Here is a 71,523-nt window from a genome sequence, read left to right on the forward strand (position 1 = left end):
TGCCAAGGCCAAACTGCCCTCCCCCACGGGTTCATCCTGAGAGGAGACAGGAGGGCAAAGAGGGAGAAGAATGAGGAGAAGAGGAGGAAGAGGGCACGAGATGAGGTTAGAATCCCTCACCCCAGCACACACACACACACACACACACACACACACACACACACACACACACACACAGAACACACACACAGGAGGTGGGACAGCACAGCAAACACCAAGTATTGTTTTTCCAGCAAGCAGAAACAATATAGAAGATGAGCCAGAAAGGTCAAAGGAAAAAGTGACAATCCCAAAAACAGACCAGCGTTTCAGAGGGTTTTTTCTCTCTCTCTCACACACACACACACACACACACACACACACACACACACACACACGCACGCACGCACGCACGCACACACACACGCACACACACACACACTGTAGGCTGAAGCCAACTCCTCAGCAGTACCATTGCGCTGCAAGCATCCTCATGTCTATTAGTTTTACATTAGGATTAACGTCTCCAATTTTCTTCTGCCAGCAGCAAATTACAAGTGTTGACTTTATGAGTCATAAGAGGTTATGAAAAAGGAAACCGAGTTCTACGGAGAACAGGCTCATAAATGCTTGATGATTGCAATTTTTCAACAACAAAACAGAGGGAACAGGTGTCCATCACGTATAACCTGACTTCAAGTGAACATCTTTCAGTTGCTTATTTTGTCTGATCAACAGTCCAAATAATAGAAAAACAGATCAAACGGTTAACCTTCACATATGATAAGCAAAAATCAGACATTCTCACATTAGAGAAGCTTGAATCAGTGAACAATTGGCACATTTTCAACTAAAATAATGAATTTCTTATTTTCTGAGAGAAAGTAAATAAATGTTTAAAAAAAAAAAAAGTTCTATATTTAAGTTTTGGATTGTTTTCTTTGTTTTATATGGCATAATAAAGTTGTTGTTTTAAACTGTAAGACACCATTTGAAAACATGATTATTCATAAAAGCAAACTGTTAGTAGTATTTCTAGTAGTTTTTGTGTGTGTACAGGATGTCCTCTCACCTGTTGGTTGTTTCTGTCTCCTTTGGTCTCTCTTCCAAAGTGGAGCTTCTCTATGGATAGGGGTCACAGGCCATGGCTGCATTCACTCGCCCCACAATTCTCCTCCTCTTCCTCCTCCTCCTCTTCTTCTTCTTCTTCCTCCTCCTGCTTCCCCTCTTCCTCACTTCAAACAGAAGAACCCTCTGGAGAAAGGAGGTACAAAGACACTCTGTCAGAGACGGCCAGTCTGCCCTGCGGTTCCTCGGTGGCCTCCAATAGCCTTGTATGAAGGTCTACACGGGGACACAAAGATTCGAACACACACACACACACACACACACACACACACACACACACACACACACACACACACCTATATATACAGACAAAGACACACATACACACACACACATAACCTCGAAACACGTTTACACACACGGGGGGTGGAGATGTGAAGGCCTAGATTCTGTCAGATCCATTGTTTACAATAGGTTCACCTACCCCCAGGCTGAATGTGATCCCCACTCTAAACATCACACATAGCTCCCCTCCTTTACACACACACACACACACACACACACACACACACACACACATTAAACCATCAGGCATGACAAACTGAAAAATCCAAATGAGATTGCTGTCTAAATGAGTGTTCATAAGAGAAACCTGCACAATAGCCTCTCAGCTAAAACACCATGAACACAAGTTGTCACTCACTACAGAAGCACACACACGCGCGCGCGCGAGCGGGCGCGCACACTCACGCATGCATGCACACACACACACGTCCAGTACATTTGCTCAGGGTTTGCGTGGTAAATTAAAAAGCCTTTGGGAGTAGCTGGAGAGACTCTCCCTAATTACACCTGAGTGACAGCCTCTGATGCATGAGCACTTTTACACACTTTTATATAGACACATAGGCACACAGTAAATGATCATCCAGCTGGAAGAGTGTGTCAACACACCTCTCTTTACAAAGGGACTAACTGTGCAATCTAAATGAAAGACAACAGATTCACATTAATAACAAAATGCTTTCCCCTTCCTCGAACCTTCATTATTCATATCAACTCATTGAAATTCAGCTCAGTCTAGTTAATATGCCCAGAAACTTCCTGGGGTGGTGGGAGAGCCATCCAGGCCCCGATGCGTCTTCCCTGGTCATCTGTATAGCGCCACTGCCCCCTAGTGGACAACAAACCAACAGCAAGGACCACAAATCTGACAAAGCTGGTGAAGAGAGGAGCAGACACTTAGTACTTCTACAGAGGTGAGAAATCAGCAGGGCAGCGAAACGGAGACAAAGTAAGTGGCTGCAGTTTGTGACTGTTTACAAAGATAAGTAATTCCTGACACAGGTCAAACCGAGCGAGACGGGCATGAAAAGAGGAAGGAGAAACTGCCTCAGACAGAGGGGAGGTGGAAAATGGATAGGCCAATCATAGGATCGACAACAGAAAATAGAAAAAGAAACTTTATGGGAAGTGAGTAAATACAACAGTGCACTGCATAGTGTATTACGTTAGCAGATACACTGGAAGAGTGTACATCTGGATGCGTGAAGACCTCTCAGTTTCTGTTTCTGCAGAGGATGTGACAAGGAAATGTAGAAACACCATAAGTGAGTCCATACAAATACTGTGATTTTTTTTCTCATATTTGCATGTCTGTGTGTGTGTGTGTGTGTGTGTGTGTGTGTGTGTGTGTGTGTGTGTGTGTGTGTGTGTGTGTGTGTGTGTGTGTGTGTGTGTGTGTGTGTGTGTGTGTGTGTGTGTGTGTGTGTGTGTGTGTGTGTGTGTGTGTGTGTGTCCACTACTGTATGTGAAGTATGCAAGGTACATGTGTGGAGTGATTAGGCATGCCGCATGGCTGCACAGAAGCCCATTTCTTATTCCCGTTTTTTAAAGGCTGGGCCATGGCATGCATTTTTATCTGCTTTGTTCTATGATACATTCATTAAAAGAGCACAAGTGTGCATAAGCGTGTGTGCGTGCATGTGTGGTCTCCAGATGCAGCTCACAGAGACTCGTCGGGGTCCCATCCTTCACAGCGGTGTTGTCACCTTTACTGGATCCCGCGCAGACTGCCGATTGTGACCTTATAACTGACATGAAAATGGAAACAATCTGTACTTATCCCGATAAAAACACAATCTCACACACACACACACATTTATGTAGGAAAGATGCAAATCACCCAAAAGGGACAAATCCCTGGGGGCATTGTGTTGAGGGAAGTGGAGAGGTGTATGAGGGAGCTCAGCTGGCCATCACATCTGTGAGCTGTTGGATTTGGCTCCATACACACACACACACACACACACACACACACACACACACACACACACATATATACACACACACACACACACTGACGCACGCACACACACACACACACACACACACACACGCACACACATGTGCGTGCGCGCACAGATATTGTGTTATGTTACCAAATAGTGCCGAGAAATGCTGAAGATTATCTGAGAACAATCAGGTCTTGCTCTTTCTAAAATTATCTCTCCTTCCACATCACCGTCTCTACCTCCTCTCGGGGTGGGGGTGGAGGGTGGTGGGGGTTGGTGGGGGGGGGGGGGGGGGGGGGGGGGGTGAGCGGCTCAGAGTTGTGTCGTCTCCCACAGTAATCACACAGGAGTGACACATGGGCTCATTGACATGCAATGAGACAATCGCAACCTCTGCAACAAATATACTCGTGTGCCCTGCATCGAAACACCATGATCTGCCGAGCACTCTTCAAACACACGCGCACAACCACAAACAGACGCACAACAAATGGAGAAATGGCACTTGTGCACACAGGCAGCCTCTGACCTCATCAATATACACGCTTGCCTTGAATCAAAAACACAACTGCCACAGTCTTTGTGCTGCGATGATGAGGCTGTTACTGACATGTTGTTTGTCAGTCACAGGGTTTGTATCATTTGTCAGGCCGGTACAGGAAGTCGCTGCTTGACGAGACTGCGAGGAATAGAAAGCACACCATTATTTGATAACCTAGGTGTCGCCTGTTCAGTGTACAACAGTGTTCATCAACAGGCCCATGTCAGTAACGTGAGGATGATTCAATCCGATGCAACATCCGTTGGCCACACAGTCTGAAAGTCATTTGTCATTGTCAAATCTTTCTTACAGTGCAGTGAATATCACCAAAGCACAAAAGTACATGCGCACAGCACTTAAAATGAGGACAATTAGGAAACTAATCAGTTAGAGCAAACTCTAACTATTTGATGAACACGAGCCATGTCTAATCAATGAAGTGAATGAAAATTTTAAATATAGATGAAAAACCACATATTATATATATTATATTGTACATGTCTTAAACCCTCTAAGGGATGCTCATTTTGGATGTCTTTCAAGGCTTCTGACACGTCTAATGTGTGTGAGTCCAGCACTACACTGTGGAAAACATCGGACAATGTGATACTTTATCTTTTCTTATTCATTTAAATCAGCACACACACTCTTATACCATAGAGGTATAGTACATGTAAACTGTTTTTTTTTTTTTTTAAATTTTATCAATTCAACAGTTCCTCGATTTGACTCTCAGTAAAATGGAAACACCCTGTTTAACTGTTTCTACAATCCCCTTTCTCCAAATAGATGACTGTTGTGAAGACACGTGAGTGAACTATGGAAAGGTATTGTGTCCCAATTTATTCACGACTACATTTAAAGTGGATTTTTGGAGTCTTTCATTATATATTTATACTTATTTTCTGTTATTCAGAAAGAAAGAAAGAAAGAAAGAAAGAAAGAAAGAAAGAAAGAAAGAAATAAAGAGTAGATAGCAGCAGTACTATTTTATTTCAAACACAAGATAAGCCATATCAATGACTTTAAATGAATGAATGAATGAATGAATGAATGAATGAATAAATAAATAAATAAATAAATAAATAAATAAATAAATAAATAAATAAATAAATAAATAAATAAATAAATAAATAAGCCTCAAGTTGTATTGCCAGAAGGTCCTTGCAAGGATTTTGAATAACAACAAGTCACATTGTGTTCTCATCACCACATCTGAATATTGAAAATCTTCCGGGGCAGAAACATTTTTTTTCCATCTTTCAAAATGTAAATGACTAAATATATGGCAGCCTTTCAACAATGGGTCACTAAACACTGACGGCATTGAATTTGTTTTGAGAAAAAAAAATCACTAACATTGAGTACAACAAATTTTTACTTCCATTTTAATCATAACACTACAATGAAGCTTCCTGAGTGGATGTGCAGTGGAGGCAACCGCAGGGGGAAAGAAAAAAAATCCAAAGTTTGTGGCATTTTGATATGAAACTTAATCAATTATTATTAAAAGATACAAAGTTTCTTGGTATAGGATGTGAATTTTAGTTGAACTCTTGTGCCTATCTGTGAAAAATGAAAAGAAACCAGATTGAAGAGTCCAGGAGTGTGGCACCAGTATCTGGGTGTCCTGATTCTCTCTGCCCAGACACGGAGCGAGCAGGCAAAAAGCATATCAGTGTAAAACAAAGTGCATCTCCCTGAGGCGGAAAGATATTGAAAATGAAACGGGCAAAAGCACAAAGCCCGGAGGAGTCTTATGCGAAGCGTTTAAGATTTCTGCCGATATGCACAGTATTAACATTCAGTTAGGCTGCGTAATGTTCTGCTTCTTTATATTTGTCTGCTTCCTGCTCAGAGCCGAGGCAGCATGTTGCTTCTCACCATTTCTTTTGGGTCACCGGGCAAAGCAGGACCGTGTGTGTGTGTGTGTGTGTGTGTGTGTGTGTGTGTGTGTGTGTGTGTGTGTGTGTGTGTGTGTGTGTGTGTGTGTGTGTGTGTGTGTGTGTGTGTGTGTGTGTGTGTGTGTGTGAGAGACACAAGGTACTAACGTAAATTAACACAGCAGTATGTATTCATGAATCGAAGCCCCCGTTCTGTTCAACCCACTGTTTTCCTGCTTCTTCTTTGTTCCTCCTTATGTCTCTCCCACTATTGCTCTCTACTGTAGCCATGCCTCTATACGTCTCTGCGTGTGTTTGTTTCTCCCCTCTTCTCCATTTATCAGCACTCAGATAAGCATCTCTGCTCTCCCTCTCTCTCTCTCTCTCTCTCTCTCCTCTCCTGCTGTTTCTGTCTGCCACAAAGTCAATAACCCCCAAACTGCCATTTCTAATCATATCCCAACTGTTTTTCTTCGTATGAATAAAGAAAACAGACTTGAAGTCTGAGAGGCACACACACAAATAGCTCAACGTCTATGTGAAATCACAATATCTTGCGAGTGAAATCTACTCATTGGGCCATGTGTTGTGACAGAAATGAAGCCTGAATTTGATGATTCAACAGCAAATTCAGCAACAAATTCTTTAGTTGTAGAATTTGTACTTTCACGTGGCCTCAGGACTAATATTTACGTCTAACCTGAGGAAGAATCTGTAAAAGTGTGTATAGTCACGACATAAAGACTTCATTTTGTTGCCGTCTATAGCAGACAGTGACTCAACATTGATTGTTGTTTATAGTGTTTGAATTTAATAAGGATTTTACAGGCAAGTGATTCAAGGCCATCTGAGAGACACACAGCCGAATGTTTGGCCTGTTTACTGCCGTCCGTCCGTTCCTTCACACCTCCTCCACTGTATTGTTTCCCCCTATAAACCAACAAGCAATTAAGTGGAAGATCCTGTGCTGTGCAGAAATGGCCAGGTAGGGAAGGAAAAGTCGTGAGACAAAGTCTGAATTCAGGACCATTACCTGGCTCGGGTATTGACTGCAGAGTTTAGAGAATGGCCCCAGCACTAAGGTACCATTACAGCTCAATTGATCGGCCTGCACTTATGTCTAAATCCCACCTTGTTGCACAAGCCATCGTCTCTGGATCCGGTGACCAAGAAATATATGTGTGTGGGGTTTTCTTTCTTCGGAGCGAGGGCAATGCAGGAAGCTACGGAAATCAGCAAATTCTGTGTCTCTATTCTTTGTACTTTTTCAAGGTTGTTCTTTGTTCCCCTTTCCATTTTCCCTCTTCAAATCCACAGCACCTTTCTCTCTCTCTCTCTCTCTCTCTCTCTCTCTCTCTCTCTCTCTCTCTCTCTCTCTCTCTCTCCTGTATCCCAGAGATAAAAGTCATGGATGATCAGAGTCCACATGTTTGTTTTCATGTGTCGAACGAGGTGACCAGTCACACCGGGGAGTCTGGACCCAACTCTGCATCTGGTAATACAACAACATTCCCCGATAACAAACAACTACACGCAGTCGTCAAGGTTTAAACAAACAGGCGAATACAAAACCAGACTGGCACACAAATAGTTTGCACACGAATACACGAAGTGCAAATTCCTAGGAGGCTGCGGTGGATCTAACCTCCATGTGGTTGACATTTCCCTCGTGCTGATTTAGGGAATGGATAGATAAAATCTCATAGTGATTAAAGTTACTTCACAAGCAGAACAGGCCATGCACGTGAACTAATTGTATGTGAAACAAACAATAGTGTAATAATCTCTAATAATGTAATAAAATAGTAAAATATTTACTGTCCCATCCACTGTACCTAAAGTACAACTGCACAGAAACTGCAAAAAGCTTAGTGTTTCAAGAAAAGTAGCCGTATTTATGTGTAATTACAGTTATTATAAAAATAGATGAGCTATCCTATAATACAACATTATGATTTATTACATTAAAAGCCCAGAATTATGACATTATTGGCAAGCATTACATTATTAGATGTTACAGTATGGCAAAATCAATGTGGAGCCCAGCTGCCAACTCTCAATTTTCAGAACAAGTGTTTATGATAGCTGTTGGTATCCATAATTATATATTTTTTTTTTTTAAATGACTACAAGGCATGTACTGATGAGACATGTTTTCTTAGTAATTGTAACACGTTCAGTTGTGTGTATTTTGACTGAGGGTGTATGCATTTTCAACTTTAATTATTTCTAATTTCTCAGATTTTCTTGTGAAAATGACAGAAATAAGGCATGTGTGTAAAAAAAAAAAAAACCAACCTCCATCACCACTGTCCACATCAGAAACATCCTCCTCTCACACGACGCCCACATACTTGGTTCTAGTGATGCAGTTATTGCAGACGCAACAGTAGTTTTGCTGAATGCACTTGTCATGTGCCCAAGTTGCTAGCCAGTCTCATTAAAGTGTTTTAACAACGTCTTCCACTACAGCGGTGCAGGGCGAGTGTGAGATGGAGACCCGTACGTGCTTTATAAAAATAAAAAAAAAAGGAGGGGGAGGGGGCGGGGGCACAGTAACAGGCTCATAAACATTAGCTATCTACCACAAGTCGTATGTGGCCAAGGCCTGGGTCCCTGGTTTCCTCTTTTACAAGTTTGTCGTTTAAAAGCCAGACAGCCAGCCCGGGCTGACATAGCTCAGAGAGAGAGCCTCCTCCGAGCCGCTGACAGACAGAGGCACTGCCCAGCCCGTAAATCTGCCGCACTCTAATAAAGCAATAAAAGGCCATTAAACGTTAGTGTCCCTCAGCACTGCAAGATGGATGGAAAGGTGGAAGGAAAAAGAGACACTTTTAGATGACTGTACACACCCACAAACACATTTTTGGCAGTTTTCCCTTTCCCCATCCTTTCACCCGACACAAGGTAAGTATCTACAATGTTGATCCCTCTCTTTTTTTTTCAGCTTAGACTTCCTTTGTCATGAAAAACAAAAAAAATAAACAACTGTGATTTATTTATTTTTTGGTAGTGAACGTCTCAATCTTTGAGATGTTCATCTCACACAGTCAGCTGTAAGTCCCTGCCTTTTAGCCTTTAACCAACTTCAGTGCACACATACTCACCCTTTTCAGCCCGAACACACGTATGAAATTAGGTTTTGAGTATTGGCAGCATCTGTCACAAGCTGTTAGACTCTGGTTGTTGACGTCAGGATGAGGGTTAGGGTTAGGGTTACGTTTGAGATTTACTGTATGTATTGATGTTGAAGGCAGGATGATTTCCAACATTTTGTGTTGAGTGAGTTTATTTTCTTTCTGTATTTTGCGGTGGTAATTGTCCCCAGGGTAGTGAGGGGTCTGAGGGCAAGGCTTTAATTTATACAAAGAGTATCAATCATTATTCAGGCATAGCATGACATTGGACTCTCAGGTCAGAGCAGATCTTGTTGAGAATCTTGACTTTTTCATGTTCCTTTTCGACTTACAACATGCAGACTTACAAATAAATCGCCACTCTTGTTTTGAAATACATTCTGGCCGAAAATATTTTTCCATTTGGGATGATGTAGCCCCGTTGTCCACCTGGCTGCAGGGCCGGCCTTGAGTTGTTCCGCTAATGGTGCAAACTACTCTTTCAGAAGATAATAAAACAGTTTGGAAAGTGTGTGCGCCTGTGTGTGTATTGCCAGTTCTGACGAGATCCTTCCTTTCGTGATATCGGATGGCGGCCCGGAGCCAAATAAGAGTAGACACGCGGCCCTGACGGCGCGTCTCCAGAGAGCAGGAGCCATTCATTTTGTTCTGTGCTCAAACTATGATTAATGGAAAATAAACAACCTTGATGTAGCTCCTACTTTGATTTTCTATGGGCTTCGGCCTCTCTGTAGTCTGAGCTGCTACTTTGACCCTTCCGGGTGAAACCCTCCACTGAAGCACAGTTGCGGGCCTCCAGAAACAATCACACAACTGTTTTAATTTATTCTCCACGCAGGACAGAAAAAAAAAAACAAAAGCACACTTGCTGCTTCTTATACCCACACACACATGCATTGTCTCCCTCTTGTGCTGTCCATGCAGAACCGCGTGTACCCAGACACTACATGCGGACAAACTGACGTCTTGATTATATCAGTCCCCTCTGCTTCTAATGACCAGCTTGCGCGTAATTATATTAATTACAGTACGTGCCATGCCTGTCAATGGGCGTGTCAAATGAAAAGGGGAGTTTGATACAAATGAAAGAGACAATAGACGTAGAGGGAAGGGAAAAAGAGGGGAAAGGGCTATGAGAGAGTGAGAAAACAGGAGGAAGGATAGAAGTCGGGAAAATAGAGTGGTAAGAGAGAGGCAAAGATGGCGCACGGGGAAAAGAGAGAGAGAGAGAGAGAGAGGGAGGAAGCCTGATCAATTGTTCATTTTACAAAGTCACTGAGACGTGTCAGCAGTGTCAATAAGTGAATTAATTTGTCTGTGAGTCTCCGGAGCATGACACCATATCACTCTGCTCCCCCTGAGACAAGCAGGGCCTCTAACCTTCTCACATGCGCTTACAAGAGTAATTCCATACAGGGATCGTACACAGATATCAGGAACGGATCTGCTGACACGGAAATGTTGTCATACAACTGCACCATTACTTGAATGTGCAACACACACCCAAACCTTTGATTTATGTCATGATTGTGTACATCACTTCCTGGAGACTTTTCATAACTGCGACCTCTGAATGTCTTTTTAAAACCCAGAAAACAAGCAAAAAACTTAAATCCAAAATGTGGTTTCACAATTGTTTTTTGTTCCTGAAGTGGAGGTGAATCCTAGAAAGATGGAAAAAAAAATTCATGCACAGTGATAGTCTCTCTCTCAATTTCCCACCAATACGTCCAACATAACCTGCCTCTCGGATGAACTCATTCCCTTCTGTTGGTCCTCAGCTCTGCCTCCTCCAGTGTCACCTTCTCTAAACCAGACAACATCACTTCTGTCCGACCCCTCAACCCAGCCGGGACACTTCCATCACAATATGAGTGATAAACATGAAATATATGCAATATGCTATCAAGAAAAGGTGTGATCCACTTCATGTCCAACCTCTAATAAATTACAGTTGAGGTGGATTGATTTCTGGGTGTGAACTCATGCACACACACTTGTGTACACACAGGAACAATCATTCATCCTCATCAGAGCAGCCGTACCTGAGAGGGGCTATAGTCCGCCGGTGACTGACATCAGTCAGCCACCAAGAGGGAGCCTCGGCCGCTGCCTGCCTGCTGTTTTCATTACAAAGCCATCACCTCCAGCACATACACACCCACATAAAGTGTGTGTGTGCACTTACGCACGCTCACTCACTCCCCTGACAGATTTCACCTCAGCCTCTGCTACCCATCCACCTCCACACTGAACCCTCTCGGCCCTGCTCATATCCACGTTGGACACTGGCCTTCCTCCTCCCTGCTCTCTTTTCATCCCTCCTTCTCCTCCTCTATCCATCCACTCCCTCCCCCCTTATGGGTGGCAGAGCTGTTTGAGGGTAGCTGTGATGACCGCCTCAGGCTGTTGCTGCAAACCACTGCATTGCTTTCTCCTCGTGGCGGTACGGCGGACCCACACAGCAGAGCACCCTGGGAGTTTACTTATTTTCATAATCCCGCAGACACACTCCCACTGTCATTCCCAGTTACCGGCACATCTGCCAGCTGCCACCGGGGCGTGAAACAGGGAACTCTTGATGAGAAACACACACAGATGGACACACGTGCACACGCACACGTGCACGCGCACACGTGAACGGCAGCAGCAGATTGCATCCAAGGTGATAGATAGCACACCGTGGGAAGGAACTGTGCCTGTTCAATTACAATCATTACTATCACTTAGGGAGATTTGTCATGGTCAAAGTGAGTCGGAGCTGCAGAGAAAATCACCTTGAGACCTGTAAAGTGGAGTTATTTTCAGACTTTGCAAAAGGAATATGACGTCTTCAAAACCCTCCATCGATGGATAATGACTTAAATTGACCTTAAATCAATTACTACAAACTTCCACACAGATGTTTAAAAATAACTACTTGGCAATGAACAAACAGTAATCCACTGACGCTCAAACTGCGGTAAGTTTGAATGCGTCTCGTGCTGTCTGTGATCTGGACAGTACAGGGGAGCCGTCAGTCAAAGCAGACCCTTACAGACGGAGATAGAGGGAGTCTGGCCGGTGCAGTGCCACCTCACAGGAAACACAGGGCCTTGCTGTCACCGGCTGACATGAGAGAGAATGGAGGACGAGGACAGCATGAGGCCTCTACCCTGTGAACCATCACTGACAACAAGACTGCAGCCTGAAAGTAAAAGTTAGATCATATCTCCACTTTTTTACTCACAGAATCTGCTTAAAAAAAAAATAAATAAAAATGTCTCAATAACCAGTACTTAAAAAAACCCAGTAGTAGAAAACACTGCGTACCATTAGGAAGAAGAAAATAAGCGATACAACTTTTTGCTGTTCAGAAAATTTAAACTATGCCAACAATGTACACAAAATCATACATTTGTAAATAATGAAACTCTTTTAATATATATTCATAAACGTAATACAGATCTCTGTACAACCTGGGAAAGTTGCTTTAATGTCCGTGGATTGAAAACAAATGTTATCCCTTCCTGCCTCCCTGTGGTAAAAATAATAACGTGTACGCCAGAGAAAGGGAAAAATCCCATTGTGATGGTAATCAGAAAAAGAGATCATGATTTTGATGAGATGTTTGGATTGGAGACAGGAGCCTTTTTTTCTTAAACTATCACTGCCTGAACCTACTAAGCACTGGATTCGAACAAGGTCCTAATCGAAGCCACCACTCACAGATAACAAGGTATCACACATTATCACACTGGCACGCCAGCAACACCTGAACTTTACCCTTTGCTCACCGCAGGCCATGACCTCTAAGCACTTGTGGTTTTGTGGCTGAGCTGAGAAAAGAGATACACACCACCCTCACCCTCATTGATCTAATATCTCTCTTTCCTCCTTCGAGTCATGAATCCCTGGCTTGAGAAGACAAGTCAGTCCCCGTGTGAGCGCTCGCTCTCTGTCTGAGCCACGGTTTCACCGGGCTGAGTGAAGGCAATATTTCCAACGGCTATAGTCTGTGACGCTCCTGCTCTCTGACTCAATACACCAAGAAAACGGCACAAAATGAAAAACTGTCCGGGACACTGTCATTTACAAATGAGAGGCCTTTCTCCATAGCGCTGCCTGTGACATGAAAGAATGACCTCCCCTCCCAACATTACGGGCCTTTTCTGGTGGCTATTCACTCATCGCGGTCAATCTGTTAATGTCAAAATGTGTGTGTGTGTGTGTGTGTGTGTGTGTGTGTGTGTGTGTGTGTGTGTGTGTGTGTGTGTGTGTTGGTATGTGTCCAATTTGTCATCCTGCTGTCACCCAGTCAGTTCTACATGCCTAATTCTGCTTATTCATCCAGTATATCACCCTGACGTCTTTCACGCACAGCACACACATGCCATCATCATGATCACCATCATCTCATGCACAGATTCACAACAATCCATTGTGCAGGGGTGCGGCTATTACTTATAAAGATGTCACCTTTCAAACACACCCACAGCTGAACCTACATTATAAAAACTAATATCAATAACGTCAACTTTCTCTAACCTTAAGTTTCACTTAATTATTTGAAAATTATTGGTGTTATGGAAACGTGTTTTTTTTTTTCTTTTCAGTATTCATTCACGGTGGGACCCTATGTCCAAACACACACAAACACACACATAGCTCCTTCCCTCACCTCATCTCTCACAAATATTTCTGTCTCTCCAGCTCATTTCTCTCGCCTCCGTTGTGCTCCCTGTCCTCCCGCTGCCGCCCGTCGCCACTCTGCTTGACTGTGTCCTCATGCACAATCACAAATGCATACAATCCATTCTCCACCACCACCACCACCAGTCAGCTCGAACAGCCCTCTGTAGGGTAAGTAGATAGGAGACTGTTGAGACATGTCTAGCTGAATGGCCTTCTGAGAATAGCGGCTGTCCCACTGCTGGGAGCTGCCACAGAACCGAGGAGGAGGAGAGAGGGGGTCGAACAGGGAAGGGTCCAGATGACAGTGTCTGGATTGAGAAGTAATTGCCAAGTGTGTGTGTGTGTGTGTGTGTGTGTGTGTGTGTGTGTGTGTGGTGGTGGTGGTGGTGGGGGGGGGGGGGGGGGGGGGGTGGGGGGGGGGGGGGGCTGAAGAGAAGCCATCCACTGCAGGCAGGGAAAAGCACAGACATCAGAGCTCCATCCTCTCACAGGTGTTTGTCACAGGGTGTGAGTGAGTGTGTGGAGGATGGCTGGGTGACAGGGGGGTCAGGCTGGAGAGAGTAATCTCCCCAGGATTAAGAGTGCTGCTCTTGTGTTAATGTGACTGTCAATGAGAATTAAGTCCCCAGACCGATCCCCCCCCCCCCCCTCTCTCTCTCTCTCTCTCTCTCTCTCTCTCTGCTGTCACACTAATGACACCACATTCTGTGGAGTGCCAGTGCCGCGTGCTAAAAACAATGGGGAAATAATTACAGTCTCTCAATACACTACAAATTGGGGAGTCGAGCTGCTGGACAGCGAGATATATAAACGAGAACGGGAGAGGGAGGTGGAGAGAGGGAGAGGGAGAGGCAGAGGGAGGGAGGGGTGGAGACAAGGATGACTAACATTTACAACACGATAGGGGTTGGGTCTCATTACTGCACCCATTAACATGCACCAAGTAATTTTCCCTCTCAGTTTCTGTGTGTGTGCATGGGGAGGAGAGAGAGAGAGAGAGAGAGAGAGAGAGAGAGAGAGAGAGAGAGAGAGAGAGAGAGAGAGAGAGAGAGAGAGAGAGAGAGAGAGATGCATGCAGACTGTGCGCGCCCAATGGAGTGTGACCATCAGGTTTTGCAACACACCTCCCTGCAATCTGCCCGGAGAACCCAGCAGCACTTCATCTCTCCCTCATATGTCTGTGCGCCCTGTCCGTATTCCCAGCCGAACCCGATCCATGAACAGCGCGTAAAAACGAGCCTGGTCAGCGGATCAGCCTTGCGGATCACTCAATAGGTGCTAAGCGGCGTCGAGCTCCTATCGCGCTTATTCAACCTCACAGTGATGAAACACTGCATCAATCTCACCTCGGTCTTCCACGGTCTCTTCAACTGCACGCGCTCCGAGCGCAGGCGTTTTAAAGTGGCTCCTCGTGCGGTACATTTTTACGCACAGAAAAGAGAGTGACTTGGAGATCGGAAAGGTTTTCTTATGAAATTCCGTAAGGGTTCCTCGGCCAAATGTATTCACTGCGCTCTGAGCCAAGAACATCAAAGTTGCTTTCAGTTCGCCAGTCATTTAGTGAGTCAGTCAGCAAGTCACCACCCCTTCCCTCCCAGCTGCCCATGAAGAAATGTTCTACATTCTTACAAAGTCCCTCTGTGACCCCTGCTTCATGCCATTGGGTCTATTGTCCGTGCGCCATGGAAATATAGTAGAAATGGAGTAAATGAACAATAATCAGATCTGTAGTGAAAAAAAGTATCACCTTACCCAAATCTATAACCTCGATGACATGGTCACAGGGAAACTGTAAAGGATCCAGGTGACATGGTAGAGCGCTTTGCCACTTTCTGCTCCAACTCCACAAATTTTGTTTTCCACATTAATCGAGGCAATCCGCTGTGAACCTCCTGTCCCAGGTTCCGAAGCCCGCGAGAAAAAAAAAAAAAGAAACAGTAAAAGAAGGACTGAGGAGGGCTACAGCAAAGCCGAGGAGCCAGCTCTCCGAAACCAACTGGGAATAGTGTATTCGCGCAACGGCGGCGAGGTCCAGTGTGCCAAAATCTCACCGAGTCCCATCTTAAAACCGGACTCAGGAGAAACTCAGCAGAAGTGCGTAATTCCCTCAAAGCGACACCGGGATGGTGCGTATGGCGAACACTCCACACAAGTTCATCCGCCTTTACGTGAGTCTGTCACACAGAGGCGTTATAGTCGCCGGAGAGATGCTGATAAGAGTGAAGGTATAGTGATGCAGGAGTGATAGTTGCTCTCCCGTCGCTCCTCCCGAGCAGGGATCGATTGGACATGAGAAATGCGTTGCGAGCCCGTCTTCCCCATTCAGAACACGTGCAACAACGCCCGCCCAGTTCACCAGCTCCCTCTTACACCCACTTCTCTCTCACTGATGTCATGTAGTTTACAAGTAGCCTGGACTTTGCCGATATAGGGTCAATGAGAAACGGGATGCATGACAGAGTTTTTCTGGACTGGCCAGTTCCATGCAAGTTGTTCAATTCTGAGTCTCAAAACACAACGTAATTCTCGGAATGAGAAATGATCGAATCCACACTGTTGCAAACAGGAAAGCGGCATGGATGCGTATGTTAACCAAGCACTCTACAATACACTTCATAATAATTAATGGTTTCCAAGCTGAGAAGTGGATACCTGAAAATGTGCTCTGTATTGATTTGAATTTGCCTAATAGTAATCTCAAGCATGGGGCCACATCTGACATATCTATTATCAAAACTTCATTATGTCTCCTTACTCGTGGGTGAGGGGGAAGAGGGTATGACCACTGTTATTGTTCCTCAGTGAGTGACTGACAGGTGCACCACTGCGCACAAGCCCTCGTGACCCCTCCTCCTCAAATAATGGCCACTCTCTTCCACATTCATGTTACAAATGCTGTGCAGACATCAATACTCGGCTTGTGTGATCGGCTTTACGCGTAAACGATGTAAATCTACTCCCCAAACCACCTCTACCTTCACCCCACCGAGATGTTAAACAGAATTTAATCACCGCAGCCTCTCCGTTACGCACCAGGAGACAGCCTATCAATTATTCCATCCCTAGAATATTCTAGTGTGTTGATGGCGATTGATTGCTTTGCGCTGTATTTTCAGTCGTTACGACTTAGGGGAAGTCGATGTCTGCTAACGACCCAAGGTGAGGGCTATCAGATACATTCACATGTCTCCCTTGTTTTCTTCACGATGGGTTTTTTATTTTATTTTTTTATTTTATTTTTTGTTAAGAATAGTGTAAAGAAAAGTCATTCGAACTTGTCTAAGCAAAAATAGCAGGGCCCGTGCAATGTAATGGAATTCAGGACCACAGCAAGGAGTAATTTCAAGCATCCTTGTCTGGCACTGCTCTCAACACCCCTGGATCATTTCTACCACCTGTGAGAGAAGTAAGAAAGTGCAGCATGTTGTTTTCAACCGATTAATCTTTGCTTGAATCTATTACAAATCGATCTGTCTGGCTTTGAACTGAGAACAGATTAGACATTGATGCAGGTTTGCCAGGAGTGAGGCACACGCAGCGCTCTGGTTGAGAAATCCAGATAAAAAACATTAAAGCGAAGTAAAATATCCAAGTTTCAGCACCGCGGACAGCGCCAGTCGCGCGCCAGTAGATTGGACATCTGCAGACTGTCCTGTCACTGGGCTTTTCTCTGCTTTCACTCTGCTGTGAGGCAGCTAAGTTATGAAATATAGACAAAAGTAGTTTTACTATGTAAACACTAAGTGAAGAAAAGAAAAAAAACACACCACAAAGTTGATAAAGCGTAATATATCCTGTCTGCAACGGGAAGTGGTTGTATCCACAGCAGAGAACCTGCCCGTCCCGACGGGGATCGGAGGCCTTTTATCTCAAAAGCGAGGCGGCTAATGGATGCAACAGCCCGTGGCACTTATCTCATCTATCCTTCGTCAGAAGAGCCAGATAGTATCAGAGGAAACCGCATCATGCGACATAACCACGTCCGTGGACCCCGTTGAATTGTGTGAAATTTGACTCACCTCCCATTGCAATTCTAGGAGTTTTTCTGAGATTTTTTTTCTAGACGTCCCAATGTTTTACTCCTCAGGAGAGATGGTTGAAGATCGCAGAAATCCTTGTGCAAAATGTACAGGCCTCTATTTAAGTCGTGCAACATGCATCAGGGTTACCGGATCCCATCTGAAATTATTCACATAATAATGATCACCCATGGGAGAAAACATTAGGGAAATATCTGTTGGTGATTTGAGTAATATTTCTTCCTCTCAGATCGATATTTCTACATTAATCCTCCCGAAAGGCGCTGTTTCTGCTGTGTGGGGACGCCTGAACAAGTTCCCAATGTAAGATGAGCAGATTGTAATTGATTTGTCTGAGTTCAGCGGTGAGAAATATTTGTCTTCGGAGATAAATTAGTTTATGATAATGATCTGGTGGTAAAACACAGCGAAAACGAGTGTAAAGTCACCTTTGGGCACGAATGAAGGAAATCAAACCGTTATATATCTGGGAGACGAAGGAAATAATGCTGACAGGCAGAAAACGTTCACCATCAACGCAGTGAAGAATTTTTTTTATTCAGAGTTTTAAAACTCTATTGTAAATTTGCAGCGTGAATTGGGGATTAAACGTGACCTCGTGACTTTGCTCGCAGCTTCTATCAGAAGTGATTAATCTCCAGAATCAGGCGCTCTGAAGCCAGTCTTCATTATCAAGGACGACAATTCCACATTAACTAGCACAGACCAAGACACCGTGTTAAAGAAATCAGGATGATACACTTCCATAGGACCTCGATTTGATGCCTGCGGCAACCAATACAGGCTTGTTTGTTAATGAGAGGTGAGAGAAACTTGCTCATTACGCACGAGGACGCACTCTGCGCCCTGGTGGCCGGCGAGGCAACCATCTCCACTGTGACAAGGGAGGGTGTTTGATGTATTTGTAACTTCACAATGTTTTTCCCTCAAGCTTTATACTTTTTAGTCGACGTGCTGGTTTTGGAGATCGAGTGTGTTTGTCGTCTTCTCTTCCACTTAGAAGGTTACATTTTGGATAGAGTCAGCAGCTCAGTTTTGCACAAAAAAAAAATAAAAAAAACCCGGCTTGGACATCGATTTGCAGCGGGCATGAAGGTTAATGAGAACAGACATCTTGGTTCCTCTGTTTTTGATTCTCCTCCCCACCACCCTCGCATAGAGATTCTTCATTTCTTTACGAGGTCACTGGCAGTAACCTGAGCTGGGCCATAAATAGTGTTCATTCCAGACAGGCCCGGTGTCTGTCAATACTCAGAAAGTTCAGTCACAACATCCGCAAAAGAGCACACAGGATCACGACTGCTGACACCAGACTTGTGATATTTGAAGCAAACACTTCAGAACAAACGCCGCCGTCTTGTGACCCACTGGGTATATGTTTGTGAATAAATGCGTCTGGGCGCGCACACCTCTGAATGGGGCTGTCAGGGACGATCACGCAGCGCAAGGTTGAAGGTTTGCGCTTCATCTGTGGTGTTGCACTGCCCCCGCGTGGTCACTGTGCGTCACTGTTAACTCAGGGTAGTGTTTTTGAGGTCATCCAGATTTATGATGGTGACAGTAAAAACTGAACAAGTGCCCTTTTGCGAAGAGCCCTTTCCCTCCTCAGACCTGAACTCGCTAAAATAATGAAAGCCACGGGAAAGAGCTGTCTGGCATCAGCAAGAACTGGCAGGACAGAGGTTTCAGCCCCCTACCCTCCAAGGTCAGACATCAAAGGATGATTGATTAAATTAATATGAATGAAATATGTGATGCCTAATATCTCACACAGGATGACATACTTCAGCATTTTTTAAAAGATTCATTTATTTTAAAAAAAATATTACACAGCTCGTGAATATGAAATGACCTACAACGTTATGTAAAGCCCTGACTAAAAAGGTCAGGCTCAGTCCACCATGGTTACTGGATAAATAAAACATATAAGCTCACAGAGAGGCAGAGAAACTGCCCATGTACTTTTTGACAACTTGACTGTAAGATGTTAAAGTAAAACCATCTAAGAGGCTGAAGGAAAGGTAACGGGTAATAGCACCACCCTCATAATTTCACAATTCTGACACTTCCTTTGCTAAAATGCAAAGGACTTTATATTAATCTAAAACACACACACAGGCACAGCATATCACAAAAACACTGGTTTAAATAAAAAGTTGACAAATATTAAAGAAAATCCTAAAAACTTGTAAAAATACAGTTAAACACTCGACGTTAAATTTGAAAAAGTTGTTGTCACAATTTTTGGAGTGTTAAATTTAAGTGTATATCTGTGTACATATTGACATGAACATGTATATCTGGACAGTATTCCAAACGTAATTTTTGGTGCGAGGCGCCAATGAAAAAATACATAAAACACTGATCTGGTAGGATTGACTAATGTAGTCTCTTTAAAATGTGTCGAATTGTAGTTTCTTTTGCTGTGAGCATCACTCAGACTAACTGTAATAAATAACAAACAAGCAACTAAACTAAAGGTGCTGGATTTTTTTTTTTTTTGTATTAATACTTTGTTATAACAAGGCTTCTTTAATACAAATCTACAGTGTTTAAAACAGTTTGATTTCCTCTTGAATGGTATTATACTTGTAAGTATGAGTATGTTCATAATTTTGTCAAATCTTCCTATCACTCAAGCAAGGCTGATTAAAGCAAAGCATTGTGACAACAAATAAATAATCGACCAAACGCGCATTTTCTTGTTGACATGTGTGAATCCAGCATGTTAATACTGCACGTCACACGAGCTCCAACGTGCTCACGGAAGTCTGGTGTGATTGTCAACAACTCTAAAGAGACTCGCGTCGCCATGACACTGATCAAATGGGACAAGACGTCGCATGTGAAGGAATGCCGCAACAGCTGCTCATTTGTTAACTTTGTCGGCACGGAATGAAGTAGACGCACTGGAGGTAATGAAGAAACATAGGACACATCTTATTGCACTCCAGATGCTTCGAGTGCACACGCCAAGTCTTTTAACTGATTTGACATTAATAGAGTTGGTGAAAGCTACTCAAACTTGAGCTGTCTGCCTGTGCTGCTTCCATTTATCTGGACCATTCAGGGGAGCGGATGGGAGGTGACAAATAACCCATCGCGACACCGAGTATCGCCACTTTTAAAAAAACACCCTAAATATTCCTCTGCCGACGTGAGAAGGCCTTTCTCAGTCACATCAAACAGCTGATTCAGATTAAGAGTTTTTTCAAATGTGACAACGCCTCCTCTACAGCTCAACATGAAGCATGTGATGCTGCCACTTCGGATGCTGTGTGACGTAAGTGGCGGCCTCCAGCACGATGCGCATGAACTCCCCCACATCAAAGGAGTAGTTGGTAAACTTGGGATGGTCCCCGAGGGTGGGATGGTGACCCTGAGGAAAGCACAAGAGAACATGCATACATTAAAAGACATATAAAAGTATACAGATGCGTGTTTGTGTTGTCAGGTCATCCTTGCTGTTACAGGTCGATGACACAGAGATCATATAAATGAGAGCTGAAGTGTGTATGTGTTCTCTACTGATCCTGTATAGGCACGTGATGAAACGTGTGTGTGTGTGTGTGTGTGTGTGTGTGTGTGTGTGTGTGTGTGTGTGTGTGTGTGTGTGTGTGTGTGTGTGTGTGTGTGTGTGTGTGTGTGTGTGTGTGTGTGTGTGTGTGTGTGTGTGTGTGTGCTCTGAGATGAATAGTGAAACGTTCCCACTGAGGTCCTGGGGAGCTAATGGCTTGTATGGGAGTTTCCCCTACCTTGTCCTGTGGGAGCACTTTGTCCATTTTCTGCCAAGTCACGTATCGAATGCCCCGCAGCCGAGCCAAATCTCGATAGCAGCTCTCATCCTGACAGTTATATCTGGGAAGGACAGATGCAGACACTTTATCTCATGCACTTCTCTGTCTGCCTCTCTTTCACTCGTTCTACTTTCATCCCCCCCTTCTCAAGCTCTTTGTACTGCGATTCTTACTGAGAGCCAGACAAAACCGTCCCGCCGCCGCAACACACAAGCACACATGCAAACGTGTCCCAATTAATCCCCGGCATGGCCAGGTGTGATGAATGCCGGCTCAATTAGGCAGTATTTCATCGTCTTACACCGAGTGGCTGGGGGATGCTTTGGAGTGCACAGCCGCTGAACTCCCAGAGCTCTCCAAGCTCCTCTGCCTCTCCTGACATTCACTCACACTCGCACATGCACAAACTTGGACCCCCCCCCCAAAAAAGAAAATGTCACTCACAGCTCAAAGATGACAGCCCAGTCTGGGAGGAAGAGGAGGTGTGTGAGCCCGGCCCCGTGCATTCCTATAAAGATGTCAGAGTTGTGGGTGATCCTCAGCTGCTCCAGGAAGGGAACGTCCCTGGCAGACACAGAAGGGCAAGGGAATCACACATTAGTCAACTTTATTATGTAAATGGTAAACAATGAAAAAAAGTTCAAACCGCTACATTGCCAAGCGGCTCCGGCAGCCACGTGGCGAGCACTCTACTCACTTGAATTTGTAGTCCACCACAGTGACCTCCAGTAAAGGTACAGTCTTGAGGGCATTTACCAGCTGTAACAACAACACACAGACACGCTCTGTAGCGACAATATTACCCACAAGCCTCTTTTACAACAAAATAAGATTTTGAATAAGCACTTAACAGAGGTGGGCAGTAAATCAATAGGGGAAGGAGGAGGGAGGAGCAGAGGGAGTGTGAGAGATGGATAAAGTAACAAAGGGAAGAAATCAAAAGGACGCACAAAGGGGAGCGAAGGAGTGGAGGTGGAGAGTGACGGGAGGCTGAAAGGCACCAGAAAGGAGGGGTGCTGCTGGGCTCCGGCTCACCTCCACTTGGTTTAGAATCCTTCTGTATTCTGTGCTGCGTGCCAGCAGGGTGACACGAACACGCCCCTCCTGAAAACAGCAATGCACCCAATAATCAATCAGCCAAGGACGGAAAAGATAGGCGGCCTGGAAAACGCGGCCCTCATTTAAAATAAGTTAAAGCTTTCGGCGTCAGGTGTCTCTTTTATACAGCACAGTGGACAGGAGAAATCCAATAAAATCACAATACAAGCCTTTTGCTCAGGTGGAAACAAGGAGTTTGTTTTTCTGATGCACTCTCAGTTTATACAGTCGACTCAGAGAGGTTTTCTTTTTTTGTAGTCTTCTGCTGCCACCTTGTGGTCAGGAAGAGTGAGTAAACTTTTGGGGAACGTCCACATTTTTTAAATACGGCTAAAATCAATGTGGATTTTTGTTTATACACAAAAAGTAAAAGCAGTGAGTGTGAGTTAATTCAACAAATAATGTCTTCTTCACTACATAAAAAAACAAAATGAAGTATTCAAAGCAATACAACTGTGAGCAGAACCAGATTTAAGCAAATCACGATGAGGGTAGATAAGCAAAGAGAGATGCTGGAGTCAAACGAATAACGTACAAAGGAGGAAGAGGAGCAACAGTGAGTTTCTGGCTCATGCCATTAATCTAGGGATGAAAGGAGGAGCTGGGTCAGGGCTGAGAAGACCTCTCTTTCAATCGGCTATTGCCAACAGCTTCGTCTGTGTCTCGTTGAGAAGCTTCTTAGCATATCTTTCACGAGGTGTATGAATACAGAATGAGTTCCTCCACGTGAAGGAAGAAGTCTTCAGGTTACGCTGGTCAAACAGATACAGTCAGTCACTGTCAGGCACCACAAAGTACTTAGGAGGAGTTCTGGAGATAAAAAGCAATGAGGGAGTGAGCACATATACATTATAGGGTACATGTACATGCAGTACCTGAGCATGTCACCTTTCAGATACTAGAATAAAGATGAGCACGGCCTTATTCATTCACAAATAAGACATGACAACCAGAGAACTTTGAAGAAGAAGTTTGGATGAATTGATGAATTGTTTTTCTTCAAGACGCTCATTGAGAACTGCTGAGAGAAATACTCAGGTGACAATCATCAGCTATCAAATAAATGATTGGCACATATCCATGTCAGGCATCTAACTGTTTTCAGCAAGCGCCTTTAAATTTGTGTCATGCGTCGTCTGAATACACAAGCATATGAGACTGGAGACATTGTTAGACAATTCCTTTATAATAAGAAACCCCAAACTTCATCGTTATTCTTAACGTCTAACAACTTCACTAACAAATCACTGCCTTGGTTTATCTGTCACCTATTTCCAACAATTACAAGTGCTTTGATTTACTTATATCTATGAGCCTGCAGAAATGTGGTAAAGCGTCATCAATGCTGGGCCTGATGTCAGCTGACTGGGTGAAATCAGTAACCTCCTGGGCAGCTCACCAGTTTATCAAAAAGGCATATATTTCGAGTGACTAGAGAAACGCACCCATGCAGGAGGAATATACAGCATCAACTCGGAAAGGCTTCCCGACCAACAGAGAATTTATTAAAACCTTCGTACAATAAGGTAACGGTGCAAACCACTAGACCAATGTGCAGCCCAGACCTAAACTGTAATTCACTTGCTTTACTATTACATGTGTGCATGTGCTGAGGTTGGTTTTCAAGGGTCCCAGAGTACTTTCATTTGCTATTTTAGCAGAATAATTCTTGCATATGAAATTAGTTTACTGGATAAAATAACAGACAAGAAGCAACTTCACCATCTCAAACTTTTAAATCACCAAGGATGTCAAAAAAGCAACAACAAAAACAAAAAGCAGGAGTGATTATGCCCAATGAGAGTAAAGCAGCAGGCTTCAAATAAAGTGGAATAATCCTATATAGCCAGAGAAACTATTCAGTAAATGTCATTATGACTTCAAGCTATACAGAAGATAAATATCCTCAAGGCCAAACTGTTTATGTCAGGGTAGTCAAACACATTTCAGTTCAGGGCCCATATAGAGCCCAGTTTCATCCCCGGGAGGCCAGTCTGGTTAAATAGCGGCATAACTCAACTCAACTCAACTCAACTTTATACATAGAATAAAAGCAATGTGAAAAGTAAACAAACTTTAAAATAAAAAAAAGTTTTTTTCTGCTGTGACACGCAGAGTATACGTTGTGAAAATGTGTGTGTGTGTGTGTGTGTGTGTGTGTGTGTGTGTGTGTGTGTGTGTGTGTGTGTGTGTGTGTGTGTGTGTGTGTGTGTGTGTGTGTGTGTGTGTGTGTGTGTGTGTGTGTGTGTGTCAAGAATGGAAAATGAATTATACACAACTAAAAGGTTTAAGAAAATAAATTGAAACACAAAAATTTTTGAGAGGAAGTTACAAAGCATCAGTAATTATTTCTAGAGAATTTAGCATTGAAACAATTGAGTTCCCAGACCAGGAGTAGAACCAAGGCGACAGCCCTGAACCCGAACCACTAGACCACCAGGGAGCTGTGAGGGGCGGGGTGGTCTAGTCGTGAAACTTCAGCTTCAGTTCTCTCTTGTGGCGAAAAGTGTACGTGATGAAAATGTCTCTATCTTCACAAATCCAAACAATTGCTATGGGAAATTACTACAATCTCAACATACACTCAATTTTAATGGAACCTTCTGGTGCAACACAGCATGTCTCTTACAGCCGTTGCATTATGCATGTTTCTACAAACTCACAGCATCACTTTGACACTAGTTTGCCAGCAACAGGGTCTTTCATGGCAGCATCACCAATATCTCACCTCGGGTCTCAGTGTCGTGTTGTGTCTTGCTTAAAAATCAATGTTTTCTTTGAAGATTTTACCATTTGCTTAGTGGTTTGTCTGGATTGGAGCCTCTTGCGGGCCAGCTTCAGCCCACAGGCCTTATGTATACATACATAATATATAATACAATCTTTCAGAGGAAGTTACAAAGTGCCAGTCATTAATTCTAGAGAATTTAGCACCGAAAAATTTTAGTTCCCTGACCGGGAATCGAACCCGGGCCGCGGCGGTGAGAGCGCCGAATCCTAACCACTAGACCACCAGGGAGCGGTGAGGAGGGGGGTGGTCGAGTCATGACAGTTCAGCTGCCACATGGTAGGACTGATATCTGACATCAAGTTGAAATGTGCATCTGAGTAGATTTCTGCCGACTGCAGCAACATGACCTGAGAAAAACATGTGAAGTGATCCGAACAGCCCGTCACACAGAGCTCTTGGCCTTCAGTTGTTGGAAGTTCTCGCCCCGTCAGTTGCTCCCCTCACACGTGCTATTTTTGGACGAGTGTTGAAGAACACCGAACCAGAACATCTGTGAGCTGTCTCCTGGCGTCGGTCCTTATTTTTAAATTAGTGTTTGGGTTTCCATTATAATACACATAAATGCATCACAAAGACAGGAGGCTGCCTACTATTATCTGCTGTGGGATCAGAAGGGAGGAATGACAAAAACAACAGTTATTTATCAGAAGTGTATGTTTGACTGTGTGTGTGAGAGAGAGAGAGAGAGAGAGAGAGAGAGAGAGAGAGAGAGAGAGAGAGAGAGAGATCACCTGTTCAATTCAATGTGTTTCAGTCATCTTCATGACACACTTTTTTTTTTTTTTTTAGAACATTTTGTCTTCAATCTTCTTTTCCCCAACTATGAGCCTTGGAGCTGGTCGTCGTCGGAAATGACCAGGAGTGTGAAATCTACCAAGCACTATTTGTTAATGAGTTGAAATGTGAACTTGTGTTTCGTGTTTCAATATCAAAATGTTTTCAGACAGAGGCGGAGCGCCACACGGTAGGACGACACTCTCTCGAATCCACATCAAAATGACGTCTTAGTAATTGTGAAACGTTCACGTCACGATTGCATTTTCAACACGCAGACGGTAAAGTAATGATCGCTAAAAGCCAAAGAATGGAAATCTGAGTGTTGTGAAAAGTAAGTATTTGTTACTGAGATGTGTCTGCCACTGACACTGAGCGAGGTATTGATGCGCGCTCTAATCCCCGACGTGATTAACTAGTTCTGCGGCGCTCCTCATGAGATCCACTTTCATCACAGCAGTTGATGGTTTTTCGTCTTTTTCTTTCGATTCAACTTGAAGAAAGTTGTTCAAAACTTCTGTACTGATCAACCCTCCTGCTCAGTTGAAACATGATGCCCTTCCTGATGCAATCCTCAGGATTTATGGGCAGCGGATATCAAACTCAGACCAAATTACTGCTCAATACGTGAAAATGCAGGTGATGATCGCAAATGGTTGAAGATCCCAGGATCATCTTTTCATAAGAGACATGAGCCACTTCAGTGTGAAATAAAATAGAATTTATATACATGTTTTAAGAATAAACACTCCCTCCAGAATCTATTTTCCCCTCTGTAGTTTCTCCCCTTCTTGGAGCATGTGTTTTCCATTCATAACAACACAATGGCAATCAGCTTGCAGACACTTGACTCCTGAGATGAGTTATCTACCAGAGCAAACACTTCTCAGCTTTGATTTGTTTGTCAAAGTCCTGTTATCAGTCTGTGCCCGTTGCTCCTTTCACCCCTGCTATTTGGCTACATGCATTAAAGGACAACTTGCACGCACAGTTTCAGCCAATTTGTTGTTTGACATTCTGAGCTTAAATCACTGTGTAACCTGGCTCTGAGTGATTTCATTGTTCAAATCCTCAACTGCAGAAAACTGTTACCATCTGGGACAACACTGAACATTTGTAAAATGAGAGACATGATGATGTCTGGTCTTGTAGAGTTTGTATTTTTTTTAATTTCTTTTATTTCTTTGTAAAGCACCGTGAATTGCCCTGTGTTTGAATGATGCTCGATAAATCAACTTGCCTTGCCTTTCCTTGTCTTTCCTTGCCTTGCCCTGCCCTGCCTTGCCCTGCCCTGCCTTGCCCTGCCTTGCCCTGCCTTGCAAGTTCATAGGTTTGAGGCTAGCTTGTGGCTTTTGACAAAGAGAAAAGAATGTTTCGAGAACAGCATCCAGAGAAAACAAGAATTGTGAGTCACTACCAAATGTATTTGATCAATGAAAAAGAAACAATATATCGTCATACGTAACTGTTTTGTTCACGAAAGACATTCTCCCTACCTTCGGCCCCTCTTGCAGGATGTTGAGCCGATGCAGGACGTGCTGAGAAAACGCCCGAAACATCCCTTCACTGGAGCAGTCGGAGATCTGCCATCAACACAGCACATGGAGACGGAAAGGGTCCATTTCATTATTTCAATCACACATATACATTTAGCATAATTAAAACAATACAACCCCCCCCCCCCCCACACACACACACACACACACACACACACACACACACACACACACACACACACACACACACACACACAGGGATTTCAAATAAATTGAAGGCTAATTGAATCTGGCCACACTTGTGTGCGACTGCATTGAGCTGTGATGAAAAACATAAAAATATGTTACCCGGTGGGATTCTGACAACTGTAAACAGATTTTCTAATCTCCCTGGTATGAATATCATATGAGTCTATGCATTTCTCAAGTCAGACAATCTCACACATACACTCCTGCGCTGCAGCTGGAAATCTGAGCGCATGAATATAAACATGATGTGTGCAGCAGGGGCAATCAAAAGCACCGGCTTCAGGCTGACCTATCAATATTTCACATCTCAAGGCAAGGAGCACGCGACAACACGTATTTACATTGGATCGTCTTTACTGTAATCTCCTTGGAATTATCATTTAAATAATGGAACCCACTTGCTGAGCTTTTGAATACATCACATAAATATTGGGCTCAAACTGCATGTTCACGACTGAACCGGATTTCGTTGTACTTATGGTGAGGAAAGAACATTGAATAATAATAAAAACAAAAACACAAAATGTAAGATGAAAAAAAAAAAAAGAAAACATAGAAATGAATATGGTGTGGGGTACTGGAATCTGCTAAGAGCAAACATATACATCAGGAATGTTATTACAATGATCACACACACACATACACACACACACGCACGCACACACACACACACACACACACACACACACACACACACACACACACACACACACACACACACACACACACACACACACACACACACACACACACACACACACACACACACACACACACACACACACGAGAGGTAACTTACGAGCGGCGTGTTGTAAAAGAGGCCATATCTCATTCTCGGGAGAAGAGAGAAGAAGGCGTCTTTGAAACACACCTATAGATGAGATGAATATATCAACGCGAGCATATATCACTTTAAGGAGACGTACTTTCACGCAGTGTCTGTAGAAGGTCCGAAGTTCTTATTTTATTCAGGATATGTGCGTATAATGTTGTAGTCAGGGTTCCAGTTGTATTGAAAAAAACAGTTGCTGGTTTTCTTTGACACGATGGCAAAAACCTCAGAAATGCTGTTACAAACAAAACTGAATTCAAAAGGCAACAAGCTCTTGAAAGATCCTAGATCTGTTATAATATGTAATACTGTTGTCAAAAATCTCGTTAAAATAATGACAGATATGCAAAGGGGTGTGTGTGCAATGAGAAAAAAAAAACCAGAGCTGCAAAAAGGAGGTTTTATCCTGTAGAAGATAATGCATAAACCAAAGGAAAATGGCACTACGACTGAGAGAAAGGCTCAAAGAGGTAAAACCAATGTTTGCTGGAAGTGGTTTAGATACGCTTTTCTGTATGATGTTCCATAAACATGTGAAACCAAAATTATAGCTTTTCAAATAAGAATGACCCTATACATCAGGGGTGTCAAACACAAGGTTCGTGGGCCAAAATCAGCTCGCAAGAGGCTCAAATCCAGCCAAACCAAGAAAATATAAACCTTTTTTAACAAATTTCTGTAACACAACATCAAGACCTGAGACGAGATATCAGTGATGCTGCGATGAAAGCTAGAAAACTATCGTTGGAGCTTATTTTATTAATCCTGTGTGACACGTTTTGCTCTAAAATGATTTGGTCATTGCTTCAAAATATTACCTGCCTCCAGTTGCAGAGGCAGTGAACCAGCAGCCACACCATGATCAAACCTCCAGCATGTTTTGCTGCAGAGCAGGGGTGTCAAACACAGTTTGAGTTCAGGGGCCACATATCAGTAGAATAGTGGCATAAGAACCTTTCAACTGAAACTTCCACCTTTTTCTTTGTTGTGTTTTTTCTCAGATCATGTCAAACTAGTCAGCAGAAATCTAACTAGCTGCACATTTCAACTTGATATCAGATATCAGTCCCACCATGTGGCAGCTGAAGTGTCATGACTAGACCACCCTGCCCCCTCACAGCTCCCTGGTGGTCTAGTGGTTAGGATTTGGCGCTCTCACCACCGCGGCCCGGGTTCGATTCCCGGTCAGGGAACTATGTTTTTTCTGTGCTAAACTCTCTGGAAACAATTAAAGACATTTTGTAACTTCCTCTTAAAGAATGTTTTAATTTCTTTTATGGTACTATTTGTTTGAGTATGATTAATCTTCCATGCTTGATACACTGAATTATGATATGATTTTTTTGTTTTGTCAACATTCAATTCTGGTGTGTATAGAGTTTCTTTACTCAAAGTTGAGAGCGACCTGAGAGGAAATGAAGACCAGTGTATCAAGAATGGACAATAAATCATAAATCACAATTTTTGAGAGGAAATTATGTCCGGAGAATTTAGCACCGAAAAATGTTAGTTCCCTGACCGGGAATCGAACCCGGGCCGCGGCGGTGAGAGCGCCGAATCCTAACCACTAGACCACCAGGGAGCTGTGAGGGGGTAGGGTGGTCTAGTCATGACACTTCGGCTGAAATGTGCAGCTAGTTAGAGTTCTGCTGACTAGTTTGACATGATCTGAGAAAAACACAACAAAGAAACAGGTGGAAGTTTCAGTTGAAAGGTTCTTATGCCACTATTCTACTGAAATGTGGGCCCCTGAACTCAAACTGTGTTTGACACCCCTGCTCTGCAGCAAAACATGCTGGAGGTTTGATCATGGTGTGGCTGCTGGTTCACTGCCTCTGCAACTGGAGGCAGGTAATATTTTGAAGCAATGACCAAATCACTTTAGAGCAAAAATGTGTCACACGGGATTAATAAAATAAGCTCCAAAGCACATAACCAGAAGCACAAAGTGTCAACCATCTATTAGCTACAATAATTGTGTCCAGGATATGTTTGCAGTTTAATAATTGAGTTATTAGAAAAATGCCTAATATCTGATTCACAATTCCTGTTGGCCAAATTGGTCAATTTGCACATACTGCTAAGATAATAGGAATTATGCTTCAAAATTCATGAAGAGAGTTCAAATTAATATTTATAGGAAACAGCCATATGCAATAGTTTTAAAACAGAGAAGAAGTGTACAAGGACCAATCAAACGCGTGATAAAAACCTACTCTGTTGGTGTCGTATGTTTTTAGGTGGATGATATCGTGCTCTGTGAAGGCCCTCCATGTCTCAGTGAACAGATCCCCATAACTATATAAACTCTGGAGAAAGACACAAAAAACAAAACAAATGAATGTTGATTCACATACGAAAGAAACAGAAGAGCAAAGCAGTAAAGAATCACCGTTGTGCCATTTGAAAAGAGAGATTACTGTTGTGTTTGTTAGCTGTCATCACCACCTTTGCCACAATTTGAAAAGCCATGTTTCAAATGTGTGCTGATCGACTGCCAAACATGGAGATATTCAAATAGAAATTAAACTGCAGTGACGAGGCACCTACCGTGTCCCACATGACGATGTATATATCCGAGCTGAAGGAGTTGTTGATGTGCTGGGAGGTGTAGAGGTTGACAAAGTCACAGAAATGATGGTACATATTCACTCCTGTGGGGGAAAAAAAAAACCAGTATTACAAAAGTGAAAATATGTCCATGTGTAGGGCTGCTGAGATATCTCCAGACAAAAACAGGAACGTTGGGTAGCCCTGTCTGTAAGAAAAACCCTGGTTTGAATCTACCTGTGTGTGTTTTATTTGGTTTCTGTGTGTGTGTGTGTGTGTGTGTGTCAGCGAGGGGTGACTGACGACTCCAAATAACACCTAAGTGTGAATGTGTGTGTATATTTATGAATATTTGTCTCCAGCCTTTTGGCCAGGGTAACCTAGATCTAGCTCCAATTCCACACAACTGGAAGTTGGACAAAGCAAGTACAAAAGATGGATGTACGGATGGAATGACTGGTTCTGGTTAAGCGCTAAACAGGCAACTACTATCAACATGCTTTCTGTCGCTTGACACGGCTGCTGGTGCACAACAAAACTGAGTTTGGCACTTTTCAACATGTTGCTTTGACTCATGTATCAACCTAATACAGCTTATTATCTCAAATTAGAAGCAGGGTAAGACAACAGAGAGGATGTTTGCTTGTGAGGGTTGTACCCATCACACATCTACTTTGTTCTGTGTCTTCCTGATGCATTGGCAGCGTAAAGTGCTTTATGCATACTCAGTCAGCAGTGAAACCAGGGTTGTCAAACATACGGCCCGTGAGCCAAAACCAGCCCACAAGAGGTTCCAATGCGGCCCAACAAACCAACGAGCAAATTGGAAAAATTTCAAAGGAAACTGATTGTGTTTAAAGAAATATTTGAAGAGTAGCGAACACAACACAAGACCGAGCTGAGATATCGGTGACAGCCTTAGCCTCAAAGCCATGCTGTGAGTTTGTAAAAACACCCATAATGCAACAGCTATCATGCCTGTGTAGGAACAGCTGATTCAAATAATTCAATTTTAAGACAAAAAAAAAAACAACAACAACAACAAACAAACAAGGGCTTTAAATAAAGTCAAATAAATTGTTCCTTACCAGCATCAAGTTTCATAAAGACGGTTGGTTTTTCGATGACGATATCACAATGTCCATCCTCGATGGGATTAAAATCCAGCTCCGTGAATGTCTGTAGCTCAGCATACCTGTGACAACAATACAGAACTGCAAACATGACTATAGGAACCAATAAGGTGAGTCAAACCAGGCACAAAACAGGCTAAACCATCTTTTCAACTCAAAAATTAACAGCAGACTTTTCATTAATCCTGCAGAAAACCCAGATTGAGAGGACAGATGAAGACACTGAGTCATCGACGGGAAGAAATAACATTCTTTCTCTTATTTCTTGCAGCTTCTGTATTATATTCACATTTTGTGCAAAAAAATAAACAATAAAAAAAATCCTCACTCTGAGACAGGAGCTGCAACCACCATGATCACATGGTTAGTTCCCTGGAAAGAAATCAATCTGCTCATCTACACCTTATCATTCCTTCATTTTGGATTCAGAACAGCAAGCAGCCAGACATATCTGGAGCTGCAGCCGGGATTCGATTCCCGGTCCGGGAATGCATTGATTTAAGGACGAGCTCACATAGATGTCGATTTTAAACCAAGTTGAAATCAACTTGCATCGGCCTTGAGGGTTTTGATTTCACAGGAATTGAATCAGAAATGTCCAAGAAACACAATGTAGAACGACCATAGATTCCTCCACCTCTGAGCGAACTCGAGAACTCTCCGTCACTCTGCAAATAAAGCAATAACAGTTGCGAGACACAATCTCACACGAGGGCAGTGAATTTCTCCTGCTGGATAACAGTCAGACCGAAGACTTTCTGTGTGTAAATCAGCCACATTTTTCCCTCAACCTGCCTTCATTCTCGGCGCGTCAGTAGTGGCGCTGGGCTTTGGGGATTGTTTTTCATTGATGCACTGGTTGAAAGATATGGTTATTGACTTGCTTGGGATGCCATGGTTTTTTTTTTCATAAGAACTGGGTCCAGAAAAGCTTGAACTGATGTGACTCGCGACCATCACCGTGCTCTGCTAGGCTGAAGCCATCTTCAGATTCCGTCGGGAGCAACGCTTTCCATCTTAACTGCAACACAGTGTTTCTCAGTTTGAAGAACCTCGATTCTACATCGCTCCATAAGTTCTATAGAAGTGATTCCCATAGATTCATGCGGGTGGCGAAGCCCTCTTGATTTTAAGGAGTGTAGGATTTTTTTTCATTTAAAAAATAAGGGAGTCAAGCATTTAAATAATTTATGTCACAAAACTACAAATTTAGCATTAATATTAAAGGATGATCATGTACTGAAATCTTTTATACTATTGAAAATGATCTGCAGTAAACACAACAGTTAAGCTCGCAAAGTAAGCAGCAGGAGAAGAAACGGCAGAACGTCAGTCTAAAGAGAAATATGAATCGGCTAAAAAGAGAAAAAGAATATACCAAGAGAGTGAAATAGATTATGGCTTCATTGAAGCAATGGACAAAATTAGAGCTGAATGCATTTTGCGGTGAAAAACTGGTCAATGAAAGTTTGAATCTGCAAGCCGAAGCAGCACCTGATCACCAAACACCCCGAGATGGAGTGTGAACCCAAACAGTTTATCCTCAAAGAAAAGGAACTCATCGTTACTGAATATAACAAAGAAAGGGTGTTTTTCTTTTTACATTCAGTGTGTTATGAGGCTTCTTCAACTATTTTTTTTCTAATTGTACATAGTGTGGTGGGGAGTTTGCGTGTGTGTGTGTGTGTGTGTGTGTGTGTGTGTGTGTGTGTGTGTGTGTGTGTGTGTGTGTGTGTGTGTGTGTGTGTGTGTGTGTGTGTGTGTGTGTGTGTGTGTGTGTGTGTGCGTGCGCTGTGGGCAGTTCATGTTCACAAATCAATCTGCTTATATACATTTGTTGCTCCTTGCAGCTCATTGATTTTTTTATTCCAGGACAATAAGCCCCTAATAATATTCCCCTCATATCAGGTAAAAAAGAATCTGATGTCGCCTCAATAAAATGTCCAAACTCTTCAATCTTAATGTCATACACTCTGAACACTGTGTGTAGAAACCGACTGGTGGTCTCGTGGTTTTGGATCTGCTGCTCCCACCTCTTGATTTCATGCTCGTGAATAATTCATTACATAACAAGCACACACACGATGGAGTCGTATCTAAAGTTCAGTAACAGAGAAGGAACGTGTCTCCGGTCTCACCACGACTGCAAGGGGCTCTTGTGGTCTCCCTCAGCAGCGAGTGCTCTCTTGTTCAGCCTGCAGTGTCCACCGATCTCACCCATCTGAATGAAGTCCTCTTTGTATCTGTGACGTGAACACGAGGCATTCCCATCAGTGAAAGGATTTTTTTTTTTTTTTTTTAAGTACGCAACACCTTCAATCGCACAGACCTTTCATGGCTCCTGCGTGGTTTCCGCAAGTCCAGGTAAAGATTTGTTGCCTTACAGAATCTGGTGTAGCTACTGCACCTTAACGACGAGTGCCCCTGGGAAATACACACAGTAAATATTTAATGACCTTAAAGAGTGCGGGAGTTGCTCGTTTCTCCAAACTTCTTTTGAACATCAAATTATTTCCTGCCCATTGTCTCCGAACTTCAACGTGTCTATTTCTACCAGCTGTATTTTCCTGTTGACTCAGAGGGCCCGTGGGAACTAAGGAAATGAGCAGCCTCACCAGCTTGCCGGCCTTGCAGAGCGTTTTCAGCTCGGAGAGTCGCTCCTGGACGTAGCCGAAATCAGCCTGCTTCCAGAAGAGCTCCCGCGCTGCAGTCAAAGAACGGGCCCTGACAGAGCGGAGAGTCAGGTTAGCAAAGTGATGAACTTTTGAGATTATCCACGTTTGATTGAACCCAGCTTCGAAACTACAAGAAGTACCATGAAGAGTCAGCCCTCGTGCAGACGGGGTAGCTGAAGCGTTTCTCGGGATCACAATTCTTCTCATAACCCCAGCAGGCTGACAAATCCTTCAGCGCACCCTGTTGTAACAAAATTAAAGTGTTACTAGATACACTGAGAGGTACGGAAGAAAAGATCCAATCCTCCAATCTAAAAACACAGTTTTTAACAATATTGTTGTGATTGTAATTGCAGTTGTGACTGTGAAGTAAATTCACACATATTGGATCAGGATGCTTGAACTCTGGAAATGGCACGGCTTTATTAACATTGTCAACTTGGTCAATGTGTTGTGCATCACCTGTAGCTACAGGGCAGCCGGAACCATTAAAGCACTTCTCTATGTAACAATCATTCAAAACTGCTCCTGAGAGAATTCTCCATTATTAATGTGGGCCGCATGGTGGTGTAGTGGGCAGCGCTCTCAGTTTGACTTCAGTAGGGGGTCGTTCTGTGTGAACTTTGCATGTTTTTTTTCTCCATGCATGCACAGATTTCTGTCACTACTTTCCCAGTCTGAAAACAAGTGAAGTTACCTGGTCGCTCATTTATCACATAGGTTGGTGAATGTGAGAGTGCCTGGCCCGTGGCCTGTTCAGGGTGTACTCTGAATTCACACATAGTTCTATTGTATTTATGACACAGGTTTATTCTATTTATTCTGTGTGTTCTATTGAGAGTGGAGCAATACTACAAACAACGTTTTAAAAGAAATTACTAGGAACATTTTGCACCACTCTCCATGTTTTATGTGAAGAAATTCATATTATTTTTAAGGAACATGCATGTGGACAATTCTGTAGAGGACGACTTGTGTGTACATGGAGAGTTATAGGTTTTTCTCAATGTGTGTATGCATATCGGTATTTGTGTGTCTCCTATTCGATTTTTAAATCCGCAGTTGATTTTGTGCATAAACGAATGTGTGCATTTTCATCATAATTAATTTATGCATACACTAATTTGTTTATGTTTATTTACATGTGTGCATATGGCTTATACCAGTTTAGCCATGTATATATCAATGTTTAATCTTACTTATTTCATTTCTATTTTGCCTTACTGATATTTAAACTTCAATTTATTCTGTGTTTTCTTTTCTTTTCTTTTCTTTTCTTTTCTTTTCGACAGTGAACGTGAATCAGCCCTTAATTGGATGAAGCAGCATAAAGGATTCATACATGGGTTGTTATTGTTCTCCCTGCACAACTATCTCAGCATCAACACACAATAGATTGAACAAGTTCCAAGCAGTTTACAGTCAAATATCTAAGAGTCAATTATCAAAGAATCTACTATGCTACTATGTCATAATACTTAAATACCGTTGCTCATATTGGCAAAAGTCAGCATCTTACTTTAAAGGGGCAAACAGGGTCCAGGCGACATTGCTTGGCGACCTTCTTGTTGTTGTAGAGGAAGTAGGGTATGTGCTCCGGCGGCAGGGAGATCTTGCTGTAGTCGAGCGGCGGCGGCGTTGGTGGTTTGTGGCTCTTCTCAGCCGTCTCAGCAGTAACCACAACGGAGGATAAAACTACGCCAAGTGCGACCCAGAGCAGCATAGTCAGTATTACACAGACATGTGGACTAGTCGCTTCCCTTCGCAGCACCACCCTGCGAGAAGAACACAGGAGCGGAAACTCAAGACTCTGTAATTTGGGTTGAATGCCTGATGCCACAGTTTACAAGCATGAGGGCACAAGCCGGGGTGTGGGAATGCAGCTCCTGGCGGATCCGAGCTCCACTAAAGCTCAGGTCCTGTTGCAGGAAATATCGCTGACCTTTTTCCGTCTGTTGTCTGAACAGTCATGACTGAGAATGCAGGGGGGCTCAGGGGAAGTGCTGGCTGGCAATAAGGTGAACTATGCAGAGCCGGTATTTACGGCAAAGACATTTTTCCATGATCCAAGCATTTCTGTTAGAAATTCCATGCGTGTGTCTGATGACCTCATATTCTTGGAGGAAGCATCAATTTCACTGTAATGAAAATCAAAGGTTTCCAGGTTTAATGAAAGTAAGTCCTGGGTGAACTTTATGAGCGTTGAATAACTATAAGTGAAATAATGTTTAATGGGGCTCAAATGATGTGAATGTGTTGTAAATAACAAGCTGGATTGAACCTGCAGAGACAGTTAATGAGACACTTGTTGAGTAAAAGCTTAATTCTGGATGACTGGATAGTTCAATGATGCCTTTTCACGACTAATAACTACTTTAACGAGCTGTAATGTTTCTGTAATCCACGTCAAATGCTTATTTTCGTGTACAGACGATGTTTTGTTGACCTTCCAGTGAATGAAACTTCATGATAAAACTCCGAAATGTTTTGTAACTCTCAGCTAGCTACGCCTCAATTAGCTCGTTAATTTCTCCAAAACTTCGCGTTTAATCTGCGACAAACGTGTGAGAAAATACAGAGACAATAACGCATTACTTACCGGTTTCTCCGTCAGCGGGTAAGTGAGGAAACAGTCCGGCGTCGGAGGCTAATCGGAGTGTGAAATGTGTTCATGTTGCGGCTAAGGTCCGGCTTTAGTTTCTCCAGGGAGGCGTTCATCTAAGCAGCCAGACCTGCACAGGAAACGTGTTTAAATCACTTCCATGTCGACACATAACATCCCTACAGGGGGGGGAATCAGCCCGAGGGAATGTGTGAAGGAAGCTGCGGGCTGCCAAGAGCAGAGGAGGGAGACAGTTTACCTGATTGCTCAGCCTGCTCTCTCCACACTGATGATGCCGGCGGTCGCCATAACACCGGAAACCTCACACCGGCCTGCAGTACCCAGCAGCGGCCAGCAGGTGAAGCTGTGCGCTCACCTCTTAATCAGAGAACGTCTGAGTTGTTGTAGATTCTCTGGTGTGATTAGTCAAATTAAAACAAGATAACTTAAAAAAAATAATACGTTTTTCCTGGTTTACATGGACATGTAATGTCCAGGAAAAGCTTGATTGGTAGAAAGGTCGTCTCCCAATCGGGAGTTCAAATCCCATCTCCACCTGTGAGTGTGCTGAAGTGTCCTTGGGCAAGACACTGAACCCCAAACCACTCCCATTGGAGTGGCAGCACCGTGCAGCCTTCATTGGTGTGTGTGACTGGGTGAATGTGATGAACAATTTATGCACACCTATAACAAGAGGCCATGATTAGGCCAACCCTGACAGGCCAGAGTACGAAGTCCCGGTCAAGGCTGCTTTTATTAGGGACCGAGCCCGAGAGGCCAGGACCCAGTTGTATTTTGTGGGTTTCTTATTATTTTTTCTTTCACTCCTGAAAATTCGGCTACTAGCCCAAATTTGACCCACTGACACGCTCAAAAACTCACCAAATTTGGCGCCCTCATCAAGGCAGGCAATAGAATTACATGTCAAAATGATGTCCTTAATTCTATTTTCAGGTAGCTAATGTTTAAAGGCACCAGAGGCCGTGATTGGGCCAGCAACATATTGAAGAAAAAAAAAAGAACTATGAACTAGTTCATTTTTGAAACGGTGAATTTTGAACTATGAACTGAACTAGTTCATATTAAAATTTGTGAACTGAACTTTGAACTAGTTCATGTAGAAACTGAACTTTCACAACAGTGGTCATGTCAGTCAACTCATGTAGGGCCCACACCTTCTTTGGTCATGACACTAAAACAAACAAGAGGCGTAAAATAGTAAATGGACTGTTTTCTATATGTAAATAACTCTCCTAAATGTCAGAAACTCTTTATTTTAAGAATTCAAATAAAGAAGGTAACATTTTATTACTAGAAGCACATTTGGCTAGAAGCAGCAGTTTGCGTCAATGTTGTGTCAAGAAAAGTACTTAAGAAGCTTTACATCAAAGGTAATATCTTTTCAAAAGAATAGCAACATTTATAAGAGTGAAATCTACCAAAAAGACCAGAATGCAAATTGTTTACCAGACTTAATTCCTTTGTACAGTTTTGGAGTAATTGAAAATGTTGAATTGATTGGAATTTGGAGGGATCAGGGGGGAGTAACTGGTGGGGCAAGGGGCGGGAATGTATTGTGGTTGAGATGCAGGGCTTCTGGGGGCCGGGAAGTTGGCTGTCCTCCGACCGGAGGTGGGGGGCTTCTCTGCTATGCGGGCGCTCGGGGGCCCTGCTCCATCCGGTCTCGGCTTGGCGACTTAGGTCGGGCCCCTGCGTCCCTTCTCTTTCTCGTGGACTCCTTCTGGCTGGGGGTGGTCTTCTCTGCATTCTCCCTCTGGTGCTTTGTGGACTGGGGGTGTGGCTCTCTGGGGTGGTTCACTGGAGCTTTCCCTGGTCCGGGCCTGATGGCCTTGGGTCACGGGGTGTCGCTGTGGGCCCCGCGGGGAGACACGCAGGGACATGGACACACACACACACACACACACACACACACACACACACTCTCGAAAGTCATGTTAATATCCAGACAGCGCTGCTCAATTTCTTTTTAAATCTAACACCAGTTAGAAAGTGTTTGGATCGGTGTGTTAACAGTAAATGGTATATATAGCATGAACAAGGGTATTTTCTGTTGTCCCGCCCCCCCAATCCCACCTCTCTCTCTTTGAGCGTTCCCACCCCAGTAGTGTACAGCAGCCATGCCAGCTTCCAATAAAGGCAGCAACAGGGGGAGACTCCAAGTCTCTCCCTGTTGCAAGAGCAAAAACTGTTCTGACACCGGAAGGCTCTCAATCACAGAATATTGTTTACCCAACCTGCCGAAGGGAAAAAAATAAAGAAAGAAAATAAAAGAATAATTGCACAATATAGAATCAAATATAGAATTTTTCCACCACCCAAATAAATGTTTATTCATTTACATATGTATACATCTGAAAGTCCAGTCTGTAGGATTTCAATGGCGGGCGACTCGCCCCTCTACACCTTATAGAGTGATCAGCAATTTGAGGAGTTAGGAATACATACATTTTTTTCTGTACAAAGTTTTAATATATTTGTTAAACCATTCTGATTATGCATACAGAAATTGTGGATGAGCTCAAAATCTTCTAGTGCAAAAAGCATTCACCATCTCATACAGTTAAAAACTGTGTGTACAACAACATGTGACGTGATCAGGAGAATCGTCTTCATTCTAATGGAGCCCCAAAGATTTCATATGAATGAGTGAATCACACACAGCGGATATCCTTCATAGCAACTCTGGTAAATGCACTGAGGCGCAAACTCCCAACGTCCCCATTTAAATAAAATAACATTATCTCAAATAAAACTATTTGATCAGGTGACATAACATGAATTTTCTGTTGACACAGTGATTCAACTTAAACGTTCTGCTCCTATCTCCTTTTAAGAATGTATATGTGACTAAAGTGTAAAACTGATTTGTGCCCCAGAAGAGCAAAACTGGTTTATTTCTGGTTCTTCAGCAATTCATCGATCTGAGTTTTGTACATGTTCTTTACATCCTCCAGGTCCAGCCTCAGTTCCTCTGCTTCTTCTGCCTTTTCTCCGTACATCTGCAGGATGGTGTTGTGCCTCTGCTCCAGGTCCTGTCATAAACACACCGTACAGGTTAAAAACACGTCTCACGACATCCTGCTAAAAGAGTTCCTTGCACTGAGTGGCTCTGTACCTTGAGTAGAACTTTAAGTTTGGGGATTTCCTCCACCTTCTCCTCCATCTCGTCGTTTAGATTTGTGAGGCGGACCAGCTCCTCTGCCATCACGGAGCGGCTCCGTTCCAGCGTGGCGATCTCAAGCTGGTAACACACACACACGAGTACAATTTGAAAACAGTCACAGCAAACTGCTGACCAATCTAATCTTGCAATTGTTTTTAAATGTATTACCTGCAACTGCGCTATCTCTCCTTCTCTCAGCTTGAGTTGAGACTGGAGGTTTTCAATGATGCTGGAGCCCCCAGACAGCCTGGCGGCCTCGTACAGGTTGGTGCCGCTCATTGACATGGACATGGTCATGTTGCCCAGAGAGTGGTCTATGGAGTCGTCCTGTGGAAAAGTGAAAGGTACAGTCAAACCTCTAGCCTCCATCTGAACAGAGTTTAAAATGACATATAGATGGAGAGCAGGGTGCACCTGGGAAAGCATGGAGGTGTGCAGCCCGGCGTTATCTGCCCCACTGATGGAGCTGGAGCGGGACAGAGAGGGTGTGGAGGATGCCGGAGGCTCTCCCACAGAATGAGTTATGGTCTTCCGCTCCTGACACGGCAGAATGAAAGTGGAGGAGTTTAGACTGAATCAAGCAAGCAAACATAATCATTTGAAGTAAGGAATTGTAAAAAAAAGTATATATAAATATTCCCTTCAAACCTTTTCTCTGAGCGCTTCTTGTGACAGGTAGTATTTCTTCTTCTCTTGCTCCACCTTCATCTTCTCCATCTCCAGCTGATTGTTTAGCAACAGCTGAAAGAGGAAACACAAATGTCCACCAGGAAGCTATTTCACACCAAATGGGAACATCAGGAATGGCTGGAACTGTACCTTTTCTTTCTTGGCCTCCTCGAGCATTCGACTGTGTTCTCCTCGCAGATTTTCCAACTCCACGTGTTCCCTGCATGGCATTGACAAGCACAAAAGTTTCATCATTCACAATGTGGAAATTTGTTTTTGGTTTTCTGATCAAACGTGTCATTATGAAACGCAATTACAACTAAACAAAGTCATACATAAACAACAAAATAACTGATCTCCAAATGCAGTGACAGGCTTCAGTCCACACTTTAATGATCAGCCAGCACAAAACGTTTTTCATAATAATATAGAATAAATGCGTTTGTCTTTGCTGATCTCTAACTATCAGCTAAAAATCCATCATTAACAAAACAACACACACCAAAATAAATGTCTGCCTAAATAAGAAAGAAAAAAGTTCCGAGCCAGCCAGGAGTCGAACCTAGAATCTTCTGATCCGTAGTCAGACGCGTTATCCATTGCGCCACTGGCCCTGTAAAACCTGCTGGCCCTCTCACCCCTCATGACTGTGTGGAACAAAGGCGACATGTTCACACATGAGTGCATCTCATAGTGGGGGTTCCCTCAGGCCTCACACTCCAGCTCAGGGAGGGGCGGGTCACACAACAGACCTACTGCAGGACACATTAGCATGACAGGGAGCGCTGCAAAGGCCACATTACTCTGAACCAGTCTGTAAACTTCACTCACACCCAGAATAGTTGTGTATTCCATTTGTAAAAACATAAGACTAATGTGACATGTTTGTTTTTGTTATGCTACCACATGTAAACATCTGAATCTGAGTGAAATAACAATATGTGCAGTGTTTCCAACTCATGTACAAACCCTGTGTTATTTATATTTCACATTAGGAATTCCAGGAATGCTGATATCAAGAGGAGTTAAAAACTATAGACTGTAGATTAACAATTAGATTGCTCCCACAGGTGAGGCAACGACAGTTAAAGTGCCTTCTGATGGTTTCCTCTTATTTGGAAATGATTAATTTAGGGACAATTGTACTTTTACAATTTGATGCTTGTAGTTTTTATTTTTGCACCCCGTTTCTAACTGTAGTATAATTTCAAACCTCTAAATGTATGTCCTGTACATATTGTTGATTCTGAGAAAAAGATTGACTGTTGGAAATTCTTGTTAATATTTGAAATGGGGGCTTTTGTTTCCAGCAGAAAACACAAAAGTTTGCGGAATCCGACACAAAAATATGATTTTCATTTGATCACTGTCGGTCAGTGGCCGAATCTCATTAGAATTGTGGAGATGACACATTGGCAGCCTCAACAGTCCCAAAGCATTACACTGGTAGTTATATTCACGCAGCTGCAATGCAAGGTGCTCATCCCCCAGTGGGAGCATTTCAGGCTTCAGCGTCTCATGTCTTGCTCAAGGACACTTCAACATATGGAAAGAATGAGACAACGGGGATGGAAACCACAACTTTGAGAGTGGAAGACAAGCCGCTCTACCATCTGTGCCACAAAGGTCAAATCAATTCAAATATAAACTAGAACTACACTCGGTAGAGCGCAGACCTTCACCGACACCACATTTGTTTGCGGAACAGAGTTAGCGTCGCTAGCATGAGAGCTGTTAGCTCACATCGATGCTAACTAGGTAGGTCAGGTAGCTACAATACTGTGTCACTGAGCAAGGAGGATCTCCATGACAACAGACACTGATCTCCTCCATGAGGTGCCTCTCTCATCCGCTTTGTATGGGAAATTGTGTCGCAGTCTTTTGCAATGTATTTGGAAACAGTTAGCCGCTAACGTCACAAAATCAAATCAATTGGTCCTTGGAAGTAGTTTTTGGGAAAACTTATATATACACAAACCAATAAAAAAACTAATAAATGCACACAAACGAAAACAAAGCCGTCGGCGAAGGTAATGATGGTCAATTTTCTACAAATTTCACATCAAGGAGACCATTTCAATCAAAGGTAAAAAAAAAACTAGAGTTCAGTAGCCACCTGTAGCGAAAATTCATTACCGGCTACTGTCGTCCTCAAGTTTCTCTCTTTTGTTCCTCTCAGCTTCCACCTGAGCCAGGAGTCTGGCTTTTTCTTGGCGCAGCGTGGAATTCTGGGATTCCAGAGAGGCCAGCTGTGACTTGATGGACAGAAGTTCTTCTGCTGCCGATCGCTCCTTCTCCACTGCAACAGCCAGCTGCGCCTGGGCATCGGCTGGTGAAACAAACAGGGTGAAATGATCTCAGACTTTTAGCTTATACTCACTCAGATTACTCTTTCGTATAAACTGAGAGATAAAGTTCTGCTCCTCACTGAGCCTGTCAGAGATGCTTTTCTCCAGTTTTTCCCAGGACGCCGTTTGTCCACCCAGCGAGGCCTGGAGGTTTTCAATTTGCCGCAGTAAAGGCCGCGTGGCCGAGGTCACGCTCTGGCTGAGCTCCTGGTTTCTGGTCTCTGCATCTTGAAGTCTCTGAATAAATAGAAGAAATTAAAGTTTGCATTACAGAAGCATAAGAGGAGTGGCTGACTTCATTAGGATTACTCATATGAGCCTGTTTGGCCATATTTCATCATCATGATGTTACCTGTTGAAGCTCACTGATCTCATCCCTTAAATAGTCTTCTTTCCTTGCCTGCTGTTGTTCAGCCCTCTGCAGAGCCAACCTGAGATCAGCCACCTGAACACAGGTCCAGGAACAACGTTGGAATTCAAGTTGAATTGAGACATGCATGGTAGAGGAAAAAACCAACAACCCCCCCCCTCCCCAAAAAAAATTGACTTTCAGGCTCTGTGTTACCTGGTTGGCCAGCGCTTCCTGCTGAATCCTGGCCTCCTCCTGGGCCTTCTCCAGAGCCACACTCAGCTGCTCTTTGGCCTGTATTTCCCTGCCCAGAGCTGCTTCTTCAGCCTCACTGACCCTGCTGGCGTTGACTTTATGAAGTTCTGCCAGTTCCCTGACAACAGAGATGTAGAGGAAGGCTGTAGCCACAGTTTATGTCACAAAACATACATGTTTTAGAAATATGTGCCATAGATTTAGAAATCCAATGTCAAAGATGTTTTGGTGATCCTTTTGCCAATTAAGGTTATCTTAGTTGCACTTTAAAATCTAAACTGAATGGTACAAAGTGGAGCCGCCGACCCGGGAGCGGTGGTTACGTGCTGTTGAGGAAATATTTGTAATGGAGAGACTCACTCACAAACTAAGATTACAGGAGTCTCAATTTGAAGAAAAATGGGAAAAATGGACTGACTTCAGGAGGACAGAAGAGGACACCGCAACCACTGGACAATAGAGACTTTGGTTGATGAAAGATGGATAGATTTTGTATATTTGTTTTGCCCTGACACTGTAACTGTGAAAACTGAAAAAATTTCAATAAAAATTAAGTAAAAAAAAAAATATAAAATCTAAACTGAAGACAAAGAAGTGTTGTTCTCAATGTTAATCTGCACTGTACAGTTTTGCACAGTAAAACACAAAGTTTTTACTTGTAAGAGTTGTCAAGAGCAGCCTGCAAGCTCCGGCCTTTCTCCTGTAGCTCCTCAGTGTCAGACTGCAGCCTGCTGAGCTCCTTCTCCTGTCGCTCCACCATCGTGTTCAGCCTCTTTATGTTCTCCCGGTGCTGTTTCTCCACCTCCTCCTTCCCATCCAGAACCTAGACACATCAACCAGGATCATGATGAGCATAGTTTAAGTCAATAACAAGTCTCAACTCATTTATATGTGGAAAAACAAAGATATGGCATATATTTGAAAAGTGAAATGTCACATTTGGACTTGAAAAAGTCTAAACATTATTTAATAAAAGATAAACCCAAAAATTCATTCAATATTTTTAGTTGCTTCATAATATTACACAGCTTTTTAAAAGTGATATTGTTGTTGTTATTATTATGGTAAGACAAAGAGACATTCCATCACCCACGCATACACACATACACACACCAACAAGTACAACAGCAATCAGTGAATCAAATAGATATGTCTTTGGATTTCAGGAGGAAGATCGGAAGTGTTAACCACTGTACCACAATCCTATTCTAAATCTTGATCAATGTTCTGCTTTTTCTTTGGAGAAACATCTAAAGACAAAGTCAAGCAAACTTTTCCCAATTCACTTCACGATACATTCCAATATTAAACTCAGACTAGTCAATAACATATAATAATAAATATAATATAATCAAAGTACTTGTGAGATCAGTTTAAACATAGAAAATAAATTAACTCTTCTATTTTTGAAAGTGTTTCCCTGTCGTCATAATCATGTATCTTCATTGTATAATATTTTGAAAAAAGCTACTGCATAATGTTTGATTTGCAGTGCATGTGGTTTCCATGCATTATTATCATCATCAGGCAAACATACTAGAACTGCTAACTGTAAAAACTGAATGTTAAAAAGGTTATTTCTAAAGTAGAGTGTATGTGGACCTGCTGCAGGTGCTTGAGCTCCTCGTCCTGCTCCTTGATTTTCTTCTGCTGCTTGCTGGTTCTGGTGTCGGTCTCCTTCTCCTTCACACGAAGCTTCTTAATGATGTTGCTCTGCTGCAGTTGCTGCTTGGATAACTTTTCACCTAAAAGTGAAGAGACATGAACACAAACTCAGACATCCTAATAAAGCTGGAGACACTTACACTTCAGTCAAGTAGAAGCTCATATTATATAAATGAAGTCGCCAGATGTGCAACTGTATGTTTGTCACACTCCAATCGTTCATCTAAGTTAACATGACTGATTATTCACCATCATATACTAGAAGATGTTTTACTGTCAGATGTTGTACTTTAAGGTCATCGCCCAGCAACAAGCAACCAATGCATTCAATTCTATAATAAAACATGTCTTGAAAACGTATTTTGGAAAAGGACACAGTGAAGCAGTTTTCATGCTTAACCATCAACCTGTTGATATTAAGGAATGAAGCTGATTTGAAAAGTGTTAAAAGTGACAATTGGCAAATGACAATGCGTCACCAACTTGAAAGCATTTTAAAGCAGCTTCACTATATAAGATCAAGTGTAAAACACGGCTTTGGCAAGCCTGAGAGTGAATCTTACCCTCTTCCAGCAGACCTCTGATCTGCTCCTCCTTCTCTTTGATGATCTCCATTGTATCACTGGGGTTCAGTCTTATGGCGAGCTCCTCACGTAAGCCTTTTATCTCCTGCAACACAGAAAAACAACAAAAAAAATCCCATTTTCAACACTGAAACTTTGCACATGGTTTTTAATATCCATTAAATTAATATGATGACTGAATAGTTTTAAGAGCTCCAAAAGCTGAACTGATGGGAGATAAGACAAATCACGGATAATTATGACTAATGTGTGGGTTACCTTCTTGGCTATGTCTCTCTCTTTGCAGGCCAGCTGAGCCTTCCTCTCTGCATCGGCTATGCGCTGGGTGAACTCATCCTTCAGGGACTGAACAGTGGAGCTCTCCTCCTTCAAGCCTATCACTTCACTGGAGGAGGACAAAATTATTAAATGTAAAATATCAACATGGCCTCAGTCAGAATAGCATTTTAAACCCACACACATTGATTATTGTATATGTGGAGATTCTTTTCAGTGTATTCTGGCAACAATTTAGTTCTAAGAATCATGTTCTCGCATCTTTAGTGCTAACATGTTAGCATGCCTTGTCCAATCTAATGGTGCGTTTACACTATGTTCACGGCAGCCCCGTTTCAGGCCTACGTGGACAAAACGGGATGGACGTGAGACAACACAGACGCAAACGTAACAGGTCGTAATCACCGTGGGTGCCGTGCCAGACTTTTAAATTGTCCAAAAACTTGCCACGGCAGCCACAGCGCGGATGAGAAACTTAGCAGCCCGTAGAAAAAATGGGATGAATGTCATTGGCAGCACGGAACTAGCCGTAATAGAACTTGGAGGCGGTCCGTAGTGGGACGGGCAGTAGTTCCATGGTTGCTTTGCGTTTTATCACGTCGCGTCGCGCTTCGTCACGGTTCTCACGGCGCAGTTTCATCACGTTCAATCGCGGCTTGCCACGGCGCGCACGGGTCTGGGAGGAAGCCGACTCCGAGCCCGGAGGGGAGTTTCGTTCCAGTCTGAGCAATCAACGACAGAACACCTTCTACAAGCTCTGCCATCGAAAAAGAAATCCAGAGGTATGTATGCACCCGGCAAAAGTCTCAGGATACAATGATTTCCTTCACTTTTGGTGACCCTTTGAGTCATAAACGTGCTTTCAAAATGGCCCGGCGTCCACATTTCATATGTAGAAAGCCTTGACAGAGCGTGAAAAACGTGCCACGCCTTCCTCAGAAATCCCCAAAATCCCATGGCGCACTACGTTTCGGGCAAACGGGGCTGCCAAGGCTGCTAAGCGGAACCAACGGCAACTGTATCATTTATTTACAGAGGCTATGTGAAGCAGCTGTGAGCTACACACTCACTCTTTCAGGTTGTCACACTCTTCCTCCAGCTTGGCTTTGTCTTTGCTCACAGTGAGCAGCTGTGACTCTCTCTTCTCCAGGCGGCCTGACAGCTCATCAATAGCCTGAACACACACACACACACACACACACACACACACACACACACACACACACACACACACACACACACACACACACACACACACACACACACACACACACACACACACACACACACACACACACACACACACACACACACACACACACACACACACACACAAATGATTTGTGTTCAAAAAAATGTCTAAGAATATGACACTCATCAGAAATCCTGTATTGAAGGAATTGTATGTACTGTATGACACTCCCTCATATTTGCATGATGTGCAGCAAAAGAGGTCAATACCAATGAGAGACAGATTAAATGTGTCAGCAACATGCCTTTCAAATGGCCACGCAACTGCAAATTAGTCTTAACATAAATTCATTCAGTGGATCCATTAATACAGATCATTTCCATTCAACAATCTGAAGCATCTATTTACAGGCAATTGTAGCAAAACATAGCTGCTGACTTATGGAGAACTGTTTGTCTATGAACAACAAAGAGTAACATTGAACTGAGATGATTTAGTGTGATCATCACTATCTTCCAAACCCAATTCCCACCAATAAGCAGGTCAACATGCCTGAAAAAGCGAAGCCTGGTGTGTTTCTAAACAAACTGTTTTGACCCTTATTATACACTTTATAGTCAATTTTAATCCTGCTGCTTAACAATATTCAAAAATGATTTAATCCAGGGCAAAGCAGTGCTGTGGAAGTGGAGTAGGAGAGTTGTCTCATTTAAATTGGTCTGATTCTAAACCCTGTGTGAACTAAAACTTGACCATATGTTTGTGTGGTATATCGCTTGTAGCTACAGCGTAAGATGAACTGCAATAAAGCATCTACAATCCCACAAAACAATCTGGGTCAACATTTTTGAATAATTTACAGGACGCTCTGGCACTTTAAGAAAAAGCTTACTTATGGATGCAAATAAAAATAATTTACTTGCTTCATTATTGTTCTTAAAAATCACTGTTGCAGCTATACTTTATTTTTCATCCATTTCCTTTATTGTTCAAAGCACGTTAAGTTTTTATCTTATTGTACATATTAGTTGATATAATGCTGATGTGGGCCTCATGAATTGGAGGTAAACTGTTGGGTAGATTTAAGTAAACATGAGTGTCAGTGTGTTGAATGTTATTGAAATTTGCTTGAACTTGTTTGAATGTCACACCTTGTGTCTTTATAAAGTCAGAAGTAAATATTAGGGAAATACACACAGCAAACAAATATTTGCATTCAAGTGGAAGAGGAATCCAATGCAGGCTTTTACCTTCTGAAGCTTCAATATTTGCACAGTCGATACACTCTTCATCTCCTCAGTGATTGGCAGTGTCATCAGTTCCCCAGTTTGGGAGAGAGGATCAAATATTGTGACGTTCGCCTCCGAATCGTGTTCTGTCAAATCTTCAGGCTGCTCGCTATTCACAGGAGTCGCGCTCCGACCACTCTCCTCCATCTCGTCCAGGGACTGCTCCCTGGTCATTTCTGTGTAGCCCTCTTCCTCAACCTCTTCCTCCTCAACTTCTTCCTCTTCACATGCCGTCCCCATAGCTTCACCTTCCTGTTTCTGGCATGGTGCCGTTAAAGGGGCAGGACCAGCAGTGACGGAAGCGAGAGTCCTGCTTCCAGGAATGTCATCATCCGAGTTAACCTCGCTGACACTCCGGCTATCCAGTGACTGGACGCTAAATGAATCGATGCGCTCAAAGGCATCCGAGGAGGACCCGCAACTCTCCGTCAGTTTGGGGTAGTCCTCTAGTCGGGCAAAATCTGCACAGGTGGAGGCAGTGAGAAGCTGGAAGGAGCCCTGCATGAGGTGAAGGCCAGCCTTGCCCTCACCAGTTTCTTGTCTAGAGCTGGCTGAACTCTCACTCAACACACTTTCGTGGTCGAGCACTTCAATGTCACTGGTAGTGGAGGTTCCTGAGGAGAAAGCGCTGACTGGAGGTGAAGGGGTATCATTCTGGCGATCCTCCACCTTTGAGTCTTTTTGTTCAAGGAGTACGACCTTAGAAGATGTGGTGGGTGGAGGCTCGGGGGGCGCACAGGTCTTTGGAACAGGAGGTGGATTTTCAGGAGAATCTGGTGAGTCCTGACCTGTCTGTGATTCTCGGGGCGTCTGTGGCTGCTCTTCTTCTAAATCTTCGGATATGTTGGCATCAGCGTCTGCCGTCTCACTCTTCATTGTACCATCCAATCGACTTGGAAGATCATCAGGAGAGGAAATAGGAGATACTGGCTGAAGGAGGATGGTGTCTGGATATGGGGCTGCTGGTGAGGATTGAGGCTCCACTGGCTGGTCATCGGCAGCTGTCTCATCTGCACATCTTTGAATCTCAACATCCTTTTGGACCACAGCCTCTTTGCTTTTCATTTCGTTATCTTGAGGTCGCCTTTGTGATTTCGTAGGGGGGATGGAGACAACCTGGGTTTGGGGGACAGCAGGTACATCTCCAGGAGACAGAAAGGCACTGAAAAAGTTTTCGGATTCATCCACAACAGTACGAGTGACAGGAGTAGTAATAGCCTCCGAGGAAGGAGGAGGAGTGGTGGTCTTTTCTTCTGTAGGCGCTTCCCACTGTGTCATTCCCCATCCTCCGCTCAGGGAAAGCTTTCCCGGTAATGTGACATCTGGTTGGAAAAGATATGAGTTTTAATCTTTTATCTGGCTGCAGCTGTTCATCTTAGCACTAGTTTCTAGTGCTCTCACACACACACACTACTTACCGTTATAAGGCATTACAGTTGAGTCAGCCCATTGGTCCTCTTCTTTGATGTCCAGAACTCGGTCGATGGACTTCTGAGCTTGTGTTAAAGCTTGTTTAGCGAAGGTGGACAGGTGAGACGCGTTGAACCAACTCATCCTCCTGACCGAGCTAGCTAGCAAACACCAACTTCGGAGTCTGTTGCGCGGTTATTACACTGAATTTAGCGTCACTTCGCCAACGTCTTCATGTTCCAACTAACCAGCTGCTAATGCCCTAACAAGTCGTATCCTCAAATATTTAGTCACATAAAAGCTATCACATAGCCGATTAGCACGGCTGGAAGTTTAAGCCCTGAAAGTAGCAAAGTGACGCCGATAATTGCGAAATTTCGACACGTCAGTCGTGTAGAAAAACATTTAACTCTTGAGCGGCATCCTGAACTCCACCAGAGATGTCGTATTAGATGTTATTCCATGTTCATATGAGGTTTTATTCGGCTTCTCCGCTCCGCCGTCATCGTTTGTTTTGGTCGCTCCCAACTTGTAGCACGGCTAGCGTTAGCATGCGCGCGACTTCCTGACCACGTAGCAGTATGACGTCATCATGTGATTTTCAGCGCTAGACGCTCAATCAACACGCCCACCTTTTAAATCCCCCTTAAATCTCCTGTCAGGTACAGAAGAGGAATAACAACTTCTTCATGGGAGAATCTATGTGTATTTTAACCATTTATCACATAAGCCAGTGGTTCACAACCTATTTCCTCGAGGGACCCACATTATTACTATTGTAAACACTGTAAACGATTAAACGTATTATTTTTGATATATAAATAAATGGAATGCAGAGTCACCTATTCTTACAAATAAAAAAGCATATACCCCTTAAAACCTCTTTATGCATTCTGTGCATTGATAAACCCAAGTAAATACCACAATATAGGAAAAAATGGCTCTGCTGCTTATTGCAACAAGCATGATTTTGTCATATTCATAACAGTAAAATAAGCACCTTCACTGTAAGCCCTTTTACTTCGACAAAGCATCTGCTATTCCTATTTACGGCACCAAATTGATGCATTTAACATCTACATTAGACCCTGGGACCATAAGGCTCAGGGGTTGTGGCCCTTTATGACATATGAAATTGGTCTCATCTTTTGAATTATTGGCCGTTATTACATCATTGCCTGTGTCTACTACCTTATCAAGCAGAGCTAGCAATTCTTACCACACAAATTTGGTGTTTCCATGGGGAAAAATAGACTGTTCATGAAACAATATATACTTATTTACTGAACTCCAATTCTCAAAAGAAAGACATTTTCCAAACAAGGGCTCTGAAAGAAACAGTGACGCAGATGACACACAGCTCTATAGATCAGTGGCAGCGAATGACCACACAATGACCTTATACTTGCATAAATTAATGAGTGGATGTGTCAGAACTTTTTTACAACTACACCGTCATTGTTTTTGGCCCCAAAGAGGAAAGGTTAAAGATCAGCGGTCACCTCGACTCCATGTCACTCCAGACAACAAATCAGGACAGAAATCTGGGTGTAATTATGGAATCAGCTCTGAAATTCAATAGCCACATTAAGGCAGTAACAAAATCAGCTCACTACCATTTGAAAAATATTATAAGAATTAAAAGATTTCTGACCAAACAAGATTCAGAGAAAATTGTATACCTTTCGTAATCACCTTGTTTCGATGCATTTCCTTTAAAAGCCTTGTGTCCGAATGGTGCTAGTCATTCCAATGTGAGATGCTGCTAAATCATAAGACAATGTACACATAAAACCACTGCAGTGTCCGTTTCTAAACAAACACCCAATGAGCGTAATAAAGCCATCTATACTGCATTTTATTTAGGAAAAAATTTTAGGACAGCAAATTTCTGTATTGTATAGGTCATTTGTAAGATATTTGTAACGGTGTAGCGTTATACTTATCCTCCATTTAGTTCATGCTCCTTTTCAATTCACACCTACTTGAGTGACTGCAAAAAAGCAAAATCTTAGTCATTGCAATGCAAAATCACTGTGCACTGATATATACTGGAGTATCAAATTGAATTTTAGCAGGTTTGTTGGTAATGTATTTTGTATGTCTTTATAATTCTCCCTAAAGTCAGAAAAGGTGCTGTTTCACTCAAATGCTGTTGGAAGTTTTAATTTCCTGGATGGTACCTGCTTGAAAGACTCAGACTTTTATCTGATCTAGTCTAGTGTAATCTAATCAAATATATATATAAAGAAAAAATGAAAACATGTTGGGTGTAGTTAGAATACTCAAAGGATCAAACAGGCAGGGACAAAAGAGCTTAGTTCATGGAGTTAAACCAGAAATGTCACATTCCACAGATACACTAAATAACCAAAACCAAACACAACCTACCTAATCCATATAGAGAATAATTGAAAGGGTTGTATACTATCAATTCAAAAACTTTGTGAAATCAAAGAGCAAATTTGGCCAGAAAAGACGGGGTGAGATGGTTTCATCTGAGAAAAAGAAAATCATCAAATCAAATGACCAAAATTAGAGGGGAAATCCATGTTACGTGACAAACAAATGACCAAACTGATCAAAACAGGACATAAAAACAATCACCAACACATGCGAAATGGCCTATAAGATGCCAGGTGTCCTCAAAGAGACACAGAGGACAGAGGATTTAATCAAAATGGCACAGGAGGCACAAAAGCCCAAATGGAAAATAAAGCAGAACTTTGTATTTTTTTTAATGTTTTAATATTCTCACTATTGTATAAAAAGCTTTCTTCTGGACCCTGGATCCAGAATATTATCTGGATCGCACCAAACATTAATTGATTTCATTTAACCCAAAGGAGAAACAAATCAACAACAAAAACATTTTCAAAAAGCCAACCTGCATGTGCTGTTCCCGTGAGGCGGTTCCTCGTTCAGCTGGAGAACAGAACAAATACTTTCGCTCAGGTACCTGTTGTTTCACATTGCAATCATGTGCCTTGTGAACTTGAACAAAAATACAGTGGGAGTATATTAAAAACTTTCCATTTTAAACTGGCGATCAAACTTTACATCTCTCACACAAATGGAGGTCATAGAAAAGCAAACACAGTCATTTTAGACAAGACATTTTTATTCCAGTTCACGTTTGTATTGATTGATTATCACTATATAGTGTTTAAATCATCTAAAAAAAATAAAAAAAAAACCCAGCTAAAATAAATAAATATTTAAAAGATCATATTCAGACAATCCTCTTTGAAAGTAATATTTGCTTGTCTTATTTTTTTTTTTGCTCCTAACCCACAGCAGGTTGTAGTAAACATAAAACCAGAATGCACAACTTCTTAAAACTTGCAGAGTACCACCAAAACCCAACAACGTTTGAACTCTGCTTTGGCTTTTCAGTGCAAAAAAAGTGTCCACTGAGACAGTTCTATCACTGTGACTGAAAACGCTGTGAACTGTCATGGCTCCCTGATGGGTGCTTGAGTTTGTCCTATGAGGAGAAGCAGAGTCTGAACAGCATGGTCTGGGGTGTGGTGACATCAGCCACAGCCAGCTCCTGTCCGTCAGTCAGGCCCAGCTCTGGAAAAAAAAAAACACAGTGTGAACATGTCTGCTAATTCAAAGTGCACAAGTGCTATGCAATGTCTAGTCAGGAAGTGTGTTTGGTGAGCACCGCACCCTTCAGACTTTTGGACAGATTTGGCCGTGTCCTTTTCTCAATTGAGGCTACCGACTGTAAAAAAAGAAAAAGAAAGAAAAGAAAAGAAAAAAATATCTGATTGATGACACTTTACCACAGGATTGATCTCATAACACAAATCATTGAAAATTGTGAGTTTAATCACCTGGAGGTATAAAGTTTTGTTCTTCCCCTCCACCGTTGCAGTTATGGCGGGTGATTTCATTTGTCTGGAAAAAATAAAAAATAATAATAATGACGGATATTGTAAAGGGTTTGACTTTTGCAGGCTGGCCCACAAATGAATAACAAACCACAAGAAGGCAGAAGAACTCACAGGGAGGCATTCTCAGTCAGGTAATCCAGCACCTCCTGGAGCTGGGAGGAGGGGGAAAAGTGCAGATCCAGTGGTATTTGGCTGCAGGCTGTGCAGTCTTCCTGTAACGAAAACACAAAAATCACAATTTTAACAGGCAATTTAAAACAACAACAGACATAAAAACATATAGACCATGTTGGGGCAAACCTTGCGCTCTGCTTCAAAGGAGTACGTGTACAGGCCGTCGACGTCATTAAACACCATGTAGTTACTCAGCGGTAAACAGGCACTGGAAGTAAGGAAAAAGCTCAAGTCAACGTCGTTCGTAAGTGTTGCATTGTGGGTATTGCTGCGAAAATGATCCTGCAAACTCACTTTGAAGCGAGCTTGAAAACCTCGGTTGCACAAGCAGCTGAGTCCAACAGAGAAAAATAACACAATTATATCCAGGAACACGATCCTGTTTACTTAGTCGTGTTTGGAAATGATTAACTCTCATTGTGATAAAGTCATAACTACCACATGTCTTTTCTAGAAATACATAATATTTACCAAACCCTGGCGACTCACCAGCAATGACAGCATTTGTAGATGCTACAGCGGGGATGATCCTCTTAATCACACCTGCAACATTAAGAGAGCACAAACAAACAAAACCATTATTGCCATGTCGAGTCCTAGTTCTCGGAATTCTAACATTGTGTACCACCCAAGAAAATGCTGGACTCGACAAATACCACTACTAGGACTAACCTGAACAAATAGTTATCCATTAGTCAAAACTAGCATTAGGCTCAATGTCATGCTGTTAAAGTGAGTTCATATAAACATGCATAATGCAGCTATAGGAGACGTTATTTGGACATTTCTTTGTATTTTGCACGAGAAGGATTCATTAAAATTGGCTTTATGTTGACATTGTAGCAATACTCAGGAGTAAATGTAATACTGTAGACATTTTCATTCCATATACTATGCTTCCACAACAGTTTAAATTGAAAGGTTATTATGGCTTTATTTTACCGGTCTGGCTCACTCAAGATGAATTTGGGATGTACAGTATACGGCCCCTGAACTAAAATGTGTTTGACATCCCTGCTGTAATGTCTGCAAACTAAACAAATTTTTATTTAAAAAATAAAGTGCCGCTAAAATCATTTGATTTCATTCACAATCACACAGTTAGCTCATTTTTTTATTAAATGAGTTTCCTTCATTCCTCCTCTTAGGCATAACATCCTGGTAGTAAGGAGGAATGTTTTGTAGCCCTCACAATAATCAGTGTTACCCATCCCTGATTTATAAGTAATTATTTACACAGTTTTGTGACAGCGATTAAAAAAAAAAGAAAAAAACACTCCGTGCTTTGTGAGCTCACCCTGAGTTAGTCTATATGTGACTCCTGTAATGTTGTATTCTGCTGCCCTCTCCAGAGATCTCTGGAAAACCCACTGGATGTGCTGTGGGTCGTCTCCATCCAGGCCCACACCGTCTAGACCACATTGAAAAAAAAATTAAAATAAAAATCTGATTGTTTTTGTTTACAGATCCATAAGGTGGAAGCCTGATCCTGGTGATTCTAAACAATACAAACAACACAGCAGAAATAACAGTAAATGTTGATTCGGTACCTCCAAAGGGCATCTCTTTGGGCCACTGCAGTATTCTCACATATTCAACACAGTGTTCTGGCAAACGAGGCATTGACGCGATGGTACACATGGGGAAGTTTATCTACATGAAAACACAAATGGTTATCAGCAAAGACATAAGGGCCTAGAGTAAGGCGTAAACTGTGAGCAGCATTTCATATTAATCTTCTTCCCCACCTGGGGAGGGTAAAACTCCAAGGTGCAGTCGATACAGGCCGACATGCCGGGATAAATGACTCTGGCATTGCCTTTGAAGCCTTCGGTGCCGCCATCTATTAGAGGAATAATGGACTGTTGGTCCAAGACCCCGTCCTCATACACCAGCAGAGAGAGCTGCACAGAGACACAGGGAGGAGACAACCTGAACGCATAGAATACATCTCCAATAGACAACATCTTAACTCTTTAAAACCACAACAAATAAGGAAAAAAAATCATTGCCCAAGCAGCCAAATTATTACAAGCCGAGATGCAATAATCCCAAATCCCTTGTACATAATTCATTGTGTTTGTTTGCCGTGCCAGCAGCAAGCTGCCAAACAGTAGCTCATTATTCAAACAGTGATAAGTAATTCTTATTCTGATCTGACAGTGTTACAAATTTAATTAGTGGCCTTACAGAACATAAACTGCTGAAAATAATCCTGGTTTCCTGAAGGATTGGAGTGAACAATAAACAAACTTACCAGCATACCATTCATCCACCTCCGAGCGACTATAGAGTCGAGTCCACACACAATTAAATGGAATTCTAGATGAAGACAGAAAGGTGTATTAAGTTCACATTTTAAACTTTCAAATTAAATTCAGCTTAATTACGAAAACACACAATTTCAGATTGTGATTTTATGATTAAAGAGTATACTTTATAAGTTATTAATTTTATAGTAAAATTGGATCTCTATGAGAGGGTACAGTATTTTAGGACCTTGAAAAAGAGAAGCGAGAAGCAAATTTTTTCTGTTTTATTGGCTCCAAAATTTGGACTTGATAGCAGGATTTACAACTTTGTTATTAGTGGAAAAAACTAACAATAAACAAAACAAACCCAAATCAAGTCCTCTGTATCAACCTGAATCCAATCAGCCATTAGGGGAGTTGGGATTGAACGGTCCAGCAGATACTTACGTCTGTAAAATGTTTCATCAAAATCTTGAATTTTCTTGAAATGTCTGCCTAAATGTTCAGGAAAAACAGTTTTCCATTAAACATAAAACTTCGTGTCAGCCTCTGTACTTGCCAGAAACCACGAGTATACCCAACATGCAATAAGAGTTTGAATGTATAGTTGTACATGTGAGCGCAACTCAACCTCATCTCTTGTGCTTTTATATTTTTAACCAACAATTGACATTTAGCAGGCTGTAAATACATTTACCTGCATGAGAGAAGTTCTAATCCTTACTTTCATTTGGCTGGAAATCAAACCTCACCTAAAGTGGCTATGTACTTGTTTGCTCCACAACTATATCCTTGCCATGTACACCAAGATATGCACTTTGAAATGTAGTCGTTTGAAAATTATAGGTCAATTGACTCCAGGTAAACAGATTGCATTGCTAATTATTCACTGATAGTCGTGTAACCCTAACTCTAAGAATAAACACTGTACGAATAAGAATACTTTTGTTAGTGTCACATATGTGGTTTTAAACCATTTTTACAATGAGACAAAAATAATTGTAGTTTGCGCTGATTATTAAAGCTTAATAAATATAAATATAATGCATTCATTCATCTGTGCTGTAACACTTTACATCACAGCTTGTTGACTGTGGTTGGGATATTTCCATGTCCTGTTCAACATAAACAAAATACTGGGATTTCATTACAAGAAAAGGATACGGTACAACACAACATCCTGGTATACGAGTGTTGATGAAATCAGCCGCCACGTCAGCCTTGGGCCGGCCAACATCTTTAGGCCTGTTAAATATCACAAACACGTTGAAATCTAATGATCGTGTCAGAAATTCACAAAGAGCATATCACATGCATCTGCTGACCTGAAGAGGAACTGTCGGTTCAAGTTGGAAACGTCGATGGTGTCCATGTCAACAACGTGAATGTTATGAAAGCCTGATAACGCCTGAGCCAAAAATTGAGAAATGTAAATGTGGATGCTTTATTACTAGATGAATTCGAAATTGTAGGTGTTTAATAATAACAAAGGCATTACTAGGTCTTTCAGCAGCTCACACCCCAGTCCACCAGCACCAATGACCAGAATTTTGCAGGTTTGTAACAGGAATTTGATAGACTGCGGGAGAGATAAACAAGATATTTGTATGCCAGAAAAGTCATGACATGAAATAATCACCCAATCCTTCTCTTAAATCATTACCTCTGGGTTCGGCTCAAAGTCAGGATGCGTGAACGGACCCGGTCTCTCTAGAAACTTCTTGATATGGTTCCACCGGCCATCCCACTCACATGCATGCCCACTGCCTCCGTCCACCACCATGCTGAGGACAGGAGACATTCACATTGTCGGAGCAGCAGTTTCCACCCTCTGACAGCTGGATCAGGACAGACTGCATGCACAGTCTGCTGAGACCATATTATGAAACACATCAAACCAGAATCCTACATATTAAGAAATATATGTATATAGTAACACATTTTAAAGTTTTACGGTCATACCCACATACACAGTCATTCAGTGCAAGCATCTACACTAAAACATCCAATCATACACCTGTGTATGATTGGATGTTTACAAATTCAGCACTTCATCTCTGTACTTTACAGTTTTTTACAGCTGTTTACAATCATCAGTCGGAGCCTTTTTATATGTCTTTAGTTACTAGAAAGTAAGCAAGTATACTTTATAAACAACCCCTTCTGTCCTGACGCTCTGACTTACTTCTATTGTCTAGCATAACGTCTAAACATTTAGTAAAACTACATTAAGGAGGACAGGCTAAGGAAACAGCTAACATGTCAACAGGGAGAAGAGAGTTCTTCTGTCAGCACAGAGGCGAATGTCCCAAAATGGGTTTATTGTACAGACATAGTAGTAATTTAACCAATAAAACCAGCGGACTTTCCTGAAATCGTCTACTTGTGTTGTGTTTACAACGAGAATTGTGTGCTTTTCTTTTCTCTCTGACGTGAATCTCCTTCCTGTCTGGCGTTGCGGATCAACTGGTTTCCCCGTTAGTTGATGACCGAGTTACTTTAGTACCCGTTAGTGCGTACAGTAAGAGCAGACATTAAAAATCCGACAGAAATTCGTCGATGTCCCGGTGAACAATAAGTGAGTCACCACACATTTTGTGAGTATTGTTTTAAAAACTGCTTGTTACCAGCAGCAACGACTGACGCCAAAAGAAGTCGGTCACCAGTTAACAAGGAAACCAGTTGATCCGAAACACTCGTAATATCAAACCTTCCTCCAGCTTTACCAATTGATCTCTAACTTCTCATTCAGCTCCTCTACTCTCCTTATTTTCTTTTCCCTAAAATGATAGGATAAAACAGAGTTAATTCATGCTGGGCTTTCGTAGATTCAAGACATTAGAAAGCATCTTCCGGGGAGTTTCTTGCTCGATTCCTCGGCTTCTACTTACGGCTCATCCGTATCCGCCATGTTTGGGTTAGTTCAAATGTCAAAGTTCGCAGTAGGAAACTCAAATTTTCACTCAAAGCAACGTCAGTATTTTTGCAATAATTTGAATACAAACGCTTCTTTTTGTTTGAAATTGTCGATGAAATTAATGTTTCCCCTTGAAAGCTGTGGGGGAAAAAAAAGAATAACAAATAACTCAACGACGAAGCTGTGGTCTTTACATTGAAAGTCAATATTCCCATTATCTTTGAAGGCAACATTGTTTATGAAACTGCAGTCACATCAACGATCCAACAGATGGCAGCCCGTGGACACTGGTTAGCACATGTGTCACCTGCAGCCACGTAAAACACAATACACCCCTTGCACCTCACAAAATGATAATAAATAACCCATAAAGCAACCAATATTTGAAATCCAGGAAGTGAGATATTTGACAGTTGCCAAGGAGAAACCACCAAAATATTAAATGCTGCTATGATACAATCCGAACATGTTTCTGATATTTCTGATTTGGCACATTTATGAATGAACTGTAAGTGTTCTGTGCAGATTGATAAATTGCTGTTGTTTTATGGTTTTTATTTTTCTCAAGTACCTTTTCTAATATTAGGGTCAATGACTGTTCAAAGCAAAATAGTTTGTTAAATGAGAAATTAATATCGTGAAGAAATGGCTTTATTTACATATTTTATAGATTTAAATTGTCAGAAGAAATCTTTTCCACTGACATATGGTCATAGGGTGCTCAGTAATTCTGCATCTATGACTAAAATTGTATATTACCTGTTAGACTCTTGTTTCATTTGAATCTGTTCCATAGCTGTTTACTTGTTCTCATTATATTTATCTATTTATATTGACCTTAAACACAAAAAAAATAAGCAATTTTACCTTCCTCTTATAATGACATGACCACTTTTTTTGAAAATGTAAAGTTAAAGAGACATGCAGGGAAGTCCGGTAACCTGCCCCATATCTTCTCTGCATTCAGTCATTGTTAACTGGGATATGACGCCCAGTCAACAATTATTATTTCCAGAGGGTGTTCATATACAAATGCACAAAAATTATAATCTATGTGAATTCCACATCCATAAATGTTCTCTTATTTGAAAATATGAAAACCAAAACATATTAATAAAATGACAGAGCAACATTTAAAATTGAAGTGGTTAGAATAAGTAAACAAGGATATATATTTCATGAAATATCAGATATAAGAGGAAATTTAACAAGCTAAACAAATGTAAAAGTTATAAAAGGTTGAGGAAAATAAATTGTCCACCAAAAAGTCACAACTCACTGCAGTTAAAGCGAGCAAAAGAAATTACTGCAACAGTTTTTCTGTCTAAATGTTGAGTAATGAAATACTTTGTTTAGTCCCTCATTCTTCTGTAGTTTGCATTTTTGTTGAACTTCCTTTTAAAAGTTTGAGTGGATGATGAATTCAGTCTGCAACACACAACAGAATGAATTCATGATTCCGCAGTCAGTGTTGGTGAAGTCTTAAAACACTTATATGCAGCACTGAGCTGCAATGGAACCATACAGACATTAAACATCATACAGTAGAGCGGACAGGATTTACAATGACTGATGAAATTATTTTGAAATATTGGATAAATACAATTCTAGGATAAGGAATAGCCGCCCCAATATTTGTGGATTGTTTCAGTGTTTATTTGATTATATTTCATTGGAGTATTATATTAGGTTAAGAATGTACAAAGTTAAAAGGGTTAAAATGTTCACGTTCAAGTCTTTTGTGGTGTTTCATTAGTTTAATTGCTCAAACTATTACTTTCGTCTCGACCTGTGCATGCAGTTTTCTTGACACAGAAAGAGTAATGGCTTTTTCTGGCGACAAGAGGGAGCATCTTCCCAAGTGAGCGGACTGAGGAGTGGAAAACCACTACTTCCTGTATTGATTGGTGAGCGGGCTGAAGCGCGAGGCCGAACGTTTACATGTCATAATCAATGTTTTGTAGGTGAGCTTGTAACTTATAGATAACGCTAGAGTTCCAGAAGAGAAGGGGTATTGTCAAGGGGGAAAAATAGGCCGATATCCCCACTGCGTATATGTTTATTATGGAGTTTGTGTACCATAGCAGCTAAGCTAAGCTAATCGTTATAAGAAGTTGCTGGTGTGTTCGATTTAGACCACGTCCACATCAGCCGAAAAGATCTTTTTTCTCCCTGGGGTTTTCAAAAAAATAAAAAATTCCATCCACATATCATTATGAACACTGCTCAACACAAGGCTTAAGATTGGCGCACGGACAATTTGTCCAAGGACAACTCGTTGAAACAATCCATATGATGCTATACTAGATATATGAAAAATACATAAAACATCAATTAGAAATAACAATATGTAAAAGTACATTGTACAGGAATTTTTTTTCCCCAAAAATTCAGAAATCTCATCCATGGACGAGTTGTCCACTGAGGGTTCTGTCAGTGGGCGAGTTGTCCAGGGTTTCAGTTTAGTGAACAAATGTCCTACAATTCTTAAGGGCATATGCCAGGCCTGTTACTCACCAAATACACCGAAAACGCAGAATACACAGAGCACATAGAAATTTAGAAGAAGACTCCTGCACATAGACTTCTATATAAGCGCGAGTTCTATAGGTCTATGGCCCTGCTCCTCCTCCGGCTAGCGTCAGTAGCTTCTGCAGCTCGGCTGGAGAATGTCGTCCGCGATTGTTGTGATTATTTGATGACATCGCGGAGAGGGAGAGTTGGGGCGATTACGTGATCGTTTTTCTACAGATGATCGTCTTTGCCGTCCACACTTTTGGAATTTCCCCACTCTAGGACCGGTGTTCAACAAAACTCATTTTCAGGGTTCTAAAACGTGTCACGTGATCATCGTGTGGATGATTGGCCAAAAACGGTGCATTTATGTGAACCGGTGTTCTCGTGTGGACGGCCCCTTATTAATCAAGGTACCCGGGTGTGAGTTCAGAAAGAAATAATAATAACGTAGACAAACAATACTGTTTAATTTGAGCCAATAAAATTAACCACTACTTCCTGTATTGATTGGTGAGTCGGATAGAAGTGCAAGATCAGATGTTTACATGTCATAATCTGTGTTTTGCAGTAAACAACTTAAACCCTCACACACTGAACTCATTATTCAAGTGTGCAACAAAAATTGGTGGCAGCGGTGGGATCGGCGGTGCAACGGAGAAGCAGCAGGACAAAGTAAGAGTAGAAGCACACACTGATCAAAACAATTAGTGAAGAAGCTGATTCCATCATAGAAATTAAAGATGGCGAGGTGGCGCATGCGTTCCTGGTCCGCTTAATAACATGTGCTGAAGAAATTAAGAAAATAAAGGACCAAGCGCAGGTTGAAGAAAAAGGCCAACCAAGAGGCTGCAGCATTAACCAGTCTTAAAGAACAATATGCAGCACTGCAACTAAGCTCAACAAAACGACAGGAGGAAGAGATGGCGAAACCGACCAACAGAGTCCCAACTCAGGTGCCTAATCCGCTCCATCAGCGATTCAGCCGCCTGAAGTAACTATACCCAGGGAATTCAAAATCAATGGCCAAATTGGAGAAAGGGGGTAGAGAGACAAATTGTCTTATTCTAACCTAATCTATCAGATTGAATCTGGACGGAAAGAAATCACAGTGAGTCTGAGATTATTGAAGCTGCTGTCAGAGCCATGAGCCCAGGCCTAAGCTTCCGTGATATGTTGGAGCTCAAAACAGACCTCACCCTTTTCCGTCTTCGCACCATCTTAAAGGAGCATTTCAAAGAGGATAGCTCTACAGATCTCCATCATTGGCTGATAAACTTCACCCAGTACAGTTATGAGTCCCCACAGAATTTCTAATTCAAGGCGACAGAGCTGAAAGAGAGACTCCTGGGTTCAAGAGTTCTTCAGGGCTGTAGGTACAGGTTTAGTCAGTGATAATATTAGATCAAGACATACTTGGATGATCTCACAGTGACTGATGATGTTCTGATTGCTAAAACAAATGAAGCAGACAGCCTTGAGTGGGCGAGGCAACAGAAGTTCAAAAAGAGCAAAAGAGAGCCTAAAGTGAGAGAAATCAGAGCCGGCATACAACCAGTAAATTGGTGCAGTTGGTGGGCATGGACAATCAATCCCCATGTCTGCAAGAGAGAAAGTGGTTAAAAACACAACCAACGATGACTCTTAAAGAATCAGAGCTCCATGACATCATCAGTCAGCTAAAAGAAGAAATTGCAGAAATAAAGGGAGCAATTAAAGAGTCGCATAAAACGTCCCTTCCACCACGGCCTAAAGCAAAAAACTGGGCTGTAGAACCTGTCAGGACAAGAACAAAGGGGAGGAATGCTTTACGATTGCTTTAAATGTGGACAAAGTGGTCATCTGTCCAGTGGGTGTAGGACCCGGAAGAAGCCAACAGACTGGTCAGAACAGGTTGATATGTCACCGAGCACTGTAACATCTGTCCCACTTCCCTCTGATCCAGACTTTCAATGGCCTGAGCCCCAAAAAGACACTTATAAGCTCATCACTGACAGCATGAATCACTTATAAGCAGAGAAGACAGACGAGGTGAGGGTTCAGTGAAAGTAGGGAGAGAGCTTTCAACCATTCCAGCCGGCACAACCAAAACTGTTAAATGTAGTGTGAGAGCGGGTCCACTCCCTGATCACCAGCATGTCCTGGTTGAGACAGATTCACTTCTCCAGATACCAGAGGGGTTTCAGATCAAAGAAGGCATAGTGAGTTTACAGCGTGGATCCTGGTCTCATATCACCATTCCAGTCACAAATAACATCACTCGTGACAACAAGCTTCAACCAAGAACTGTACTTTGGAAAAACAAATCAATCAAAACAAAACAGTAAAACGCTCTACTAATGAAGTATCTACACAACCAACCGAAAATCATAAACTGGAACAAGATAATATAATAAGCAGTGGGAGTGAAGACACTCGGGACCGTCCTGTCCCTCTTGATCATCTTTCCCCAGCGCATCAGCAAAAAGTGAAGCAGCTTCTGAGGGACGAGAGTAATGCATTTGCACAAGATGAATATGATGTGAGCCACCATACCCTCACTGCAGCTCAAAATCCGCTTCAATGACCCCCGACTCCAGTAAGGCAAACCTATATATTAGATCTAAAACCGCAACACCAAGAGACACTAAGAGGGAAAGGAGTTCCTGGAAGACTTGTTAGACAGGGGATGAATAGCTAAGTCCAAATCCTCCTATTCTGCTGTGACTACAGGGAGTTAAACCAGAAGTCAATCCCTGATCGCCATCCAATACCGCAAATACAAGACATGCTCAATACCCTGAAGGGAAGTGCCTGGTTTTCAGTTCTTGACCAAGGCAAGAAATATCACCTGGGTTTCCTAGAGGAGTCAAGTTGCCCTCTCACTGCCTTTATCACGCTATGAGGCCTTTGAGTGAGTGAGAATCCCTTTTGGTTTATCATCCGCTCCTGCAGAATTCCAGTGGTCAATGGTCAGCGGACCTGACTTGGATGATAATCTAGTTCACTCCCAGACATTTGAGAATCACTCAAGGATCTGAGAAGTGTGTTGCAGCGCTACCAGAGCCATGGAGTTAAAATCAGGTCGATATCCCCACTACATGTATGTTTAGTATGGAGTCTGTGTGCCATAGCAGCTAAGCTAAGCTAATCGCTATGATAAGGTGCTGGCCCAATGCTGTTACTCTGTGTTAGATTTATTAATCAAGGTACCCAGGTGTGAGTTCAGACAGAAATAATAACATAGTCAAACAGTACTGTTTAATGTTAGGGATGGGGCTGATCCCATCCAGTATCGGTACCGGGTTCCGATACCAACGTAATTCAAGGATCTGAAATTTCCGATCCAACCTGTGGAGTTTTCCGGTCCATGAAGCCTCGTCTGCTTTACTGTTGTTGAAATGACTCCACAAGTGTTTCCCTGCCGGCTGCTCTGCTCGCTGGCTGCAAACTGTGGAATGAATTTGGCATACTCACTTCATTAAAATCAGGATTTAAATCTGTATTATTTGCTCTGGCTTTCCATTAAGATGTTCTTTATTTTATTACTTTTCTTTCAATAAAGCTTTTGTAATGTATCCTCCTGTTTGTCCTTCTTAATTGTCTTGTTTTTATGTATTTCTATTCTTTTCTTGAAAAGCACTGTGAATTGCCTTGTGTCTGAATGGTGCTATAGATTTACCTTTCCTGACCTTACAAAACCGGATGCGATTAAGATCTTGTCAATGTATCCCCGGCTCGATGAGTGACTCAATGAGTGACTTTCTGCCATAGAGATCAACAAAAGAATAAGTATTTTGAACAATCAACTGAGTATAGAACCTCATAATTGCATGTTGTTGTTACCACTGGCCTGAACAAGCTTGTTCCTTTTACTCTCACATTCATCAAAGAAAGCAGATCAAGAAACAATGTTACTTTTATAACATTTAACATTTATAAACATTAGCAAACCTCTTTCCACAATGTTTAGGAGCGTGTTTATGGAACATTTTGACACTGATGTGGGATTAGAAGTCCTGGTTCGCAGTTTCATCCCAAAAGTGTTCTGTTGGGTTGAGGTCAGGACTGTGAAGACCTGTCAAGTTCTTCAATAACCAAACTGGCTCATATATGTCCTCAATATTACATAAATTAGACATAATTGATAATATTGGCAAAGCACATGTGCTTCTTTGCACATGTACAGTTTACATGCCATCATGTGAACACACACCAGCCACACACAGAATAGACTTCAAGCCTCCCCAGGTCTAATACTTAGCTACGCACTGAAACACATAGTAGTAACATAGAACATGATTTCATTATAAATACATCAGTAGTCTGAATTTACAACACTGGCCATGCAAAAATAGTTCTTTGTACGTCTACAGTTTACATGCCCTCACGTGAACACACAACAGCCTTGCCAGGACTGACCTCTCGTTTTTCATAGTTTTGTGATTTCTAGTTCACATTACCTCTCCAGGAAAGTTGGACTCCGTCTGGCGATGCTGGGCGAAGCCCGAAGGTTCGACCGCCGGCATCACCGCTCCCCCCCTTTCAGGTTCCTCTTGGTTTTAACATACTTGTCTCAGAGGTACTTCCATACATAGCTTCTCCTTTTGAAATTTAAACTTCAGCAGACCGCAGCCATGCAAAGGGAATTTGTCAACCGAGCAAATATGAATTCAGGAAAAAAAAATCTTCCAGAAAAAGGATGTGGAAAAAGCAAAGTTTGATTGTACCATACTCTCCAGTTCAAATTAAAGTTCACAAGTCCATGAGTCATAGTGGTAGGTGTTTTAATTCTTCTTAAAATAAAAGAAGATGAGAAAATGTCTTCTAAACACAGAAACCAAAAAACACTTTTTATGTCCTTCAGCAGTGGTTTACAACTTTTTCCCCCTGAAGCCTTCTGGATTGCCTCAAATGGGACTGCAGACTCCAGAACTGCTTAAAAGTGTGACCGTGTTCTCAGGTCTGCTTTAGATCCGAGAAAGACTCCAATTCTGGTTTTCTTTGGCATGTGCAAATCTAATTTTGACAACCCTAGAGCAGACAATGCTCCTTCCCCCCCCCCCCCCCCCCCCCCCATTGTCACATGTGGTGCAATGGTTAGCACTCACGAAGAGATGACCTTGATTCACTTGCAAGCTTGAACGTGTCGGCTTTGCACGTTCTAAATGTGTGGGCCACTTCAACTTCCACAAACCAGACATGCATCATAAAGGGCTTATTCGTGGCCTGATTTTCTTCTGTGCTTCATAAAACTGTACGATATTGTATTGTTGTTCATCACAGAAGTCACAGCGGAAGGAGAGTTTGATAATTAGCTATCGAAGCAATCTCTCAATAATTGCTCTACTCTGTCTGCCTCAGCCTCACAACTTAAACTATTTCCTATAAAATCTAGTACACAGTCAAATCAAGTGCAGAGAAATGACCCATCTGAGTAGAATCAACCTTTTTTAGGACCTCATCTGATTGTGCTTACTGAAACTTAATTGCATTTAAAATAAAAAATCTGTCTGAGAATGTATAGAGGGATTTGTTCTCATGCTATCATTAAGAGCAATTTGAAAATCAGACCTGTTTTCTATAAAACAGCAAAAAATGTATTTATTGCTTTTACACGAGAATGACTCCGAGGGGCATTTAGCATGGAGAAGACACGGCATCGTGGTCCTGTTAATATGTTTAACGACTTCACCAGCAAGGACATTTCCCTCAAGTATCTGATTTACTGTGTCCACATTGTGTTAATGAATCTCTGCATTTAATCTCTTATTATAGGATGATTAATAAACCTTGGATGGGCTTTGTGCATTTTAAAAGACTTTCCTGTCTGCCGAGGAACATAATTAATCCATGTGTGCACACCCCCTCTGATATTACAGCATATATAGACCAGTTATCTTTTGCAGAGGTCACCAAAAAATCTGCTCGTGTATGGACTGATAGCTGATTGCTTGCAATATTTGATAAAGTTATTCACTCTCAGATTGGGTCTTTTAATCATCAATTTTCAAGACTTTTTTTTTTTTTTTTTTTATGAGTGAGGAAGCCGCTCTGTCTAGATTAGAGTCAAAATGAAGGCTGTAACTGTGATAGTTAAAATTAACAGTTCATGTCCTCACACAGATACTCATGTACTTTTGTATTAACCTTACTTGTACAATTCTCTTTCCAGAGGACCAGGTTTTAAATTTTTAATGTCGCTTTAGATGTTGGATTGAGGTGTGCACACCTTGACAAAGGACAATTTAACCGCTCTTCACTCTCTCGTGTCCTGAAAAAAAATGTTCTGTTCGTTTTATGTTTTTGGGAGGATCAGTGGACACTCTGACCCTGCTTCTTCAGAGACCCCCTCCCAAAAAAAACCCTTTGGTTTGATTGCTCTGTTTCCAGCTGCTATACACATATATAATCCCCGAGGTTGATTATTTATGAATATCTTAGTCCACATAATGTTTGTAAATTAAAACTGGTAAAACTGGTCGTCAAACATTTGATTGGTATAATAAAGTTAAACTAAATATACAAGCATTGTATCATATCACATCACGTATCTTATTGTATTGTATCATATCAAATCTTGTCCAAGATGCGTTGTGTTGTACCGTATCGCATTTAATCCTATTGTATAATATCTTTGTATCTCTGTTGTAAGACAGTGCAATGTTGTTCATGTATTTGTGTGTGTATAAATATATATGCGCTCATATGCTACAGGATCGTGAGCTTTTTTGATCTTGACTTTCTTTGATTCCTATGCGTTCTTTTCGTCTTCCGATTTTAATGAGATGTTCCGAATGACAGCCTCTGAAAACTGATAACTAAAAATAACCGCTGTGTCCATGTCCTTCATAGCTGACTGCCCACCGTCTCCATCCTGCACGCTCTCCATTCGTGCTGTCCGTCTCGTCCTGTCTCATTTAATCGCAGCCATGTTCTCATGTTAAACAGCAAAATTGTGTGATGACATTTCATCAAAAAAATGGAAAATGAAATCTCAAAAGACCTCGACACTCCAAATTAGGCCTGTTCCTGTTGGAGTTTTTGTCAGGGACACTTCAGGTGTGACTGCACCCAAATCTGTACCTTGCAGCCATGTCTCCCCTGTTGATTTTTCCAGTCCTTAAAGCATGTGTGCAAAATGTACATTGGTTGTAAAGTAGGGCAGTGCAGGACTCAAAGTCAAAGCCTTCATTCTCTGACACATTTTTATAGATTCCAGTGAAATGCCATCTGTCATTCTCCTAAGTTAAGCTCTACGTTCCGAATGTCACCACTGTGCCTTTGAGGTGACCCGGGCCTCGACGATCCATCATAGGACAAGTGCAGCTCGGGTGCAGGCAAAGACTGAGCAGCCTGGAGGACAACAAGCTCAGAAGAACCACGGATGATGTGCTTACTATTTGGTTTCTTTTTGAAATGCACTGAGCATCACTTTGTCAGTTTTATGGCCCAATATATCTCAATACCCATTTAGGATTTGATGGCTTTCTGTCAAGCCATCCAAAGTGGTGTTGATTGTGCTAATGATAATGTGTCGCAGCGATGTGGCCTGTGTTTTACGCAGAGCAGGGCTGCCAGACAGGAGACAAGGGGAAGCTACAGGCTGATGTTGTGTTGTGCTGTTGTAAGTGATTGATGACTCTCTCTGTTGTAGTGCTTTGATTAAGACGCCAGTGATTTATCACCACTGCTCACAACGTAATTAGACTCTATATATACGCTCAACAAAACAGCGTTGTATTTCTGTATGATTGCAGTGTTTGTGGGTGTGTGTCGGCGATTGCACACACAAGTTATCTTCGTATATTTAATGCATTATACTGTACTGGTGTGCCTCTAATGCTTCCCAGGTCTGAGCTGTTCCCCAGGAAAAGATACCATCCTCTGTTTCCTTTAGGTTTGTTAAAGAAGGAGAGACAACCAGGAAACGCGTTGCAGAAAATGCAGTTATTAAATTTAGTTGTACGTGATGGATGTGTTTACCTTTGACGGAAATTGCCTAGAGTGTTTTCACTGTGCTATGCCAAGAACCTCTATAAGCAATTATTAGTGGCTTTGAAAGTGTATCTGCTTTTTTTTGTGAGACAGAAGAAGAAGAAGAAGAAGAAGACAATTCAGCAATAACTTTAGAAAGAATCTAAATGAATTAAACCGATCAAAAGCCTGATTTATTTCGATCGTCTTTCCCAATCCAGGACCATTAAAACCCCATTTTTAATATATTCCCCAGGTACATTCAGCTGACTATATCTACTTCATATCAATATATACAGTATAGTGTATTTTGGTGACTGTAGCTAATCCCATGCTTTCAGTATTGAGGTCACCATTGCCCAAAAGTGAAGCAGCCAAATAAGTGAGGTTAGGAAACCTCCCAAATTCCATCTTCCTCATTGAAGTGCTGTTCATCCCTGTAGGTTGGCTCATCAGTCTTCTTATTGCTGAAAGCCAGAGCCCACAGATGGCTCAACTAGCCATGTGTTTTGCTTATTCTTATTTTATATTTTTTATCTGTTTTGGGCTTGAAAAGTTACATCCGCGACGAAGCAAGGGCCATTGTTTCAACACAGCACCTTGAAAGTGTCTTCAAAGTGATTGGGATCATTCTGCTGAATGATATGTAAGTCAGGAGGCACATAGTGGTGTAGAGATTATCAGTGTGTCCTTACAGTAAACTCTTGTGCGGAGTTCTCATGTTCTCCCGTGCATGGGCATTCGCTGGCGTCCTACCACAGTCCAAAAACATGCTTTTAAGTTTAATTGGTGACTAAAATAATTGAGCAAACCACAATTTGGTTAAGCAATACTGAAGATGAATGTATATAACACAGCTCATTAAAACAACTACTCCACTCTGCACTCCAGTGTCCCTGTGGCAGTTCTCATTACTACACGATTCACTGACTGTTGTCTCATTAAAATTGTAAGAATTAAAGCATATAACCACT

At 42.2% G+C, this 71,523-nt stretch overlaps 4 protein-coding genes across 6 annotated transcripts in view; all 4 read right to left on the bottom strand.

Moving 5' to 3' along the window:
* The window catches only part of tafa4b (TAFA chemokine like family member 4b), a gene marked incomplete at both ends in the record, with an annotated part of 37,406 nt that extends 36,932 nt beyond the window's left edge, over positions 1-474 (bottom strand). The window contains 2 exons of the mRNA XM_080462323.1: positions 1-36; positions 452-474. The exon at positions 1-36 is cut by the window's left edge and continues 80 nt beyond it. Coding sequence (XP_080318449.1) covers positions 1-36; positions 452-474 — 59 coding nt within the window. The remainder of the gene's footprint in view (positions 37-451) is intronic.
* Positions 475-19,413: 18,939 nt separating this feature from the next.
* eogt (EGF domain-specific O-linked N-acetylglucosamine (GlcNAc) transferase) lies at positions 19,414-37,947 on the bottom strand. Its single transcript, XM_080462249.1, has 17 exons — positions 37,873-37,947; positions 37,611-37,743; positions 36,531-36,786; positions 35,152-35,252; positions 34,952-35,060; positions 34,666-34,760; positions 34,475-34,579; positions 32,292-32,398; positions 31,204-31,307; positions 30,870-30,962; positions 28,621-28,692; positions 27,573-27,659; positions 22,449-22,517; positions 22,111-22,172; positions 21,858-21,977; positions 21,372-21,474; positions 19,414-20,995 (listed from the first exon to the last, which is right to left on the bottom strand). Exons 3-17 carry the CDS (start codon positions 36,732-36,734, stop codon positions 20,849-20,851), a joined length of 1,578 nt encoding a protein of 525 aa, XP_080318375.1. The 5' UTR covers positions 36,735-36,786; positions 37,611-37,743; positions 37,873-37,947; the 3' UTR covers positions 19,414-20,848.
* A 1,984-nt stretch (positions 37,948-39,931) lies between these two features.
* tmf1 (TATA element modulatory factor 1) lies at positions 39,932-51,393 on the bottom strand. The gene is made up of 17 exons (XM_080461599.1): positions 50,843-51,393; positions 49,386-50,746; positions 48,014-48,117; positions 46,926-47,052; positions 46,647-46,752; positions 46,021-46,163; positions 45,075-45,241; positions 44,380-44,536; positions 44,167-44,259; positions 43,895-44,051; positions 43,603-43,795; positions 41,617-41,686; positions 41,446-41,538; positions 41,212-41,334; positions 40,966-41,124; positions 40,750-40,875; positions 39,932-40,666 (listed from the first exon to the last, which is right to left on the bottom strand). The coding sequence occupies exons 1-17, from the start codon at positions 50,976-50,978 to the stop codon at positions 40,526-40,528; spliced, it is 3,456 nt and encodes a 1,151-aa protein (XP_080317725.1). The 5' UTR covers positions 50,979-51,393; the 3' UTR covers positions 39,932-40,525.
* A 2,643-nt stretch (positions 51,394-54,036) lies between these two features.
* Positions 54,037-60,101, bottom strand: uba3 (ubiquitin-like modifier activating enzyme 3). 3 transcript variants are annotated; one of them, XM_080462036.1, is made up of 18 exons: positions 60,054-60,094; positions 59,889-59,942; positions 58,826-58,946; positions 58,661-58,741; positions 58,488-58,570; positions 58,327-58,407; positions 57,610-57,653; positions 57,168-57,232; positions 56,659-56,814; positions 56,461-56,563; positions 56,208-56,321; positions 55,400-55,453; positions 55,205-55,241; positions 55,037-55,118; positions 54,848-54,948; positions 54,677-54,740; positions 54,510-54,564; positions 54,037-54,410 (listed from the first exon to the last, which is right to left on the bottom strand). In XM_080462036.1, exons 1-18 carry the CDS (start codon positions 60,071-60,073, stop codon positions 54,322-54,324), a joined length of 1,404 nt encoding a protein of 467 aa, XP_080318162.1. In that variant the 5' UTR covers positions 60,074-60,094; the 3' UTR covers positions 54,037-54,321. The 3 variants fall into 3 exon arrangements, with proteins under 3 accessions (XP_080318162.1, XP_080318163.1, XP_080318164.1); XM_080462037.1 differs by lacking the exon at positions 59,889-59,942 and having other exon boundaries at positions 60,054-60,101; XM_080462038.1 differs by lacking the exon at positions 59,889-59,942 and having other exon boundaries at positions 58,826-59,028; positions 60,054-60,101.
* Positions 60,102-71,523: the final 11,422 nt, after the last annotated feature.

The sequence above is a fragment of the Lipophrys pholis genome (assembly GCF_963383615.2).
Source record: "Lipophrys pholis genome assembly, chromosome: 4".
NCBI classification, from domain to species: Eukaryota; Metazoa; Chordata; class Actinopteri; order Blenniiformes; family Blenniidae; genus Lipophrys; species Lipophrys pholis.

What these genes read in the sequence shown, in the direction of transcription:
- eogt (XM_080462249.1), bottom strand. Translation starts at nt 36,734, where the DNA reads ATGCTGCTCTGGGTCGCACTTGGCGTAGTTTTATCCTCCGTTGTGGTT. An exon ending in AAGAGCCCCTTGCAGTCGTG is followed by an intron (nt 32,399 to 34,474) that starts GTGAGACCGGAG and finishes TTGTTGTCACAG; the next exon opens with GTATGCTGAGCTACAGACAT. An exon ending in TCTTTTACAACACGCCGCTC is followed by an intron (nt 27,660 to 28,620) that starts GTAAGTTACCTC and finishes TGTTGATGGCAG; the next exon opens with ATCTCCGACTGCTCCAGTGA.
- tmf1 (XM_080461599.1), bottom strand. Translation starts at nt 50,978, where the DNA reads ATGAGTTGGTTCAACGCGTCTCACCTGTCCACCTTCGCTAAACAAGCT. An exon ending in CAGAGGTCTGCTGGAAGAGG is followed by an intron (nt 46,164 to 46,646) that starts GTAAGATTCACT and finishes CTTCACTTTTAG; the next exon opens with GTGAAAAGTTATCCAAGCAG. An exon ending in AAGCATCTCTGACAGGCTCA is followed by an intron (nt 43,796 to 43,894) that starts GTGAGGAGCAGA and finishes TTGTTTCACCAG; the next exon opens with CCGATGCCCAGGCGCAGCTG.
- uba3 (XM_080462036.1), bottom strand. Translation starts at nt 60,073, where the DNA reads ATGGCGGATACGGATGAGCC. An exon ending in TGGAGTTTTACCCTCCCCAG is followed by an intron (nt 56,564 to 56,658) that starts GTGGGGAAGAAG and finishes GTTTTCATGTAG; the next exon opens with ATAAACTTCCCCATGTGTAC. An exon ending in ACAAAACTTTATACCTCCAG is followed by an intron (nt 54,565 to 54,676) that starts GTGATTAAACTC and finishes CTTTTTTTACAG; the next exon opens with TCGGTAGCCTCAATTGAGAA.